The 72,089-nt window shown below is 44.8% G+C and overlaps 2 protein-coding genes across 2 annotated transcripts in view; both read right to left on the bottom strand.

Moving 5' to 3' along the window:
* Nucleotides 1–12,021: 12,021 nt before the first annotated feature.
* On the bottom strand, nucleotides 12,022–46,121 carry TAGLN2 (transgelin 2). Its single transcript, XM_060758287.2, has 5 exons — nucleotides 45,993–46,121; nucleotides 18,600–18,789; nucleotides 18,238–18,412; nucleotides 16,532–16,634; nucleotides 12,022–13,137 (listed from the first exon to the last, which is right to left on the bottom strand). The coding sequence occupies exons 2-5, from the start codon at nucleotides 18,777–18,779 to the stop codon at nucleotides 12,996–12,998; spliced, it is 600 nt and encodes a 199-aa protein (XP_060614270.1). The 5' UTR covers nucleotides 18,780–18,789; nucleotides 45,993–46,121; the 3' UTR covers nucleotides 12,022–12,995.
* A 16,563-nt stretch (nucleotides 46,122–62,684) lies between these two features.
* IGSF9 (immunoglobulin superfamily member 9) overlaps nucleotides 62,685–72,089 on the bottom strand; it is a 121,248-nt gene continuing 111,843 nt past the window's right edge. Inside the window, exons 19-21 of the mRNA XM_067472673.1 lie at nucleotides 71,315–72,089; nucleotides 65,447–65,592; nucleotides 62,685–63,453 (exon numbers count right to left, since the gene is read on the bottom strand). The exon at nucleotides 71,315–72,089 is cut by the window's right edge and continues 581 nt beyond it. Of these exons, the coding sequence (XP_067328774.1) occupies nucleotides 63,218–63,453; nucleotides 65,447–65,592; nucleotides 71,315–72,089 (1,157 nt within the window). The 3' untranslated portion in view covers nucleotides 62,685–63,217. The remainder of the gene's footprint in view (nucleotides 63,454–65,446; nucleotides 65,593–71,314) is intronic.

Raw genomic sequence — 72,089 nt, 5'->3', positions numbered from 1 at the left:
ACTTGCTGGATGGTGTGTTCATCAATAGCAGAGTGGGGTCGCCCTGGAATTGGAGCTGTTTGCACCGAAGTCCGACCACATTGGAATGGGCGATGCCAGTTCTTGACTTAATCATATGATGGGAATCCTCACCATGAATCTCTTTCATCTTATTGAATGTCTCCTTTGCTGTGCGGCCTTTCAAGGAAAGGAACTTGGTGACTGCTCTATATCCCACTGGGTCCATTCTCAAACCTCATGCCAACTCAGCACCTGACAAATCAAGACCGTAGAATCATAGAATCAAAGAGTTGGAAGAGACCTCATGGGCCATCCAGTCCAACCCCCTGCCAAGAAGCAGGAATATTGCATTCAAATCACCCCTGACAAATGGCCATCCAGCCTCTGCTTAAAAGCTTCCAAAGAAGGAGCCTCCACCACACTTCGGGGCAGAGAGTTCCACTGCTGAACGGCTCTCACAGTCAGGAAGTTCTTCCTCATGTTCAGATGGAATCTCCTCTCTTGTAGTTTGAAGCCATTGTTCCGCGTCCTAGTCTCCAAGGAAGCAGAAAACAAGCTTGCTCCCTCCTCCCTGTGGCTTCCTCTCACATATTTATGCATGGCTATCATATCTCCTCTCAGCCTTCTCTTCTTCAGGCTAAACATGCCCAGTTCCCTAAGCCGCTCCTCATAGGGCTTGTTCTCCAGACCCTTGATCATTTTAGTTGCCCTCCTCTGGACACATTCCAGCTTGTCAATATCTCTCTTGAATTGTGGTGCCCAGAATTGGACACAATATTCCAGATGTGGTCTAACCAAAGCAGAATAGAGCATGGGGAGCATGACTTCCCTAGATCCAGACACTATGCTCCTATTGATGCAGGGCAAAATCCCATTGGCGTTTTTTGCCGCCACATCACATTGTTGGCTCATATTTAACTTATTGTCCACGAGGACTCCAAGATCTTTTTCACACGTACTGCTCTCGAGCCAGGCGTCCCCCATTCTGTATCTTTGCATTTTATTTTTTCTGCCAAAGTGGAGTATCTTACATTTGTCACTGTTGAACTTCATTTTGTTAGTTTTGGCCCATCTCTCTAATCTGTCAAGATTGTTTTGAATTCTGCTCCTGTCCTCTGGACTATTGGCTATCCCTCCCAATTTGGTGTTGTCTGCAAACTTGATGATCCTGCCTTCTAGCCCTTCATCTAAGTCATTAATAAAGATGTTGAACAGGACCGGGCCCAGGACGGAACCCTGCGGCACTCCACTTGTCACTTCTTTCCAAGATGAAGAGGAAGCATTAGTGAGCACTCTCTGTGTTCGTCCACTTAACCAATTCCAGATCCACCTCACCCCTGTTTTGCCTAGCCCACATTGGACTAGTTTCCTTGCCAGAAGGTCATGGGGGACCTTGTCGAAGGCCTTACTGAAATCCAGGTACGCTACATCCACGGCATTCCCCGCATCTACCCAGCTTGTAACTCTATCGAAAAAAGAGATCAGATTAGTTTGGCATGAATTGTTTTTGATAAATCCATGTTGACTTTTAGCGATGACTGCATTTGTTTCTAAGTGTTTGCAGACCGCTTCCTTAACAATCTTTTCCAGAATCTTGCCTGGTATCGACGTGAGGCTGACCGGACGGTAGTTGTTTGGGTCATCCTTTTTTCCCTTCCTGACGATTGGGACCACATTGGCCCTCCTCCAGTCTGCTGGGACTTCTCCCGTTCTCCAAGAACTCTCAAAGATGGTTGCCAATGGTTCCGAAATGACTTCCGCTAGTTCCTTCAATACTCTGGGGTGTAGTTGATCTGGCCCTGGCCCCGTGATCCATTCTGAGTTGTAAATTGGCATGTAACCTATAGAGACTGATATCATTACACATGTGCAGTTTCAGCATCCTTTGACAAATAGAAGTGGGTCAGGGGAAATCTTTCATGAACATCCCTTGTATGAGAGGAAGAGAGGAAGGAAGGAAAAAGCCACAAAGAGAGCTATGCTGCCGTGATAACATTATGAGGTAGGGCCTCTCAGAGCTGGAGAAGGGAGAAAGAAAAGTAGAAGGAAAGGTATTAAGAGCAAAGGGAAGGAAAGGAGACAGGAGAGAGGGAGGAAGAAGGAAGCAGGAGAAAGTATGAGAAAGGGAAAGAAGGGACAAAAGCTTGACATTCAAGCAGTGCCAGGTATAAACACTAGTATCTTTTTTTAAAAGAATTTTTATTTTTACAATACAAAATAATACATACCGTGCACACACAAAACATTTACAATTCCTACCACCAACATGAAGATTATTTTCTTGCACATATTCATTTCTTTTTGAGGAAATCATTATATCTTTATCTTTATAAATTTCCATCCTATATACTATATAACATTTGTATCTTATTTCTTATGGCTTGATCTCCGGAGTGATTCATCATATAGTTCTTTACCCTTATCCATCTTTCTTCCATTTCTCTCATTCTATTTTCATTAATTTTTAAATCATTTAATTTCACATTCATAATTTCAAATTCCATTTGCTCCACCATATATTGGTACCATTTATTTATTGTCCATTTTGATTTATCTTTCCACCCTAAAACTATTACTGCTTGTGCACATTCTATTACTGCTTCTTTTATTTCCCTTTTATTTCCCGTTTCCTTTCTTTTCCCTAATACCGCCATTTCCTTTGTTATGACCCACTCTGTGCTGGTATGGCTGTACCAGGAGCTCCAACTTTATTTGCTTTGTATCGAGTGTTTGCTTGCAGTCCAGGGTTTCAGAGGTTCTGCAGAAAGGTGGCTTCCTTTGGTTGCAGTCGTAGGGCAAGTCACTTGTCCATCATCGTTAAGTTTTGGTTCCGCCCCTTGCTCAGGGCAATTGGGAAGGGAAGGGAGCCATTTTTTAGTTAGTCTCAGTAGGGAAAACTAATATACATGATGTGTACAAACTTCTCCTGTACAAAAGCTTCAACCCTTAAGACTTTCCGGGGGAGAACAGTCTTAAGAGTCTCCAAAGATTTCCAGGGAAACAGCCCTAAAGACCAAAGAACTCCAGCTGGAGAATCTACTAGCCTTACTGGTAGGTCCCACTCGGCGTTCGAGACGCAATTTGACCCAGTAGCGGAGCCCACATCAGTAAGAATTACATTACAGTTAGCCTGGGAAAAGTTAAAAAAGGAGATTTTCCTTTAAAGCAAAGAATTAGTTATTGAAGACAATTGCCTGTCCTTCGCGGACAAGGTTAGGAAGCCACCAGTTGCATAAAAGCCTGGAATCCTTTGTTTAACTTTCTGAAGACAAGAAAAGTTTCTGTTTGATTGTTCATTAATAAAGGACTTTGTTATACTTCACAAGACATCTAAAGACCATTTGCGGTGGAAAACCTCTGAGAACTTCTCTTCGGGGGGTCCTGGCTTCCCGCTGGGCTCAAGTCGCACGTCCTATTTAAAGACAATTATTTACAAGCCCAGCGTGCGACAGAACACACTCATTTCATAGTATTTGATTTGACTCATTTTGTATAATCTGCCAAAAATCTTGTACGTATTCACATTCCCACATCATGTGCACAAAGTGCCCTGGTATAAACACTAGTATCTCAATCATTTCTGTTTCGTAACTAAGTAATGACTGGTTAATTTGTGCTTGCATCCCATAAAGGAGAACTGCAGAAAACAGCATAGCTCAACAATTCAATTCATCTAATCTCCTTGTTATTTGCCATGGAAATTTTGCAGCTGTTTGGATGACAAGCCCCTTCCAACTTAATCAACTGTCTCAGAAGCCAAAATTCTTATTTGCTTCTTGGGGTAAAGGTGGCCAACGCCGGCATCACAACCCCCCACAGGTTTAGAAGGCTGGCAACCAGATGCAAATAAAATATCCTGTAGTTGGTTGACTGGTTGAAAAGAAGGCAGATTTTGCAAATCAGCTGCAAGCCTTCACTGCAGTCAGAGGCGGCCCTAGGTAATTTTCAACGATAAGCAAACAGTATTTTGCCCCCCCCCCCAACCAATCATTGATATATATTTTCTGTTTGTCGTGGGAGTTGTGTGTGCCATATTTGGTTCAATTCCATCATTGGTGGAATTCAGAATGCTCTTTGATTGTAAGTGAACTATACATCCCAGTAACTACACTTGCCGCACTTGCTCCCTTGCCTGGCCCGCTTTGGGTCCGGAGGCATGCCTGAAGACCCCGACGTGTGCACCAAAAGTCACCTCTTCTCCTGAAGAGAGAGAGAGAGAGGTGGAGATGCCCACCTTTCCTGAAGGTAGGCGCAAAAACAAAGGAGGGAGCGTCGGTGGGAGATACCTCCAGCCAGAGGGGCTCTCTCTCTCTCTCTCTCCCTCTCTCTCTCTTGGTCCCAATGGCTGAAGAGAAAGTCAGGAGAAGAGGCGACTTTTGGTGCGCATGCTGGGGTCTTCAGACATGCCTCTGGACCCAAAGCGGAGAGGGAGAGGAGAGGAGGCGGGTGGAGCGCCGGGGGATCGGGAAAGGGAGCCGGTCATGGGGAAGGGATTGAACGCGGAGAACAACTGAGCGCCGGTTCTGCTTGCGCACCCGGTGACCGGGTGGAGCAGGAATGAGAGGGGCTAGGTGAGGCTCAAGTGATGAAGACGATCAGTTCTTCTACAGCAAAAGAGAAATAACAAACCTTTATCTGGTGAGAAGGTCAAGAGTAATGCTTTCCTTTCAGTTTTGGCATCTGGAAAAGCCGTATAATGATTAATGGGAAAGAGTTGCCTCAGTCGGTCAACGTTGGAATTTGATCATGGTCTTGCTTTCAGGTGCTCTTACTTTCATGTACCAAGTTTTTGCCAAGCTTAAGATTTATCTGTGAGATTTTCATGCTGTCTTTCATGGATCCAAGGGCCTAGTTCCATGGATTTTAATGTACTTATTGATCTTGTTTTCCCTTGAAGCTTATGGACTATTTTATATATTAGACCTTTACTGGTTTTGCTATTTTTATTTATTTATTTACTTCACTTATATACCGCTGTTCTCAGCCCGAAGGCGACTCACGGCGGTTCACAACAAATAAGAACAGCAAAAATTCAATGCTACAGTGTAAAAAACAGTTAACAACTTAACACATTACACAATTAATAAAACAATTACTACAATAACCATTCACTAACGTCTCATCATCAAAAACATAATCCAGATTCGTCATCCATTGTTCCCTTCCTATGTTCTTTACCAATCATTGCACTAATTATTCGAACGCCTGCTCAAACAGCCAGGTCTTCACCTTTTTGCGGAATACCATTAGAGATGGTGCTAGTCTAATGTCCGTGGGAAGGGCATTCCACAGCCGAGGAGCCACCACCGAGAAGGCCCTATCTCTCGTCCCCGCCAGCCGAGCTTGAGAAACAGGCGGGATCGAGAGCAGGGCCTCCCCGGAAGATCTCAAAGTCCTAGTGGGTTCATAGGCAGAGATGCGGTCGGATAGGTAGCTTGGGCCGGAACCGTTTAAGGCTTTATAGGCCAACACCAGCACCTTGAATTGAGCCCGGAAGCAGATCGGTAGCCAGTGGAGCTGGGAGTTGTATGCTCCCTGCGTTCCGCTCCTGTTAGAATCATGGCTGCCGCACATTGGACTAATTGAAGCTTCCAGGCCGTCTTCAAGGGCAACCCCACGTAGAGAGCGTATATTCTTCAATCAACTGCTTGCTGGTTTTATCAAGCTTGTGTGGTGTTTAAGTCAGAGGTGTTTCTGCTCTGGTGCACAACCCTTTGGTGGGCACTGTTCTTGAGTTTGGGAGTTGTAGTTCACCTAGCTCCAGAGAGCACTGTGGACTCAAACAATGATGGATCTGGACCAAACTAGGCACAGATACTCAATATGCCCAAATGTGAACACCAACTGAGTTTGGGGAAAATAGACCTTAACTCATGGAACTCATTACCTGGAGAAATTAGGAAAGCCCCTACCCTAGAAACCTTTAAAAAGAACCTTAAAACCTGGCTCTTCCGCTACGCCTTTGGTGAGTAGGTACACAATCCCACACTACTGCTTAGCCTCAATGTTCTGTCATTGGAGTATATGTCGTGTCCCCTCCCCCCTCGTGGGAAAGCTTGATTCCACAACCCCCACTATAATGAGCCCTCCTCCGCAAATAACCTGTTTTTCTTTTATCTCGCCCAAGTTTTTAATTAGTTTTCAATCAGTTTTTTTAATCATTCCATGTAGCCCGCTCATTGTCACTGTGATTGTGCTTATTGTAATTTTATATTGTTATGTATTCACCTGTTTTATGTAATTATGATGTTGTTGTTTACTGTTCGCATTTTCGGTTTGCGTTTTTGGTTTTACACTGTTGTAATTTGTTGTTGGGCTTGGCCTCATGTAAGCCGCTCCGAGTCCCCATTGGGGAGATGGTGGCGGGGTATAAGTTAGATCAGCCCCCACCCTCTTAACGTTTCGCAAAAAAGTTAAAACCTGGCTATATGAGCAGGCCTTCCCAAACGCAGTGTAGCTATTAAACTCTGATCTCAGAACGGCTGGACAACGTGACTGGATAATGACTGGTAATGAAATGCGGAGGATTTATGGTTTTTATTGTGTTACTGATGTTAATTGTAATCGCTGTGTCCATCTGGATGAGGACGAACAAGCTGAAGATCAATCCCGACAAGACAGAGGTCCTCCTGGTCGATCGCAAACCTCACCGGGGTATAGGGTGGCAACCTGTGTTGGACTGGGTTACACTCCCCCTGAAGCCACAGGTCCGCAGCTTGGGAGTCCTCCTGGAATCATCGCTCACGCTTGAGGCTCAGGCGTCGGCGGTGGCCGGGAGGGCTTTTGCACAACTGAGACTTGTGCACCAGCTGCGCCCGTACCTCGCTAAGGCTGATCTGACTGGGGTGGTCCATGCCTTAGTCACCTCCAGACTGGATTACTGCAATGCGCTCTATGTGGGGCTGCCCTTGAAAACGGCTCGGAAATTCCAATTGATCCAACGGGCAGCAGCCAGGATGTTAACGGGGGCCCATTACAGAGAGAGGTCAACCCTCCTGTTTAAGGAGCTCCACTGGCTGCCGAGCCCAATTTAAGGTGCAGGTGCTTACCTACAAAGCCCTGAACGGTTTGGGACCACCCTACCTGCTTGACCGCATCACAGTCTACGAACCCACACGTTCACTCCGGTCATCAGGAGAGGCCCTGCTCGTGATCCCGCCCGCGTCGCAGGCGCGTTTGGTGGGGACGCGGGACAGGGCCTTCTCTGTGGTGGCTCCCTGCCTCTGGAATGCCCTCCCGAAAGATCTCAGACAGGCCCCTACTTTGGCGGTTTTCAGAAAGAACCTGAAAACCTGGCTGTTCCAACGTGCCTTCTCAGATTAGGAACCCCACTACCAAAGCCCAGAAGCACTTTAGTAGAGTCAAGATCACCTTCACCGCACACTACACTTATATTTTAATCCCATATCCCTCCGACACTTCAGCACTTTTAACCCTGTACCCCACTCCGGCCGGCTCAGTTTTTAATAATGTCCTGTTGTATTGCTATTGCTATTGTTTTTCTGCTTTAACTGTTTTATTTGCTATGTATTGTGTTGTTGTATTGTGTTGGGCTCCGGCCTATTGTAAGCCGCATCGAATCCCTAGCGGGGTACAAATAAAGTAATAATAATAATAATAATAATAATAATGAATTTTTACCTGTGTTAAATGTTTTTAATGTTTAAATTATTTTTGTACTGTTGTGGGCATCGAATTGTGCCGTTTTGTAAACAACCATGGGTCTCCCTCGGACTGAGAATGGCGGTATAGAAGCATAGTAAATAAATAAATAATAAATAAATAAAGTTTATTATTTATTTATTACTATTATTATTATTAACATGTGGGAGTTGTAGTTCCTAGGATTTATAGTTCGCCTATAATCAAAGAGCATTCTGAACCACACCAAAATAGAATTGGACCAAACTTCCCACACAGAACCCCCGTGACCAACAGAAAATACTGTGTTTTCTGATGGTGTTTGGCAACCCCTCTGACACCCCCTTGTGACCCCCCCAGGGGTCCTGACCTCCAGGTTGAGAAACGCTGCCGTAGGGCTTTCCAAACATTTAGTGACACAGCTCTTTAGACATGCATCATATTGCAACATGATAATCCAATTTTACTATTTCCTGACTGTGAGAGCTGTTCAGCAGTGGAACTCTCTGTCCCGGAGAGTGGTGGAGGCTCCTTCTTTGGAAGCTTTTAAACAGAGGCTGGATGGCCATCTGTCGGGGGTGCTTTGAATGCAATATTCCTGCTTCTTGCCGAATGGGGTTGGACTGGATGGCCCATGAAGTCTCTTCCAACTCTATGAGTCTATGATTCTAGGAAATCAATTTTTTTGAGTGAAGGACATATACTCTTCATAGGGCTTGTTCTCCAGACCTTTGATCATTTTAGTCGCCCTCCTCTGGACACATTCCAGCTTGTCAATATCTCTCTTCAATTGTGGTGCCCAGCCTTGCGGACCTTTTCCCTACAGGTGTTGGCTATTTGTTTGAATTCTTCTTTGGTGATTTCTCCCTTTTTCCACTTCTTGTGCATGTCTCTTTTGTGTTTTAGCACAGTTAGAAGTTCTTTGGCCATCTGTCGGGGGTGATTTGAATGCAATTTTCCTGCTTCTTGGCAGGGGGTTGGACTGGATGGCCATGAGGTCTTTTCCAACTCTAGGATTCCACTAGCAAACCAGATGGTAAACTAACCCTTTGTAAGAAATGTGGACACAGACATCAATTGAATAAGTCAGCGCTACAAAACCAGGAACTGGGTTTAAACAACACCCTCTGGCTTTGCCTCCTAAACACCAGAAGTGTGGGGTGTATACTTCCTAGAACAAGTTCAACAAACTAAAAAGCCTGAAGGGTATTTGCACCTAATATTCTCATGTGCACTTTCTCCTCAGTGTATTAATGTGCTGGGTGTTGCTCTCTCTTTAACCCTGTTGACTTGAGGAGTAGGTCAGTCCTGAGCTGGTCAGATACAATGGAAGGGAAGCTACGCCCCAAGTTTAAACAAAACTCTAGGTCTGGATGCCATTGCAAAGGCCTGGGTTGGCCAACACACTCATAACACTAAGCAAATACATATAATCACAAGAGGATATGGAAATATACACATAGCTCTAAGTTTCTTGTACCAAGTTTTTGCCAATAATACAAGTAATAGTGCAAGGATTACTCAATTTTTTTTTGTCGTGTCAGGAGCGACTTGAGAAACTGCAAGTCACTTTTGGTGGGAGAGTATTGGCCATTTGCAAGGACGTTGCCCAGGGGACACCCAGATGTTTTACCATCCTGTGGGAGGCTTCTTTCACGTCCCTGCATGGGAAGCTGGAGCTGACAGAAGGAAGCTCACCCCGCTCTCCGGATTCAAAATGCAGACATTTCAGTCAGCAGTCCTGCCAACACAAGAGTTTAACTCATTGCGCCACTGGGTACAAATAATAGTGAGGTGATAGTGCAAGCAAAAGTGAAATGATAGTATCAACTAGGAATCAACTACCATGCCACATGGCTCTCTAGCCCCTTTCAGCAGTGTTTCTCAACTTTCCCAATGCCTCAACCCCATAATATAGTTCCTCATGGTTTTGTTGCTACTTCATAACTGTAATTTTGCAATGACAACTCCCAACTGTCAAGCTCTATTTTCCACTAGTATTCACATTTAGGCATATTGAGTATTTGTGCCAAGTTTGGTCCAAATTCATCCTTGTTTGAGTCCACAGTGGTCTCTGGATGTAGGTGAACCACATCTCCCAAACCCAAGGTCAATGCCCACCGAACCCTTCCAGAAAACTGTTGATCATGGGAATTCTGTGTGCCAAGTTTGGTTCAATTCCATCATTGGTGGGGTTAAGAATGCTCTTTGATTGTAGGTTAACTATAAACCCCAGCAACTACAACTCCCAAAATTGTAGCAAAATTACAGTTATGAAGTAGCAATGAAAATAATGTTATGGTTGGGGTTCCCCACAACATGAGGAACTGCATTAAGGGGTCGCGGCATTAGGAAGGTTGAGAAACACTGTCATAGAATCAGAGTATTAGAAGAGACTCCAAGGGGCCATCCAGTCCATCCTTATTCTGCAAGACAGGAAAAACACAATCAAATCTCTCCTGACAGATGGACATCCAGCCTCTGCTTAAAAGGGTCATGACATTAAGAAGGTTAGGAGTCCCCGGTGGCGCAGTGGGTTAAACCCCTGTGCTGGTAGGACTGAAGACCGACAGGTCACAGGTTCGAATCCGGGGAAAGGCAGATGAGCTCCCTCTATCAGCTCCAGCTCCTCATGCGGGGACATGAGAGAAGCCTCCCACAAAGATGGTAAAACATCAAAAACATCCGGGCGTACCCTGGGCAATGTCCTTGCAGACGGCCAATTCTCTCACACCAGAAGCGACTTGCAGTTTCTCAAGTCGCTTCTAACACGACAAAAAAAAATTGAGGTTGAGAAACACTGACATTGAATCAGAGTATCGGAAGAGACCCCAAGGGGCCATCCAATCCATACTTACTCTGCAAGGCAGGAAAAACACAATCAAATATCTCTTGACAGATGGCCATCCAGCCTCTGTTTAAAGGGTTCACAGTAGGGCTGGGCGGTTTCGTTCGTTAATTTCGTAATTCGTTATTAATTCGTTCTTTTTTTGAAAACGAAGCAATATTGAACCATTCAGGAGCAACTAAAAATCGAAACGAATTTTTAAAATTTATTTCGTAATTGTTTCGTAATTGTTTCGTTATTATTTCATTATTATTTCCGTATGTCTGGTGCAAGTTTTATAGTTGTTGTTTGTTTTATCAGTGATAAAAAATATAATTATCACACCAACAGTCAACAACAGAGGGAGAGGGAAGCTTCAGAAGTTCCCCCTGTCCCATTTGGAGGGTTTTTTAGCGTATTGCGCAATCGCGTCCGCCATTAACGAATCAATTCGTTATTGTATTGTCGAAGGCTTTCATGGCTGGAATCACTAGGTTCTTGTGGGTTTTTTCGGGCTATAGAGCCATATTCTAGAGGCATTTCTCCTGACGTTTTGCCTGCATCTATGGCAAGCATCCTCAGAGGTTGTGAGGTCTGTTGGAAGTAGGAAAAATGGGTTTATATATCTGTGGAATGGCTGGGGTGGGGCAAGGAGCTCTTCCCTGCTGCAGTTAGGTGTGAATGTTTAGCTGATCACCTTCATTAGCATTTGAAGGCCTGCCTGAGCCTGGGAAAATCTGTTGCTGGGAGGTGTTAATCTGTGCCTGGTTTTTTCCTCTCTGTTGTTTTGCTGTTATAATTTTAGAGTTTTTTAATACTGGTAGCCAGATTTTGTTCATTTTCATGGTCTCTTCCTTTCTGTTGAAATTGTCCACAATTCGTTATTGTTTCGAAATTGTTTCGTAATTTCCGAAATTTCGTAAATATCGAAGTTTTTTAAAGAAAAATTTCGGAATTCTTTTAAATAACGAAACGCAAAAACCGCCTAAAAACGAATCGAGTTTAGAAACAAATTTTTTCCTGTTTGGACAGCCCTAGTTCACAGCATTAGGAAGGTTGAGAAACAGTGGCATAGAGGTTTCTTACTCCATTCACACAACACACCAACATACTCATGTGCCATGACGCATGGTTTGGAAAGCTCTCCTCGCCATATTGACACAGCCGTGAAGTCACACCTGCATATATATTTTTTTCGTGTCAGGAGTGACTTGAGGAACTGCCTTGTAGCACAGTGAGTCAAACCCTTGTGCCGGCAGGACTGAAGACCAACAGGTCGCAGGTTTGAATCTGGGAGGAGCGTGAATGAGCTCCTTCTGTCAGCTCCAGCTCCCCATGCAGGGACATGAGAGAAGCCTCCCACAAGGATGGTTAAACATTAAAACATCCAGGCGTCCCCTGGGCAACATCCTTGCAGACATCCAATTCTCTCACACCAGAAGCGACTATATTTTTTAATAATTCACACCAACTTAGCTATCGCTCCTCTTTGGACAATATGGTGTTAACAGACAGACTGGGCCTTTTTCCAGAAATGACGAGAAGAGGCAAGGTTTACGAACAAAGAATTGAGCAATGTTTATTCCTTAGTCATGCCCTTGAGTCAAAGAGTGCATCCCACAGTTAAGAACGCTATGCATTTGTCGAGGGGTTTGGCCTTCGCCTCCAAAACGAAGTGAGATTGGACAAGATTGCTCCGGCAACACACACAATCCGAGGTCAGAACCGCATGGCCTTTACTGGGAGAAGACCCAACAGAATTTGCTACGGAGAGGGAGACTGAAGAGCAAAGCCAAGCATCAACTGGGCAACCAACTCCAAAGCAGTGCAGGAAAGTCTTGCCTTTCTTAAGATAGATCCTATCTATCTTAAGAAAGAGGGAAAATGTAAACCTAGCACCAAAGAGGGAACACCTTTTGCTCTCTGGGAGAGATTCTGCCAGCGAATTGCTTCTCCAAACTCATAAAAAGGTAGTGCGTTTCAATGTGCATTTCGGATGGTATATCTCTGTGGAGAGGGTTGGAACATCATAGGAATGGATGCGATCGTGCAAATCAAGATGCGATAATAAAATATTACAAGATGTATATCTTTTTTGGTCAAACTGTGAAAGGAATGCCCAGGAGTGGATATGTATCTGGTTTCCAAAATGCTGCCAGTCAAGATCAGCATTCAAAAGCCATATACAGGAATGTGGACAGTATTGAAGATCCCTCAAAGCCAAACCTGAGTGAGGATTATTTGAGCAATACAACACCCAATTGTGCCCAATCTATGCGATAGTAAAGGGAAGGGGTTTAAAAACAAATTACTGAAACCAGAGACCAAGCAAGATTTAGCTCCAATTGTGCAGGCTAAAAGAGGATGGGTATTTAAAAAGGAGAGCCAAAGGAAAACATACTGGCAATTGGTAAACATGGGGTTGCATGGCTCTGCAACCTGCTCTAAGGCTTATGGTGGTTGCAATAATTTGGAAATCAGATTTTGGGGTGGCAATGGTAACAACTGAAAAGGGGGGAAATGGGGCTCAAAGGATCTGCCGCGGCATGCCATAACCCGTCATGCCGGCCTGGGAGGCTCCCCGGTTCGTGCCCATCTGCAACCCAATGACACTCTGCCCTTCCTTAAGCTTGTCGTCTGAGAAAGCGCGGCGGTTCTCCTGGGACTTCCTGGAGAGAAAGAAAAAAAGGACAAGGAGTGAGGGCAGTATCCCAGTGACGTATCCCAGTGACGGAGAAAGATGTCCTGGAGACTAGGACTCAATGGTGCTATGGGTTCACACTGCAGGGAAGGAGATTCCACCTGAACATTCGGAAAAACTTACTGACCGTAAAGAACTGTTCAACAGTGGAACTCTCTGCCATGGCATCCAGTGGAAGCACCTTCTTTAGAGACTTTTAAACAGACACTAGATGGCCATCTATAGGCTAGAGGGCCGGGCTGTAGCACAGTGTCGCAACTCAGGATAGATTCACCTTGCTCAAGACACCACCACACACCAAGGCTGTAGGTTTTGTAGTTTATTGAGGAAAAATCAAAATCAAAAACATAGTGGTAAAGTTGCAAAAGTTCAATAGCCAAAACAGAGCCTTAAATGCAAAGGCAAAGTTTCCAAGATCCAAAAGCAATTAATATGAAATATAATCCTTTAGCATTGGGTAATCAAGAATCCATGGTAACATGACAAGATCCCCAAAATCAAGATCAAAACCAAAGTCCCAAAGAGCTAGAAGCTTTCCCCAAAAGCCGAGGTAATTTCAGAGAAGTTAACAGGGTGTAAGCAACATTGCACTGACAAAGGATAGACTTCAATCAGATCGTTAAATATGTTTCCCTAGCATGAAAGCATTACGTTGACCTCAAACTTCCCGTTTTGTTCGGTGAACCCTTAATTGCAAACGGTCCTCCCTAATCAAGTCTCCACCATCTTCAAGGCTGGATAACTTATTATCCTGGGACTGGTCACCCTGGGAACCGAGAGGCACTGAACTCCCAGATGGAGCCGACTCTTCCACCTGCAGCTGTGAAGTTTCACTAACTTCATCTAAAACAACATTCCTTTCTCTGGGAAACAGAAATGCTGTCTCTTCTTCAGGATCAACAGTCTGCCTCAATAACAAGGACATGTTCAGAAATCTGTAACCCATCATCCTCCTCGTCCTTAGGAAACTCAGGCTCAGAAAACTCAGGCTCACTGTGAGCCTGAGTTAATCACCAGCAGCAATAGATCACTGCCGACCGGAAGGTGGCAAGTTCAAAGCCCAAGTCAGATTGAGCACCCGACTATTAAGCCTACTTACTGTCCACCTAAGCAGTTTGAAAAACAGCTGAGCTATGAGTAGAGAAATTAGGCACCACTTAAAGTGGAGAGGTATTTTATGACACAATAAAGAAAATGCCAACGATCAAAGAACAAGGAGGAAATACTATGATCAAAAGAGCTCGGCGTCAAAGTGGATGAAGCGACAGCATCCCCCGTGGCTGGAATGGAGCATAACCTCAATCAGGCATGTAGCCGGGGGGGGGGGGGGGGCTCGGGGGCTTCAGCCCCCCCCCCCCCCGAAATTCTCATGGTGGTTCGCGAAAAGGCCTTACTGGTGCATTATTTAAACTGTTATGTTTATTCATATCATGATCTGATCACCATACTCAATATATCCCATATGCATGGGGGTATTGGGGTAATGATACAAAGGTTTGCTAGGCTAGACCCTCCTTCACTCAGACTCAGCCCCCCCCCCCGAAACTCAGCCCCCCCCCCGAAACCCCCCCTGAAAATTTTTTTAGCCCCCCCCCCGAAACGAAATCCTGGCTACAGGCCTGACCTCAATTCTCGGCACACAGGGTCCCTATGACCAGTAAAAAATACTGGAGGTCTTTGCACCTTGATTTGGTGGAGTTGTAGTTCACCAACATCCAAAGAGCACTGTGAACCCAAACACCAATTTAAAATGGTGTTTTAAATACCAAGCTAGTATACAATAAATAGCTGCCCACTATCACTAGAGTATTTCAATGACTATCATGTCCTATCACAGCCTTCTTTTCTCCAGGCTTACTAAGCTGCTCCTCATTGGGCTTGGTTTCCAAACTTTTTGACTACCCTTCTCTGGACACCTTGTCCATCTCCTTTTTTGATTTGTGGTGCCCAGAAATGGACACAATATTATCCCAAATTAGGTCTGAATAGGGAAGAATAGAGTGGAACTCTGACTTCCCTCCATTCGGGCTCTGGCCTAGAATCATATTGGTTTTTTTAGCTGCTGCATGTTGTGGCTCAGTCTGAGTCTGAAACGGAACTGTTTGGGCCTGCTGGGCCTTCTGAGCCTGACTTTCTGCAGGATAACGAGGAGGCTGATGGGTTATGGATTCCTGTTCCAGACGGGGCTGATAGTGTGGCTTCCTAAGAAGAAACAGCAAGCCTGTTCCCCAGGGAAAGGTATGTGCCTTTAGATAGATATAGTGAAATCTCACAAGTGCAGGTGGAGACTCCTTTCAGTTCCCAGAGTGATCCGGCCCAGCTGGGCCAAGATAAGGAGTTGTATAGCCTTGAAGTTAATGGTGAATTAATGAGCAGACAGGATCGTTTGCAAGTAAGGGTTCGAAGAAGCACACGCCTGGCCAGCAAGCGGGAAGCCAAAGGTCAACGCAATGCTTTCATGTCAGGGAAACTTATTTAATGATGAAGCTGACAGGCATTTCTTGTCAGTCCAATGTTGCTTCTTACCCGTTAACTTCTGTGGAATTACCTTGGCTTTTGCGGAACACTTCTGGCTTCTTTGAGACTTGATTCTGATCCTGATCAAACATGGACTCTTGTTTGACCATTGCTAAGGGATTATGCTTCATGTTATTTACCTGTGGATCTTGGGAACCTTGCCTTTGCATTTAAGACTCTGTATTAAACTTTTGCATCTTTATTTCTCTGTTTTGATTTTGCTTTTTCTCAATAAACTACAAAACCTACAGCTTTGGTGTGTGATGGTGTCTTGAGCAAGGTGAAAACTACCCAGAGTTGCAACACTGCATCACGCTCTTGGCTCATGTTCAACTTGTGGCCTACTCAGATTCCTAGATCCGGGTTGTTGTTGGTTTTCCAGGCTGTGTGGCCATGTTCTAGAAGCATTCTCTCCTGAGGCTTTGCCTGTATTTATGGCAGGCATCCTCAGAGGTTGTGAGGTCTGAGGATGTCTGCCATAGATGCAGGCAAAACGCCAGGAGAGAATGCTTCTAGAACATGGCCACACAGCCTGGAAAACCTACAACAACCCCGTGATTCCGGCCATGAAAGCCTTCAACAATACACTCCTAGATCCATTTCATGTGGGTGAATGGGAGGCGGGGGAAGCACTTCTGAGTTCCATTACCATTTGGGGGCTTCGAAAAGTTACATAGCTTACCCAAGTGAATAAGGACTTTCGACTGTCTCATATGTGATTTTACACAAAAAAAGCCAACAATCCCGTATGTATATACAAAAAGGAAACCAAGGTACCTTTGAGTCAGGCATAATCTTGTTCATGTGTATATGTGCCCTCATACAGAACATGCATGTACACTTACTTTGGGAACCAGTTGGGATCTCCGGCGAAGAACTCATCTCCTTTTGCGACTGCCAATCCTCCCAGGTTCATCAAAGTCCTCTGCACACAGGCCATGTTTTTACCTGCGGGCACAGAAGATGTTTTGAAGCACAGGGACTTTACCGTGACATGATAACAGTAAAGCAGTGTTTCTCAATCTTCCTAATGCCGTGACTCCTTAACACAGTTCCACATGTTGTGGGGACCCCCAACCATAACATCATTTTTATTGCTACTTCACAACTGTAATTTTTCTACTGTTATGAATGTAAATATCTGATATGCAGGATGCATTTTCATGCACTGGACCAAATTTGGCACAAATACCCGATACACCCAAATTTGAATACTGGTGGGGTTGGGGGGGGGGGTTGATTTTGTCATTTGGAAGTTGTAGTTGCTGGGATTTATAATTCACCTACAGTCAAAGAGCATTCTGAACTCCACCAACAATGGAATTGATACACAGAACTCCCATGACCAACAGAAAATACTAGGTTTGGTGGGCATTGATCTTGACTTTGGGAGTTGTAGTTCACTTACATCCAGAGAGCACTGTGAACTCAAACAGTGGACTGTGGACCCAAACTTGGAACAAATACTCAATATACCCAAATGTGAACACTGACATAGTTTGGGGAAAATAGACCTTGACATTTGGGAGTTGTAGTTGCTGGGATTTATAGTTCACTTATTTATTTATTTAAGACATTTATATGCTGCCCTTTTCACTCCGAAGGGGACCCAGAGTGGCTTACAAGGTATATATTCAAAGTGCTGGTTTTGACCTATAAATCTCTATACGGTTCTGGCCCAGCTTACTTGTCCGAATGCATCCACCCCTACGTCCCATCTCGTAATCTAAGATCATCCGGGGAGGCCCTGCTCTCGCTCCCGTCAATTGCGCAAATGCGTCTGGCGGGGACGAGATACAGGGCCTTCTCGGCGGTGGCCCCTCGCTTATGGAACACACTCCCAAATGAGGTAAGATCTGCTCCCTCCCTCCTGGCCTTTAGAAAGAAATTAAAATCATGGCTTTGGAACCAGGCCTTTGGACAATAGATGTTTGTAGAGTTTGTGAACTAGAATGACAATATGACTGGCGAGACTGTTTTTATTATTTATTGCTTTAATGATATGTACTAATTATGGAGCCCCCGGTGGCGCAGTGGGTTAAAGCACTGAGCTTGTTGATCGAAAGGTCGCAGGTTCGATTCCGGGGAGCGGCGTGAGCTTCCGCTGTCAGTCCTAGCTTCTGCCAACCTAGCAGTTCGAAAACATGCAAATGCGAGTAGATCAATAGTTACCGCTCTGGCGGGAAGGTAACGGCGTTCCATGCAGTCATGACCTTGGAGGTGTCTACAGACAACGCTGGCTCTTCGGCTTAGACATGGAGATGAGCACCACACCCCAGAGTCAGACATGACTGGACTTAATGTCAGGGGACTACCTTTACCTTTACCTTACTAATTATGATTCATTCTTAATTGTGGTTTTATTATTGTGGTTGATCCTAAGTCATTAGATGGTCCGTCACATTTAATAGACTGTAAAGTACCCATCCTTTCCCAACCTGGAGTGACTCCAAATGTGCTGGACTGTATCTCCCATCACCTGAGCCATATTGGCACTTATAGCACCAATAGGCCATCTTCTCCCTTCCTTTGACTATTCAAACTCTCATACCTTCCCAGAGGTCCACCGTCTGGAAGATGTCTGTGGCCAGGATGCCGTATTGCTCAGCCGCGCGCAGGAACTGTGAGATCTGCTCCATTTGCTTGAAGGCCATGGTGGAGCCTTGGATCTTGGCCACCGGGCCTTTGCCAGGGGGATAAAGGCTATTGATGAGCCTGCACAACACCTGCAAAAAGGTGACAACAATACCGAGTAAGACAGGAAGGAGGCTGAAAGGTGACATCTGGCTAATGCTTTCTTATCCCTCAATTGTCTTCTTAGTTTTGCTTGCAATGAATAGATTTTTTGTAAATATTTTAGTATGAGATGCAGAATTTGTTTGTTTGTGATTAAATTAGCAATGAGTGCCTTACGGTGCCGTCTTTCAACCACTTCTGGAAGTTGTCCTTTCCAGGCTGAGGCTGTCCGACATCGGGGCCACACTGGGCCCCAATCCACTGGATGAGGATCAGCTCCAAATCCGGGTCGTACTGTTTGTCGATCTTCTGTTGAACTTCCCGGCTGAGTCCGTACGCAGGTCCTCTGTTTGCCATGACGAATAGGCTGGAAAGTTCAAAGGGTTTTGTTGTTTAATTAAGCAAAGTTCACCTACGTTTGATGATTTCATTCAAAACCATACAGTTAGTTTGGAATACAAAGGTGGCTACTATACTGTGCACTGAACTGCTCCTCTTTGTTATGGCGCAGAAAGCAATCTCTGTCCTTTCAGTGTTATTACTCTATCTGGTATCATTATAGAATCATAGAATCCTAGAGTTGGAAGAGACCTCCTGGGCCATCCAGTCCAACCCCCTGCCAAGAAGCAGGAATGTTGCATTCAAAGCACTCATGATAGATGGCCATCCAGCCTGTTTAAAAGCTTCCATTATTTTGTAATGCACAGGAACACAACTTATTCATTAACTGTACAGCCCAGCCTGTATTTTTTTCAACTCTTAAGACACAATCAGTTGTAAAATACACAAATGAAATACACACACACATGACCTTGAAGCAAACAACATATACACAGGAGACCTGTGATATATGTAGGAGCCCCCGGTGGCGCAGTGGGTTAAACTTCTGAGCTGTTGAGCTTGTTGACCAAAAGGTCACAGGTTCAAATCCAGAGAGAAGTGTGAGCTTCTGCTGTTAGCCCCAGCTTCTGCCAACCTAGCAGTTTGAAAACATGCAAATGTGAGTAGATCAATAGGAACTGCTCCAGCAGAAAGGTAATGGTGCTCCATGCAGTCATGCCGGCCACATGGCCTTGGAGGTGTCTATGGACAACTCCGGCTCTTCGGCTTAGAAATGGAGATGAGAACCACACCCCAGAGTCGGACATGACTGGACTTAATGTCAGGGGAAAAACTTTACCTTTACCTATATATGTGTGTGTGTAAATGCCCATTTGTGAATGACCGTTCAGCAGTGGAACTCTCTGCCCCGGAGTGTGGTGGAGGCTCCTTCTTTGGAAGCTTTTAAACAGAGGCTGGATGGCCATCTGTCAGGGGTGCTTTGAATGCAATATTCCTGCTTCTTGGCAGAATGGGGTTGGACTGGATGGCCCATGAGGTCTCTTCCAACTCTATAATTCTATTATTGTTATCATTATTATATACATCAGTAAATAATAATTGCAGGTTATAATGAGCACCATATCTCAATGTTCCTTTCTCTCTCCATTGGTATGGAATTTTCATGACCCCGCCCTCTACCTCTCCCTTAACCCTTTCCTACTCAGCTTCAACTTTCAAGCCTTTTCCCCATAAAAACCCATCCATATGTGTCTGTGTGTGTAGTGTGTGTAGTGCAAAAAACAATTAAAAACTATACAATAATTAAAATGAAGAACGATTGCAACAAATATAAAATTATTAGCATTTCAATAGATTATTCAATAGATTATTCAGAAGATAATTGCAATAGATTATTCAGAAGATAATTGCAATAGATTATTCAATAGATTATAGATTATTATATAGACCATGATTATTATTTACACCATTATTATTATTATATTATATTATATTATATTATTATTATTATTATTTTAAAAAAACATGAATGAATTCCTATGCAGTGCACATATCTTATTTGTAGTGCAAAAAACACTTAAAAACAATACAATAATTAAAATGAAGAACGATTTCAACAAATATAAAATTATTAGCATTTCAATAGATTATTCAATGGATTATTCAGATAGATTATTCAGAAGATAATTGCAATAGATTATTCAATAGATTATAGATTATTATATAGACCATTATTATTATTTACACCATTATTATTATTATTATTATTTAGACCATATTATTATTATATAGACTAATATATATATAAATAAAAATATAAATGTTTGCTTACTCGGAAGCTTAAATTTCCCAAAATACTTCACCAACTGCTTTGAAATATTGATACAACGTAGCATTCAAACTGACACACATTTTTATGTTTTCACACATCTACTATTATACAGATGTCACACTTGTGACAGGTAAAAGTATGGAACAACAACAATATTGTATACCCACAAGCGTTGCGAAATCACATATGTTAGAAACCAGCTCTTTCTCTTTTCTTTCTTTTCCATTTAACCAGACTGGGCCACAGCAATGTGTGGTCGGGTACAGCTAACACACACACACACACACACCCCTACATGAGAGTGAATCAAAAAGTAATGCCTCCATTGCTCTAACTTTTATTTCTTTCACAGCTCCTGGACTGTCTATGCATGATCTGATAGAGGTCACCTTACCCACTGTCTCTCCCTTAATCCTTTCCTACTCAGCTTCAACCCACAAGCCTTTTCCCCATAAAACCCACCCATATGTGTGTATGTGTGTATTCTCACACCGTTTTTAGCGGTATCCATAAGGGAGGGAGGGCGTGTAGTCAGAAATGGAGAAAGATAATAGTATATACAAAGGGTCCTCAAACTTTTTAAACAGAGGGCCAGGTCACAGTCCCTCAAACTGTTGGAGGGCCAGATTATTTATTTATTTATTTATTTATTTATTTACAGCTTTTCTATCCCGCCCTTCTCACCCCGCAGGGGACTCAGGGCGGATTACAGTGTACACATATATGGCAAACATTCAATGCCAATTTTGACATACAAACATATACAGACATACACAGAGGCTATTTAACTTTTTCTGGCCGCCAGGGGAGCTGTCGCTTTCATTGTCCATCTGCGACGCTGATGAAGCACTTCCGCATTCCCCGCATGCTTCCCCACTGGAATGCTTTGCTGGAGTCTTCTTTATGGCCTCATAAATCAGTTAATTTAGCCTCCCCATACTTTAAGGTGGTACCTTATTTTCCTACTTGACAGATGCAACTGTCTTTCGAGTTGCAAAGGTTGACAACAGGCTACACACAATTTGTTGGAAACCCACTCCAACCCGGGCTGGCTTCGAACTCATGACCTTTTGGTCAGAATGATCTTAATGCAGCTGACACTCAGCCAGCTGTGCCACAATCCCGGTGCAAATTATAATTTGAAAAAACATGAATGAATTCCTATGCACACTGCACATATCTTATTTGTAGTGCAAAAAAACACTTAAAAACAATACAATAATTAAAATGAAGAACGATTTCAACAAATATAAAATTATTAGTATTTCAATGGGAAGTGTGGGCCTACTATTGGCTGATAAAATAGGATTGTTGTTGTTGTGTGCTTTCAAGTCGTTTCACACTGAGGTTGACCCTGAGCAAGGACCAGGTAAATGACCTTGGAGGGCCGCATCTGGCCCCCAGGCCATAGTTTGAGGACCCCTGATATATACCAACCGATTGCTTAGTTTTTAGTGGAAAACCCAGACTACGTGTGAAAAAGATCTTGGAGTCCTCGTGGACAACAAGTTAAACATGAGCCAACAATGTGATGTGGCGGCAAAAAAAGCCAATGGGATTTTGGCCTCCATCAATAGGAGCCTAGTGTCTAGATCTAAGGAAGTCATGCTACCCCTCTATTCTGCTTTGGTTAGACCACACCAGGAATATTGTGTCCAATTCTGGGCACCACAATTCAGGAGAGATGTTGACAAGCTGGAATGTGTCCAGAGGAGGGTGACTAAAATGATCAAGGGTCTGGAGAACAAGCCCTATGAGGAGCGGCTTAGGGAACTGGGCATGTTTAGCCTGAAGAAGAGAAGGCTGAGAGGAGATATGATAGCCATGTATAAATATGTGAGAGGAAGCCACAGGGAGGAGGGAGCAAGCTTGTTTTCTGCTTCCCTGGAGACTAGGACGCGGAACAATGGCTTCAAACTACAAGAGAGGAGATTCCATCTGAACATTAGGAAGAACTTCCTGACTGTGAGAGCCGTTCAGCAGTGGAACTCTCTGCCCCGGAGTGTGGTGGAGGCTCCTTCTTTGGAAGCTTTTAAGCAGAGGCTGGATGGCCATTTGTCAGGGGTGATTTGAATGCAATATTCCTGCTTCTTGGCAGAATGGGGTTGGACTGGATGGCCCATGAGGTCTCTTCCAACTCTTTGATTCTATGATTCTATGATTCTATGACTATTAAATTGGGTGGCATTGTCCTCTTGGGATGTAGGCCAGATCTGCTGAGGTTTGGCCACCCAGCCCTGATAAGAGGGCCACCCCAGCCCTTCCTGCAAAGACCGCTTATCAAATGCCATACAACGCCTCAATTCAGCCACAAGGAAAGCCCAGCATCCGGCATGCTCTCCTCACTAATTTCTATGTTCGCCAATAATATGCTATGCCTAGGTTGGTTCATCAAGTCATAGATTCATAGAGTTGGAAGAGACCTCATGGGTCATCCAGTCCAACCCCCTGCCAAGAAGCAGGAATATTGCATTCAAATCACCCCTGACAGATGGCCATCCAGCCTCTGCTTAAAAGCTTCCCAAGAAGGAGCCTCCACCACACTCCGGGGCAGAGAGTTCCACTGCTGAACGGCTCTCACAATCAGAGAGAGAAAGAGAAAGAGAAAGAACTGAACAAGTTCTTTCGCATGTTCAGATGGAATCTCCTTTCTGCTATGGCTGACTTCTCTGATTGGATTAGTCTGAAGAGCCTTTCATGTTTCTTGATTCATGTTTGGGCAATGCTGTGTTATTATCTGAGAACACAGAAATGCTGACCACTCTCACAACCACCATGTCAGACGACACAGAGAAGCCACTGGAATCCACAGGCATGTGGGCAATCTCAACAGAAAGGAGGAAACCATGAAAATGAACCAAATCTAGCTACCCGTATTTTAAAAAACCCTAGAATCAGGACATTAAATAAACAGCAACACTCAGTAAACAGGGGAATTATTTGGGTTGTTGTAGGTTTTTTCGGGCTATATGGCCATGGTCTAGAGGCATTCTCTCCTGACGTTTCGCCTGCATCTATGGCAAGCATCCTCAGAGGTAGTGAGGTCTGTTGGAACTAGGAAAAAGGGTTTATATATCTGTGGAATGACCAGGGTGGGACAAAGGACTCCTGTCTGTTGGGGCTAGATGTGAATGTTTCAACTGACCACCTTGATTAGCATACAATGGCCTTACTGTACCTGGGGCAAACATTTGTTGAGAGGTAATTAGATGCCCCAGCCTGCTTCCTCTCTGTTGATGTGCTGTTGCAATTTTAGAGATTTTTTTAATACCGGTAGGGGAATTATTTATTTATTTACTTACTATATTTATATACCGCTCCTCTCAGCCCGAAGGCGATTCAAGGCAGTTTACAGTCGGCATTCCAGGCAGGAAACTATCAGGGCCAGCTAACACCTCCCAACAAAGGATTCCCCCAGGCAGGAAGCAGCCAGGCTTTGAAGCTGCAAGGCTATTCAATGCTAATCAAGGTGGCCAATTGCAACATTCACCTTTGCCTCAAACAGACAAGACATTATTCCACAAATATATGAACCTCACTTGCCTAGTTTCCAACAGACCCCACAACCTCTGAGGATGCCTGCCATAGAGGTGGGTGAAACGTCAGGAGAGAGTGCTTCTGGAACATGGCCATACAGCCCGGAAAATGCATAGCAACCCAGTGATTCCGGCTGTGAAAGCCTTTAACAACATTCACAGTTACTTTGCATGTTTGCACTTTGCACCAGAGTTGGTGTTTGTGTGTGTGTGTGTGGAATATGTTTCCAATGGTGCTTAAAGCATTGTCTTTCAAGCCACACATTTTACAAGCATGTGAGGGATTGCCGCACTCAGGTTTGGCATACTTTGCCCAGACATTGTGCCAACATGTGATGTCAGGGAAGATCTGATTGGTACATGTCAGACTTAAACATATATCTGCCGGGCCAACTCAGAATTGCCTCCAGGTGAACAGATAATAACCTATGAAATACGTAACCTCTCTGCTGTGCCATGCAAGACCTTGCTAGTCTACATACCAGATGCAAGCTACGATAAGCCTCCTAAGGGTTCAAATGGAAGCCGGTTCCATTGAGCAACCTTCCCTGGCATTAACTGGCAGAGTCTGGAGGTTTTTAAGCAGAGGCTGGATGACTATCTGTCAGGAGGGCTTTGATGGTGGCAAAAGGGAGTTAAATTGGATGGCTCTGGGGGTCTCTTCCAACTCTAGGATCCAACTGTGAAGCCTGATGGGAGTCCTTGTGTTTGACATTTACACAAATGACCAGCCACTGCCAGAAGAGACAGAGAGTTTAATCTATGCTGATAACTGTGCCATCAACACTCAAGAAGAAATGCTACCCCTCTATTCTGCTTTGGTTAGACCACATCTGGAATATTGTGTCCAATTCTGGGCACCACAATTCAAGAGAGATATTGACAAACTGGAATGTGTCCAGAGGAGGGCGACTAAAATGATCAGGGGTCTGGAGAACAAGCCCTATGAGGAGCGGCTTAGGGAACTGGGCATGTTTAGCCTTAAGAAGAGAAGGCTGAGAGGAGATATGATAGCCATGTATAAATATGTGAGAGGAAGCCACAGGGAGGAGGGAGCAAGCTTGTTTTCTGCTTCCTTGGAGACTAGGACGCGGAACAATGGCTTCAAACTACAAGAGAGGAGATTCCATCTGAACATGAGGAAGAACTTCCTGACTGTGAGAGCCGTTCAGCAGTGGAACTCTCTGCCCCGGAGTGTGGTGGAGGCTCCTTCTTTGGAAGCTTTTAAGCAGAGGCTGGATGGCCATTTGTCAGGGGTGATTTGAATGCAATATTCCTGCTTCTTGGCAGAATGGGGTTGGACTGGATGGCCCATGAGGTCTCTTCCAACTCTTTGATTCTATGATTCTAAGAAGTGAGCTTTGAAATGGTCTGACAAAAGCTCTCCGAACGACACCAAATTGAGAGGGAGAGCCAATACTCCGGAGGACAGGAGCAGGATTAAAAATAATCTTGACAGATTAGAGAGATGGGTCAAAAATAACAAAATGAAGTTCAACAGGGACAAATGCAAGATACTCCACTTAGGCAGGAAAAACAAAATGCAAAAACCAATCACTGATATATATTTTCTGTTCATTGTGGGAGTTCTGTGTGCCATATTTGGTTCAATTCCATCATTGGTGGAGTTCAGAATGCTCTTTGATTGTAGGTGAACTATACATCCCAGTAACTACAACTCCCAAATGTCAAGGTCTGTTTTCCCCTAAGAGCACCTCAAGGGCACCCCTGGGCAAAATCAACTATACTGCAAATGCTTATTTTGCGTAATGGGTTGAGCCGCCCCTGTGTCAAGGGGAAATCTTTACCTTATAGCCTAACTTTTTTCTAATATAGAAGGCATCTTAAAAGCTTAAGATGAAATCAAAATATAATCGCAACAGTGAGTGTAGGGTGCAAAGTTACATAGTTTATACTCTTTTTCCTGTTTAAGTGCAACAATATAAAGAGCTGCGTTCTAAAAAATATAGTAACACATAATGCAATGTATTGTCGAAGGCTTTCATGGCTGGAATCACTAGGTTCTTGTGGGTTTTTTCGGGCTATAGGGCCATGTTCTAGAGGCATTTTTCCTGATGTTTCGCCTACATCTATGGCAAGCATCCTCAGAGGTAGTGAGGTCTGTCGGAATTAGGACAATGGGTTTATATATCTGTGGAATGGCTGGGGTGGGGCAAAGAGCTCTTCTCTGCTGGAGCTAGGCGTGAATGTTTCAACTGACCACCTTCATTAGCATTTGAAGGCCTGCCTGAGCCTGGGAAAATCTTTTGTTGAGAGGTGTTAAGATGTGCCTGGTTGTTTCCTCTCTGCTGTTTTGCTGTTGTAATTTTAGAGTTTCTTAATACTGGTAGCCAGATTTTGTTCATTTTCATGGTCTCCTCCTTTCTGTTGAAATTGTCCACATGCTTGTGGATTTCAATGGCTTCTCTGTGTAGTCTGACATGGTGGTTGTGAGAGTGGTCCAGCATTTCTGTGTTCTCAAATAATATGCTGTGTCCAGGCTGGTTCATCAGGTGCTCTGCTATGGCTGATTTCAGGTGTGCTTTTCTCCCTTCAGTGTCTGTGAAGCAAACAATAATTCTGTTTACAAAACACTGTTGGAAAGAGGGAAGACATTGCATTATGTAGGTTCTTGTGGGTTTTTTTGGGCTATAGGGCCATGTTCTAGAGGCATTTCTCTTGACGTTTCACCTGCATCTATGGCAAGCATCCTCAGAGGTAGTGAGGTCTGTTGGAATTAGGACAATGGGTTTATATATCTGTGGAATGGCTGGGGTGGGGCAAAGAGCTCTTCTCTGCTGGAGCTAGGTGTGAATGTTTCAACTGACCACATTCATTAGCATTTGAAGGCCTGGCTGAGCCTGGGAAAATACCCTGTTGAGAGGTGTTAAGATGTGCCTGGTTGTTTCCTCTCTGCTGTTTTGCTGTTTTAATTTTAGAGTTTTTCAATACTGGTAGCCAGATTTTGAAAGGCACTGCAGACTACTTCAACCAGAGAAGTCAGTCATAGCACAGCACCTGATGAACCAGCCTGGACACAGCATATTATTTGAGAACACAGAAATGCTGGACCACACCAACAACCACCTTGTCAGACTACACAGAGAAGCCATTGAAATCCACAAGCATGTGGACAATTTCAACAGAAAGGAAGAGACCATGAAAATGAACAAAATCTGGCTACCAGTATTAAAAAAACTCTAAAATTATAACAGCAAAACAACAGCGAGGAAACAACCAGGCACATCTTAACACCTCTCAACAAAAGATTTTCCCAGGCTCAGCCAGGCCTTCAAACGCTAATGAATGTGGTCAGTTGAAACATTCACACCTAGCTCCAGCAGAGAAAAGCTTTTTGCCCCACCCCAGCCATTCCAAAGATATATAAACCCATTGTCCTAATTCCAACAGACCTCACTACCTCTGAGGATGCTTGCCATAGATGCAGGCGAAACGTCAGGAGAAATGCCACTAGAACATGGCCCTATAGCCCAAAAAAACCCACAAGAACCTACATAATGCAATGTCTTCCCTCTTTCAAACAGTGTTTTGTAAGCAGAATTATTGTTTGCTTCACAGACAATGAAGGGGGAAAATCACACCTTTTTCCAAAAGAGGAAAGGGGGGAAACCCTCTGTTTACAGCAGGGGTCCTCAAACTTTTTCAACGGAGAGCCAGGTCACAGTCCCTCAAACTGCTGGAGGGCCGAATTATAATTTGAAAAAACCATGAATGAATTCCTATGCACACTGTACATACCTTATTTGCAGTGGGGGGAAAAACTTTAAAACAATACAATAATTAAAATGAAGAACAATTTTAAAAAATATAAACCTCTTAGTATTTCAATGGGAAGTGTGGGCATGCTTTTGGCTGATGAGATAGAATTGTTGTTATTGTGTGCTTTCAAGTCGTTTCAGACTTAGGTTGACCCTGAGCGAGGGCTGGGTAAATGACCTTGGAGGGCTGTATCTGGTCCCCGGGCCTTAGTTTGAGAACCCCTGGTTTACAGAATGGGGAAAGGAACGCTATAGGCCCTTCCAGGCAGGCCCTATATCCCAGCATCTGATCCCAGCAAAAAGTGGGTGCTAGAAACAATATCATACGAAAGCTGACTGGCACAACCTGGGGATCACAACCAGACACAGTGATGACATCTGCCCTTGCGCTATGCTACTCTGCTGCTGAGTATACATGCCCAGTGTGGAACACATCTCCAGAGGTGGCCCTAGATAATTTTCAAGGATAAGCAAACAGTATTTTGGCACCCCCTCCCCCCCAGCCAATCACTGATATATATTTTCTGTTTATCGTGTGAGTTCTGTGTGCCATATTTGGTTCAATTCCATCATTGGTGGAGTTCAGAATGCTCTTTGATTTTAGGTGAACTATACGTCCCAGTAACTACAACTTGCATATGTCAAGGTCTATTTTCCCCCAGGACGCCTCAAGAGCGCCCCTGGGCAAAATCAACTATACTGCAAATGCTTACTTTGCGTAATGGGTTGAGCCGCCCCTGCGCATCTCACCACACTAAAACAGTAGATGTGGCTCTTAATGAGACATGCTGCATTATCATGGGGGGTCTGCACCCTACACCACTGGAGAAATTACATTGTCTAGCCGGTATTGCACCACCTGACATCTGCCGGGAAGTAGCAGCCAATAGTGAAAGGACCAAGGCAGAGACATCTCCAGCTCTTCCCTTGTTTGGGTATCAGCCAGCACATCAACGACTTAAATCAAGACATAGTTTTCTAAGATCTACAGGGACACTCGCTGGAACACCCCAGCAAGTGAGAGTCCAAAAGTGGCAGGCTCAAACCCAGAACCTCAAGCAATGGCTGATACCCAGTGAGAGACTCCTCCTCGGGCACACAGAAAACTTGGAAGGCGCTGAACAGACTGCGCTCTGGCACCACAAAATGTAGATCCAACCTTAAGAAATGGGCTACAAAGTGGAATCCACGACATGCGAGTGTGGAGAAGAGCAAACCACTGGCCACCTACTACAATGCAACCTGAGCCCTGCTGCATGCACAATGGAGGACCTTCTTGCAGCAACACCAGAGGCACTCCAAGTGGCCAGCTACTGGTCAAAGGACATTTAATCAACTACCAAACTTGCAAATTTTGTGTTTTGTCTGTCTGTTTGTTTGTTTTGTTCTGTTAGAAATTTAATACAATTGTCTGGTTGCCCCTGACACAATAAATAAATATCCCAGGTTCTCAGTTTATCCCAGATTATCTGGCAGTGCGGCCTCATATAATCCTGTTTAAAGCAGAAAACCTGGGACCAGATCCTGGGATACAGGGCCTGTCTCGAAGTGCCCTAAGTTTTGTGTACTTAGTTGCTGTTGGCATGTAAACACTTGAGTCAAACTAAAGAAACCGCACCTTAAAGTTGAAGGAAGTGCTGACAAAAACAGGAAGGAGTGGCGCTCCCAAAGCGAACCGATTAAGGTCTTTAAAGAATCATGAACAAAACCACACCTAGAGAGATAAGAACCAGCCTGGAAAGTGGATCCAAAGCAGCCAAATAAGGCCCAAGGGAACATGAGCCTATCTAGCTTTTTCCAGAGTGATCTGCTCGCTCTCTTACAGCACATCTACACTGTGGATTTAATCCAGTTTGAGACCACTTTCACTGCTGTGGCTCAATGCTATGGACAGTGAGGAATTGTAGTTTCCCCACGTCTTTATAGCCTACCAAAAATGGCTGGTACCTTAACAAACTACAACTCCCAAACATGTGCACAAAGCTCTGAACGGTTTGGGACCCACCTACCTGCGCGACCGTATCTCCATTTACGAACCCACGCAATCTCTTCGATCTTCCAGAGAGGATCTTCTCTCGCTCCCGCCTGCGTCTCAAGTGCGACTTGCGGGGACGAGAGAGAGGGCCTTCTCTGTGGTGGCCCCCCAGCTCTGGAACTCACTCCCCAGAGATATTAGGCAAGCCCCCATGCTAGCAATCTTCAGGAGGAACCTGAAAACCTGGCTATTCCAATGTGCCTTCAGTGATTGAATGTAAGAATTCCCTGACCAAACTTTGCACTAAACGTCCTTAGAAGCACTTTATTTATGGTTCGTGCAATTGAATCCTCCCTCATGCTCGGATCCTCATCCTGATGATTTATATTGTCCTATCTCCAGTTTTTAATTTTTTTAGCCTTGAATGTAATAATAATAATAATAACACTTTATTTGTACCCCGCTACCATCTCCCCAAGGGACTTGGTGCGGCTTACATGAGGCTGAGCCCGAACACAACAATACAAGCAATAATCACAACAATAAGCAATTAAAATAAAACATAAACATATAACATTATCAATAAGACAACATACAATTAAAACTATGGGAAGGCCAAATGTAAAATTAAAATTGGAAATAGTGCTGAACATGAACAGGTGATAGTGGCGTTTGTGGAGAGATATATGAGCAGATCTAAAAAATGTAAAGTGCTTTAGAGGGACAAAGTGCTGTGGGATCGTTAATCCGGGAAGCCACGCTGGAACAACCACGTCTTCAAGCTCCTCCTGAAAACTGCCAGGGTTGGGGCCTGCCTGATGTCCTTAGGGAGTGAGTTCCAGAGTCGCGGGGCCACCACCGAAAAGGCCCTCTCTCTCGTCCCCACCAATCGCACCTGCGATGCTGGCGGGATCGAGAGCAGGGCCTCTTTGGATGATCTAAGAGATCGTGTGGGTTCGTATACAGAGATGCTGTCACGCAGGTAGGCGGGTCCCAAACCGTTCAGGGCTTTGTAGGTAAGAACCTCCACCTTGAATTGGGTCCGATAAATGAATGGCAGCCAATGGAGCTCCTTAAACAGGAGGGTGACCGCTCCCTGTAAGGAGCCTCAGTTAACAAACTGGCTGAATGTGGTCTTGCCCAGTGAAATTCTGTTTTTAAATGCATGTTTTGTATTGTCTGTGGCGTTTATTACATTTCTTTGCATTTGATATATTTATGTTTTGATATTGTTATGTTATATATATACACACACATACATACATACATATACATACATATATATGGTTTTCTGCATGTGTTGTAATGTGTTTTTTATTTTTTGGCTTTTTAAGTCATTTCCACTATGTTTTTATGAGTGATGGTCACTTGTTGGCCTGAGAGGAGATATGATAGCCATGTATAAATATGTGAGAGGAAGCCACAGGGAGGAGGGAGCAAGCTTGTTTTCTGCTTCCTTGGAGACTAGGACGCGGAAGAATGGCTTCAAACTACAAGAGAGGAGATTCCATCTCAACATTAGGAAGAACTTCCTGACTGTGAGAGCCGTTCAGCAGTGGAACTCTCTGCCCCAGAGTGTGGTGGAGGCTCCTTCTTTGGAAGCTTTTAAGCAGAGGCTGGATGGCCATTTGTCAGGGGTGATTTGAATGCAATATTCCTGCTTCTTGGCAGAATGGATGGCCCATGAGGTCTCTTCCAACTCTTTGATTCTATGATTCTATGATAGGTGTCTTGTGTCCACATTTGGTGTCAATTTGCCCAGTGGTTTTTGAGTTCTGTTAATCCCACAAATGAACATTACATTTTTATTTATATAGTCTAGCCGTCCCCTGTCACACGTTGCTGTGGCCCACATGGGGGTTCTGTGTGGGAAGTTTGGCCCAATTCTATCATTGGTGGGGTTCAGAATGCTCTCTGATTGTAGGTGAACTATAAATCCCAGCACCTACAACTCCCAAATGTCAAGGTTTGCTTTCTCCAAACCCAACCAGTATTCACATTTGAGCATATTGAGTATTGGTGCCAAGTTAGATCTTTCATAGCTTGAGTCCACACTGCTCTCTGGATGTAGGCGAACTACAACTACAAAACTCAAGGTCAATGCCCATCAATCCTTCCAGTATTTTCTGTTGGTCATTGGAGTTCTGTGTGCCAAATTTCGTTCAATTCCATCGTTAGTGGAGTTTAGAATGCTCTCTGATTATAGGTGAATGATAAATTCCAGCAACTACAATTTCCAAATGACAAACTCAACCCACCCCCAAACAAGATTCTATTTTCCCCAAACTCCACCAGTGTTCACATTTGGGCATATTGAGTATTCTTGTAGAGTTTGGTCCAGATCCATCATTGTTTGAGTCCACAGTAATCTCCAAAACCAAAGGACACTGCCCACCAAACACTTCCAGTATTTTCTGTTGGTCATGGGAGAACTGTCTGCCAAGTTTGGTTCAATTCCATCATTGGTGGGAATGCTCTTTAATTGTAGGTGAACTATAAATCCCAACAACTACAATTCCCAAATGACAAAATCAACTTTTTTGAGTGAAGGACATACATTGGGTTGTTAGGTGTCTTGGGTCCAAATTTGGTGTCAGTTCGTCCAGTGGTTTTTGAGTTATGTTAATCCCAAAACTAACATTACATTTTTATTTATATAGAATCATAGAATCAAAGAGTTGGAAGAGACCTCATGGGCCATCCAGTCCAACCCCCCTGCCAAGAAGCAGGAATATTGCATTCAAATCACCCCTGACAGATGGCCATCCAGCCTCTGTTTAAAAGCTTCCAAAGAAGGAGCCTCCACCACACTCCGGGGCAGAGAGTTCCACTGCTGAACGGCTCTCACAGTCAGGAAGTTCTTCCTCATGTTCAGATGGAATCTCCTCTCTTGTAGTTTGAAGCCAGTGTTTCGTGTCCTAGTCTCCAGGGAAGCAGAAAACAAGCTTGCTCCCTCCTCCCTGTGACTTCCTCGCTCATATTTATACATGGCTATCATATCTCCTCTCAGCCTTCTCTTCTTCAGGCTAAACATGCCCAGCTCCTTAAGCCGCTCCTCATAGGACTTGTTCTCCTATGTTCTCCTATAGATGGTTTTCTGTGGGTGAGGAGATGGCAACTAGTGGATGGCATATGTTCTGGATCAGAAACTAGAGCTGATGTGTTCTGTCCAATGCAATTTTCTGAATCAGCACCCCAAATAACCAAACAGAATCTAAAATTGACCAAAAACTGATTCGTAAACCTAATGTTGGAGAGAGGTCCCTGGTCAAAAAAAGGTTGGGAACCACAGCTTCCATGATGAGATGAGATTTAATGCCTCCAGGCGATATAGGCCACCAACCCGTGGCCTCACCTTGCTTTAATTGCATTTCTACATTGTGTACATGCAGCAAAACCGGTTCGGGACTGTAAAATCTTTATCCACCAGACAAGCCAGCCTCAGAATATGTAAATTCCCATTGTGTTGGTAAATCTTAGATATTCAATTTTCTTGGAGAACAAGAGGATCACATAACCCATCCTAGATGTCCCCTCAGATCTATGCATTCAGCTGTTGGACACAAAGCTGAATTCCAAAACTATTTTACATGCAAACATGAAGCCTTTTGATTCAATCATCACTTTAAGGCAGTGTTTCTCAACCTGGGAATCGGGACCCCTGTTTGGGGGGGGGGGGTTGCAAGGGGTTTGAAAGGGGTTTGTGGCGCAGCTGGCTGAGTGTCAGCTGCATTAAGATCACTCTGACCAAAAGGTCATGAGTTTGAAGCCAGCCCGGGTTGGAGTGGGTTTCCAACCAATTGTGTGTAGCCTGTTGTCGACCTTTGCAACCCGAAAGACAGTTGCATCTGTCAAGTAGGAAAATAAGGTACCACCTTAAAGTGCAGGGAGGCTAAATTAACTGATTTATGAGGCCATAAAGAAGACTCCAGCAAAGCATTCCAGCGGGGAAGCATGCGGGGAATGTGGAAGTGCTTCATCAGCGTCGCAGATGGACGATGAAAGCGACAGCTCCCCTGGTGGCCAGAAAAAGTTAAATAGCCTCTGTGTATGTCTGTATATGTTTGTCCCCTGTGGGGTGAGAAGGGCGGAATATAAAAGCTGCAAATAAATAAAGGAGTCGCCAAAGACCATCAAAAAACACAATATTTTCAGTTGGTCAAGGGGGGTTCTGTGCGGGAAGTTTGGCCCAATTCTATCCAAGCCAATGGGATTTTGGCCTGCATCAATAGGAGCATAGTGTCTAGATCTAGGGAAGTAATGCTACCCCTCTATTCTGTTTTGGTTAGATCACATCTGGAATATTGTGTCCAATTCTGGGCACCACAATTCAAGAGAGATATTGACAAGCTGGAATGTGTCCAGAGGAGGGCGACTCAAATGTTCAAGGGTCTGGAGAACAAGCCCTATGAGGAGCGGCTTAGGGAACTGGGCATGTTTAGCCTGAAGAAGAGAAGGCTGAGAGGAGATATGATAGCCATGTATAAATATGTGAGAGGAAGCCACAGGGAGGAGGGAGCAAGCTTGTTTTCTGCTTCCCTGGAAACTAGGACGCGGAACAATGGCTTCAAACTACAAGAGAGGAGATTCTATCTGAACATGAGGAAGAACTTCCTGACTGTGAGAGCCGTTCAGCAGTGGAACTCTCTGCCCCGGAGAGTGGTGGAGGCTCCTTCTTTGGAAGCTTTTAAACAGAGGCTGGATGGCCATCTGCCAGGGGTGATTTGAATGCAATATTCCTGCTTCTTGGCAGGGGGTTGGACTGGATGGCCCATGAGGTCTCTTCCAACTCTTTGATTCTATGATTCTATGAATGAGTTAGAAAACTAACTCATTCACTAGTGAGAAGAGCCAGGGAGACGTTCATGAGGTTGCTGTAGCTCTGTTCCCAATTCCTCATTTGTGGCCACTGCTAGGTGAAGTGGCTCTTTGTGATGTCACTGGGGAAGAAAGGTTACCTGTGTAGGAGGGGAAGGGAGGAAGGGAGGAAGGGAAGAGTCATAAAGAGACATTCCCATAGAGCAGTGGTTCTCAACCTGGGGGTCAGGACCCCTGGAGGGGTCACGGGAGGGTGCCAGAGGGGTCACCAAAGACCATCACAGATAGTATTTTCTGTTGATCATGGGAGTTCTGGTTGGGAAGTTTGGCCTAATTCTATCATTGGTGCGCTTCAGAAAGCTCTTTGGTTGTAGGTGAACTATAAATCCCAACAACTACAACTCCCAAACATCAAAGTCTATTTCCCCCAAACTCCACCAGTGTTCATATTTGGGCATATTGAATATTCGTGCCAAGTTTGGTCCAGATCCATCATTGTTTGAGTCCACAGTGCTCTCTGGATGTAGGCGAACTACAACTCCAAAACTCAAGGTAAATGCCCTCCAAACCCTTCCAGTATTTTCCGTTGGTCATGGGAGTTCTGTGTGCCAAGTTTGGTCCAATTCTATTGTTGGTAGAGTTCCGAATGCTCTTTGAATGTAGGTGAACTATAAATCCCAACAACTACAACTCCCAAACATCAAAGTCTATTTCCCCCAAACTCCACCAGTGTTCACATTTGGGCATATTGAATATTCGTGCCAAGTTTGATCCAGATCCATCATTGTTTGAGTCCACAGTGCTCTCTGGATGTAGGCGAACTACAACTCCAAAACTCAAGGTCAATGCCCTCCAAACCCTTCCAGTATTTTCCGTTGGTCATGGGAGTTCTGTGTGCCAAGTTTGGTCCAATCCCATCATTGGTAGAGTTCAGAATGCTCTTTGAATGTAGGTGAACTATAAATCCCAGCAACTACAACTCCCAAATGACAAAATCAATCCTCCCATCCCAACCCCACCAGTATTCAAATTCGGGCATATTGGGTATTTGTGCCAAATTTGGTCCAGTGAATGAGAATATCATATCAGATATTTACATAATGATTCATAACAGTAGCAAAATTACAGTTATGAAGTAGCAATGAAAATAATGTAATGGTTGGGGGTCACCACAACATGAGGAACTGTATTAAGGGGTCGTGGCATTAGGAACGTTGAGAACCCCTGCCATAGAGACATTGAGAGGAAGGCCCTCTCAGAGCTGGAGAAGGGAGAAAGTAGGCAGGCAGCAATCCTAAGGACACCTGGGTATTTATGTTAGTATATATATATAAAATTGAAGTGTGTATGTATGTGCCACAAGGGTGTTACTACGTGAAGTGGTCCTCTGTAATGTCACTGGGAAAGAAAAGTAACAGGTATATGAGGGGAAGGAGCAGGAGGAAGGAAAGAGCCACAAAGAGAGCCATGATGCCATAAAGACAAGGTGATGCAGGCCCTCTCAGAGCTGGAGAAGGGAGAAAGGAGCTGTTGCTAGGTGAAGTGGCCCTTTGTGATGTCATCAAGAAAGATAAGGAACATGTGTACAGAGGGAGGGAGGAAGGAAAGGGGCACAATCATTGCCTATCATTGCTAGTGTTGCCCTGGAAAAATTATGAGGTAGGTCCTCTCAGAGGTGGAGAAGGGAGAAAGTAGGCAAGCAGAGATCCCAAGGAGACTTGGACAGTGACAGAGGTGTGTGTATGTGTGTATATATATACATATACACACACATACACACACCTCTGTCACTGTCCAAGTCTCCTTGGGATCTCTGCTTGCTTACTTTCTCCCTATGTATATATACACACACACACACACACACGTGTATGTGTATAGATATGATGTCAAAATGTGTATGTATATTGATGGCCCTTTGTGATGTCATCAGGAAAGATAAGGGACATGTGTACGAGGGGAAGGGAGGGAGGAAGGAAAGAAAGGGGCACAATCATTGCCTATCACTGCCAGTGTTACCCTGGAAAAAATATGAGGTCTTCTCAGAGCCGGAGAAGGGAGAAAGAAGGCAAGCAGAGATCCCAAGGAGACTTGGACAGTGACAGAGGTGTGTGTGTAAATGTATATGTGTGTGTGTGTATGTATATATATATATGTGTGTGTGTGTCTGCATAGATATAGATATAATGTCAAAATGTGTGTGTATATGGATGTACGACAAAGCTGTTGCCAGGTGAAGTGGCCCTTTGTGACATCATCAGGAAAGATAAGGAACATGTGTACAGAGGGAGGGAGGAAGGAAAGGGGCACAATCATTGCCTATCGCTGCCAGTGTTACCCTGGAAAAATTATGAGGTAGGTCCTCTTAGAGCCGGAGAAGGGAGAAAGTAGGTAAGCAGAGATCCCAAAGAGACTTGGACAGTGACAGAGGGGTGTGTGTGTGTATAGATATAGATATAATGTCAAAGTGTGTACGTGTACGTGTACGTGTGTGTGTGTATATATATATATATATATATACATACATACATACACACACATATATGCACATACCTGTCACTGTCCAAGTCTCTTTGGGATCTCTCCTTATCTACTTTCTCCTTTCTCCGGCTCTAAGAGGACCTACCTCATAATTTTTCCAGGGTAACACTGGCAGTGATAGTGATATGCACATGGATGCACATATATATGTGTGTGTATGTGGATGAATGGATGAATGGATGGACCACAAAGCTGTTGCTAGGTGAAGTGGCCCTCTGTGATGTCAATGGATTGGCTATTGCTAGGGGAAGGGTTGGCTGTTGCTAGGTGAAGTGCTCTTCTGTGATGGATGCTTTTCTTTACCAGTGACATGTGTATGATAGAAAGAAAGGAAAGACTCACAGAGAGAGCCATGTTGCCATGATAGCATTGCAAGGTAGTGCCTCTCAGAGCCGGAGAAGGGAGAAAGAAGAGGGGAAAGAAAGACCAAAAAAAAAAGAGGGAACAGATGGGAAGGGAAGGAGAAGGGAAGGGAAGGAAAGGCAACAGGTATAGGAGGGAAAGGAAGGGAGGAAAGATCCCCAAAGAGAGCCATAGATGACACGGAGACATTGTGAGGTAGGCCTTCTCAGAGCCGGAGAAGAGAGAAAGCAGACCAGCAGTGGTGCCAATGCTAAATGAAAGAGGGGAAGCAATTGTGTCCCATGCAGCAGGATATGTTATCTTTGGAAATCCATGGGTTGTTTAGAGAGCCCAGATCCTTTTTGGAGGAAGCCAGTCTCCCTCCGTTGTTGCTCCTGCTGCACGCATTCCGGACGGATGCCGTCAGAGATCAGGCCAGGACAAAGTTGGGGAGGGCTCAGCCGTGGAAGAAAGGGTCTAGAGGCCAATTTCCAAGCGGCTGGTTCCAGGAAAGGGCTTGGTCTAATAACTGAATGACTGAAACCACCACCGCCGCCGCCCCCTCCCCTTATCCCTCCCAGCCAGAAAGAACAGGGACAATGACTCATTCGGACCTCATCCATCGCTCAAAAGAGAGAGAAAGAGAGAGAGAGAGAGAGAGATAGGAGGCTAAGCCACATTCCTGCTCACTTCCCTTTGACCGCCTTTAATGCCTGGACTCACCAAAAAAGAAGACAAACGGCCACAGCAGACTCCCTTTTGTCTACAGGCTGCTCTCATCACTTTTTCAAGTTGGCTCAGATTCATTTATGCGTATACAGTAGACTCCCAGTTAACCAGAGCCCATTGGGATTATTAGATGCTGGATAAGTTTAGTTTCTGGTTGCGTAGAAGTTACTATGGAAAATAAGCCTAACTTATATTTATGTGGTACAGCAGTGGTTCTCAACCTTTGTAATGCCGCGACCCCTTAATACAGTTCCTCATGTGGTGGTGACCCCTGACCAGGGCCGTAGCCAGAAAAAAATTTCGGGAGGGGTTGAAATTTGGGGGGGGTTAAAATTTCGCGCGGGGGGGGGTTGAAACCTGCCTCCTAGCTCACGCTGAAGCAAAGAGCACAGCAGGGGGCAGAGCAGCCTTCAATAGCCTGCAGCTCCGCCCTTGTCAACCACCTCCACCAAGTCTGGCCTCCTGAATGAGAGCATTCAACATCCCCCCCCCCCAACTTGGTTGCTTCACTACTGTTCTGTTGTGCGCTGGGCCTGGAAATAATTGTCTTTAGAACAGGATGTGCAACCTTTGGCCAGCGGGAAGCCTAAAGAGAAGTTCTCAGAGGTTTCCACCACAAACAGTCTTTAGATGGCTTGAGAAGTACAACAAAGTATTTTATTAATGAATAATCAAAGAGAAACTTCTCTTGTCTTCAGTAAAGTGAAGCAAATGATTCCAAGCTTTTGGGCAACTGGTGAATTCCTAATCTTACCCACGAAGGACAGGCAACTGTCTTCAATAACTTCTTCTTTACTTTAAAGGAAAATCCCCATTTTAAGTTCTCCCAGGCTGACTGTAATCTAACCCTTACTGATGTGGGCTCCGCTACCGGGTCGAACTGCGTCTCGAACGCCAAGTGGACCTACCAGCAAGGCAGTAGATGTTCTCCAGCTGGAGTTCTTTGGTCTTTAGGACTGCTTTCCTGGAAATCTTTGGGTGCTCTTAAGACTTCAGTAAAGTTAAGCAAATGATTCCAAGCTTTTAGGCAACTGGTGAATTCCTAATCTTACCCACGAAGGACAGGCAACTGTCTTCAATAACTTCTTCTTTACTTTAAAGGAAAGTCCCCTTTTTAACTTCTCCCAGGCTGACTGTAATCTAACCCTTACTGATGTGGGCTCCACTACCGGGTCGAACTGTGTCTCAAATGCTGAGTGGACCTACCAGCGAGGCAGTAGATGTTCTCCAGCTGGAGTTCTTTGGTCTTTAGGGCTGTTTTCCTGGAAATTCTTTGGAGACTTAAGACCTTTCTCCCCCGGAAGGTCTTAAGGGTTGAAGCATTTGTACAGGGGAAGCTTGCACACATCCTATACGTAAACTTACCTTGCTGAGACTAACTAAAAATGGCTCCCTTCCCTTCCCAATTGCCCTGAGCAAGGGCCGGGACCAAAACTTAACAATGATGGACAGGTGACTTGCCCTATGACTGCAACCAAAGAAGCCACCTATCTGCAGAGTCCCTGAAATCTAGGACTGCAAGCAAACATTTAATACAAAGCAAATAAAGTTGGAGCTCCTGGTACAGCTGGACCAGAACAACTACATCAGCTATTGCTGCAAGTAATGACTGTGAATAAATTGCTAATGTTTGCTTGAGATAGTGCTTGCAGTTCTGGAGGGACTCTTGATTTTTTGCATCTCATAGACTTAGCAGCATGGGGATTGGGTTAACCAGTTAAAATTCATGAGTAAACCAGGTTTTTTTAAAATAAAATCTGAAACATTTCGGGGGGGGGTTGAACCCCTAAACCCCCCCCCCCCTCGCTACGGGCCTGCCCCTGACCATAACATTACTTTAGTTGCTACTTAATAACTGTAATTTTGCTATTGTTATGAATCATAATGTAAATATCTGATATGCAGGGTGTATTTTCATTCACTGGATCAATCCAGGCACAAATACCCAATACACCCAAATCTGAATACTGGTGGGGTTGGGGGGAGTCATTTGTCATTTGGGAGTTGTAGTTTCTGGGATTTATAGTTCACCTACAATTAAAGAGCATCCTGAACTCCAGCAATGATGAACTGAACCAAATTTGGCACACAGAACTCCCATGAACAAGAGAAAATACTGGCAGGGTTTGGTGGGCATTAACCTTGAGGTTTGGAGTTGTAGTTCACCTATATCCGGAGAGCACTGTGGACTCAAACAATGGTGGATCTGGACCAAACTTGGCATGAATACTCCATATGACCAAATGTGAACACTGGTGGAGTTTGGGGAAAACAGACATTGACCTTTTGGATTTGTAATTACTGGGATTTATAGTTTGCATACAATCAAGGAGTTTTCTGAATTGGGCCAAACTTGACACACGGAACCCCCTTGACCAACAGAAAATACTGTGTTTTCTGATGGTCTTCGGTGACCCCTCTGACGCCCCCTCGTGACCCCCCCAGGGGTCCCGACCCCCAGGTTGAGAAACACTGTGGTAGAGTCTTTTAAACAGAAGCTGGATGGCCATCTGTTGGGGGAGTTTTGATTGTGCTTTTCCTGCATTAAGACAGAAGGGTGTTGGATTGGGTGGCCCTTGGGGTCTCTTCCAACGCTATTATTATTATTATTATTATTACTATTATTACTATTATTATTATTATTATTATTGAGCCCCCAGTGGCACAGCGGGTTAAACCCCTGTGCCGGCAGGACTGAAGACCGACAGGTCGCAGGTTCGAATCCGGGGAGAGGCGGATGAGCTCCCTCTATCAGCTCCAGCTCCTCATGCGGGGACATGAGAGATGCCTCCCACAAGGATGATAAAAACATCAAATCGTCTGGGAGTCCCCTGGGCAACGTCGTTGCAGACGGCCAATTCTCTCACACCAGAAGCGACTTGCAGTTAATCAAGTCGCTCCTGACACGACAAATATATATACATATATATTATTATTAGCCATCCCCTACCCTGCGTTGCAGTGGCCCAGTCTGTGAATATGTGTGTATACATCTGTATATGTGTATATATGTGGTTTTGGACATGCACTGTAATGTATTTTTTAGGCTTTTTAAGTTTCTTCCGCTGTGTTTTTCAGTGTTTTTATGAATGATGGTCACTAGTTGGCCTGATAGGTGTATTGTGTCCAAATTTGGTGTCAATTCGTTCAGTGGGTTTTTAGTTATGCCAATCCTACAAACAAACATTACATTTTTATTTATATAGACTAGCCGTCCCCTGCCACGCGTTGCTGTGGCACACATGGGGCTTCTGTGTGGGAAGTTTGGCCCAATTCTGTCATTGGTGGAGTTCAGAATGCTTTGTGATTTTAGGTGAACTATAAATCCCAGCAACTCGAACTCCCAAATGTCAAGATTCTATTTTCCCCAAACTCCACCAGTGTTCACATCTGGGCATATTGAGTATTTGTGTAGAGTCTGGTCCAGATCCATCATTGTTTGAGTCCACAGTCATCTCCGGATATAGGTGAACTACAACTCCAAAACCAAAGGACACTGCCCACCAAACCCTTCCAGTATTTTCTGTTGGTCATGGAAGAACTGTGTGCCAAGTTTGGTTCAATTCCATTGTTGGTGGGGTTCAGAGTGCTATAAATCCCATCAACTACAACTCCCAAATGACAAAATCAATTTTTTGAGTGAAGGACATACATTGGGTTGTTAGGTGTCTTATGTCCAAATTTAGTGTCAATTCGTCCAGTGGATTTTGAGTTCTGTTAATCTCACAAACGAACATTACATTTTTATTTATATAGATTATTGTTGTTGTCATTATTATTAGGTAAAGGTATGGGGTTCGGAATGCTCTGTGATTGAAGGTGAACTACAAATCCCAGCAACTACAACTCCCAAATGTCAAGATTCTATTTTCCCCAAACTCCACCAGTGTTCACATTTGGGCATACTGAGTATTTGTGTAGAGTTTGGTCCAGATCCATCATTGTTTGAGTCCACGGTCATCTCCGGATATAGGTGAACTACAACTCCAAAACCAAAGCACACTGGCCACCAAACCCTTCCAGTATTTTCTGTTGGTCGTGGGAGAACTGTGTGCCAAGTTTGGTTCAGTTCCATCGCTGGTGGGGTTCAGAATGCTCTTTGACTGTAGGTGAACTATAAATCCCAGCAACTACAACTCCCAAATGACAATTGTTTGAGTTCACAGTGATCTCTGGATGTAGGTGAACTACAACTCCAAAACCAAAGGGCACTGCCCACCAAACCCTTCCAGTATTTTCTGTTGGTCATGGGAGAACTCTGTACCAAGTTTGGTTCAATTCCACCGTTGGTGGGATTCAGAGTGCTCTGTGATTGTAGGTGAACTATAAATCCCAGCAACTACAACTCCCAAATGACAAAATCAGTTTTTTGAGTGAAGGACATACATTGGGTTGTTAGGTGTCTTGTGTCCAAATTTGGTGTCAATTTGTCCAGTAATTTTTGAGTTCTGTTAATCCCACAAACGAACATTACATCTTTATTTATATAGACTAGCCATCCTCTGCCACGCGTTGCTATGACCCAGTCTGTGTATATGTGTTTTGTGTATGAATGTATGTGTATGTGTGTGTATATGTGGTTTTGCGCATGCATTGTAATGTGGGTTTTGTTTTTTTTTTTGCTTTTAAAGCTTCTTCCACTGTGTTTTTCAGTGTTTTTATGAGTGATGGTCACTTATTGGCCTGATAGGTGTATTGTGTCCAAATTTGGTGTTAATTCGTCCAGTGGTTTTTGAGTTATGTTAATCCCACAAACGAACATTACATTTTTATTTATATAGATCATAGAATCATAGAATCAAAGAGTTGGAAGAGACCTCACGGGCCATCCAGTCCAACCCCATTCTGCCAAGAAGCAGGAATATTGCATTCAAATCACCCCTGACAAATGGCCATCCAGCCTCTGCTTAAAAGCTTCCAAAGAAGGAGCCTCCACCACACTCCGGGGCAGAGAGTTCCACTGCTGAACGGCTCTCACAGTCAAAGATTGTTGTTGTTGTCATTATTATTAGGTAAAGGTAAAGGTTTTCCCCTGACATGAAGTCCAGTCGTGTTCGACTTTGGAGGTTGGTGCTCATTTCCATTTCCAAGCCAAAGAACCGGCATTGTCCATAGGCACCTCCAAGGTCATATGGCCAGCATGACTGCATGGAGCGCTGTTACCTTCCCACCGGAGTAGTACCTATTGATCTACTCACATTTGCATGTTTTCAAACTGCTAGGTTGGCAGAAGCTGGAGCTAACGGTGGGAGTTCACATCACTCCTTGGATTTGAACCTGCAATCTTTCGGTCAGCAGGTTCAGCAGCTCAGCAGTTTAACCCACTGCGCCACGGGAGCTCCTATCATCATCATCATCATCATCATCATCATCATCATTATTATCATCTCACTTTATCTCCTCTAAAGGGGACTCAAAGCGACTTAACAATAATAATAATAATAATAATAATAATAATAATAATAAAAATACATAAAACAGCAGCATAACAATGCAAAACCATACAAATATACGAACATTAAAACATGATTGACTATAACCAGTATTTTTTTTCAAATCCCAGTTAAAAACCATTAAAATGATAATAGTTTTCTTTTAATTTAAACTATTTCTCAATGATTGGAAAGCATAAACCTTAGAATGAAAAAGTTGGGCGAAGAATTATAAAGAACTGAACAGAAGCCTCAATGCTTTCATTCCAGGGGTTCTTCCACACTATGGAGTTAACGCAGATTGATACCACTTTAATGGCTCAATGCTCTGGAACCCTAATTGCTGTAGTTTTATATAATGTTTGTTTAGCTTTATATAAAAGAGTGCAGGCTACAAAGCACTGGCTTTCATGGCACTGAGCCATAGCAGGATCAAAGTGGTACCAAACTGGGTTAACCTTACAGTGTGGATGCACCATAAGGAGCCAGACTGAAATTCTCACCAAGTTAATGCTTCAGCTGGAAAAGGTTCACTATCCTTTCTTTGCATAACATTCGCCAGCTGTCACGGCACTGAGCCATAGCACTTAAAGCGGTATCAAACTGGGTTAACCCAACAGTGTGGATACACCATGAGTCAGTCCCAACTTTTCACCAAGTTAATGCTTTGACTGGAAAAGGTTCACTATCATTTCTTTGCATAGCATTCATTTTCATGACACTGAGCAATAGCAGTTAAAATGGTATCAAACTGGGTTAACCTGACAGTGTGGATGCGCCATAAGTCAGTCCCAACTTCTTACCAAGTTAATGCTTCGACTGGAAAAGGTTCACTATCCTTTCTTTCCATAACATTCACTAACTTTCATGACGCTGAGCCATGGCAGTTAAAATGGTATCAAACTGGGTTAACCCAACAGTGTGGATGCGCCATAAGGAGCCAGACCCAACTTCTCACCAAGTTAATAAAGTGTTAAAGTGTTATTAATGCTTCGGCTGGAAAAGGTTCACTATCCTTTCATGGAACTGAGCCATAGTACTTAAAGTGGTATCAAACTGGGTTAACCCCACAGTGTGGATGCACCATAAGTCAGTCCCAACTTCTCACCAAGTTAATGCTTTGGCTGGAAAAGGTTCACTATCCTTTCTTTGCATAACACTGAGCCATAGCATTTAAAGCGGTATCAAACTGGGTTAACCCGACAGTGTGGATGCACCATAAGTCAGTCCCAACTTCTCACCAAGTTAATGCTTAGAAAAGGTCCACTATCATTTCTTTGCATAGCATTCACTAACTTTCATGACGCTGAGCCATAGCACTTAAAGCGGTATCAAACTGGGTTAACCCCACAGTGTGGATGCACCATAAGTCAGTCCCAACTTCTCACCAAGTTAATGCTTTGAGTGGAAAAGCATTAACTTGGCACTATAATTTCTTTGCATAGCATTCATTAACTTTCATGACACTGAGCCATAGCACTTAAAGCGGTATCAAACTGGGTTAACCCGACAGTGTGGATGCGCCATAAGGAGCCAGACCCAACTTCTCACCAAGTTAATGCTTTGACTGGAAAAGGTTCACTATCATTTCCTTGCATAACACTGAGCCATAGCATTTAAAGCGGTATCAAACTGGGTTAACCCAACAGTGTGGGTGCACCATAACTCAGTCCCAACTTCTCACCAAGTTAATGCTTAGAAAAGGTTCACTATCATTTCTTTGCATAGCATTCACTAACTTTCATGACGCTGAGCCATAGCACTTAAAGCGGTATCAAACTGGGTTAACCCGACAGTGTGGATGGATCATGAGCCAGACCCAACTTCTCAACAAGTTAATGCTTTGACTGGAAATGGTTCACTATCCTTTCTTTGCATAACAGAGCACTTAAAGCGGTATCAAACTGGATTAATTCGACAGTATGGGTACACCATATGGAGTCAATCCCTTCGGCTGGAAAAAAGTTTACTAAAAGTCGAGTTCAGAAAGGAGTTTCTCAAGACACGTGTCAAGCCTTCCCCACGTGGTCTCAAGACACGTGTCAAGCGTTCCCCACGGGGACACCGCAACCCGCCGCAACCGCTTTGGCTCCATCAATGCTATGCGTTGCAGTTTGGCAAAGTCCTTCTCCTCCCCTGCCTAAGAAAAAGGGTTCTTCCCCAAGGCAAGGGGTCCCAAGACCCCACAGCATGAGCTGAAGTAGTGAAAGCGGTGCCAAACCGCGTCAATTCCTGAGTGTAGACTCACCTTTCGGGCAGTGCTGCTGCTGCTGGAGACGCCGGGTGAGGAGGGCCACGCCTTGGGTCGCTCTCCACTTTCCCCACGCGGGGCTTTTAAGGCTGATGTCAGCGTTGACAAAGGGCGCGGAGGGAGGGGACGGGCGCAGGGAGAAGGGAGGGAGGGAGGGAGGGAGGCGGCAGCTCCTCCTTGGGGAAGGGGGGGGGGGGAGGACGGTGGCCCAGCCCTTAAAGGCACACGGCACCCACTGGGGAAAGCGTGGGGGGGGGGGGGATGCTGCCGCGAAAAGGGCCAATGCGATTCCAGCCTGCTCCAATGAGACAGAATCCCAGGCGAGACTAGAGAGGAGATTCCATCTGAACATGAGGAAGAACTTCCTGACTGTGAGAGCCGTTCAGCAGTGGAACTCTCTGCCCCGGAGTGTGGTGGAGGCTCCTTCTTTGGAAGCTTTTAAGCAGAGGCTGGATGGCCATCTGTCAGGGGTGATTGACAGATGGCCAGAAGCAGGAATATTGAATGCAATATTCCTGCTTCTTGGCAGAATGGGGTTGGACTGGATGGCCCATCAGGTCTCTTCCAACTCTTTGATTCTATGATTCTATGAGACCAATGAGCCATCCAGTCCAAGCCCCCTTCTGCCAGGCAGGGAGACACCACCCAAACCCTCCCGACAGATGGCCATCTACTTTTTATTGTTTAAGTGGAGTACCGTGCATTTCTCCTGTCCCTGCGGCTGGACCTACACCGCCATCAATCTGATCTAGTTAATATAATAACATAAATATAATAACATAACTATAATATACTATATACAGGCCCGTAGTGAGGGGGGGGGGGTTAGGGGTTCAACCCCCCCCCCCCGAAATGTTTCAGATTTTTTTAAAAAAAACCTGGTTTACTCATGAATTTTAACTGGTTAACCCAATCCCCATGCTGCTAAGTCTACGAGATGCAAAAAATCAAGAGTCCCTCCAGAACTGCAAGCAAATATTGGCAATTTATTCACACTGTCATTACTTGCAGCAATAGCCGATGTAGTTGTTCTGGTACGGCTGTACCAGGAGCTCCAACTTTATTTGCTTTGTATTAAATGTTTGCTTGCAGTCCTAGGTTTCAGGGACTCTGCAGATAGGTGGCTTCTTTGGTTGCAGTCATAGGGCAAGTCATCATTGTTAAGCTCCTTGCTCAGGGCAATTGGGAAGGGAAGAGAGCCATTTTTAGTTAGTCTCAGCAAGGTAAGCTTACGTATAGGATGTGTGCAAGCTTCCCCTGTACAAAAGCTTCAACCCTTAAGACCTTCCGGGGGAGAAAGGTCTTAAGAGTCTCCAAAGAATTTCTAGGAAAACAGCCCTAAAGACCAAAGAACTCCAGCTGGAGAACATCTACTGCCTTGCTGGTAGGTCCACTCAGCATTTGAGACACAGTTCGACCCGGTAGCGGAGCCCACATCAGTAAGGGTTAGATTACAGTCAGCCTGGGAGAAGTTAAAAAGGGGATTTTCCTTTAAAGAAGAAGTTATTGAAGACAGTTGCCTGTCCTTCGTGGGCAAGATTAGGAATTCACCAGTTGCCTAAAAGCTTGGAATCATTTGCTTAACTTTACTGAAGACAAGAGAAGTTTCTGTTTGATTGTTCATTAATAAAAGACTTTGTTGTACTTCTCAAGCCATCTAAAGACTGTTTGTGGTGGAAACCTCTGAGAACTTCTCTTTAGGCTTCCCGCTGGGCAAAGGTTGCACATCCTGTTCTAAAGACAACTATTTACAGGCCCAGCGTGCGACAGAACAGTAGTGAAGCAACCAAGTTGGGGGGGGGGGATGTTGAATGCTCTCATTCAGGAGGCCAGACTTGGTGGAGGTGGTTGACAAGGGTGGAGCTGCAGGCTATTGAAGGCTGCTCTGCCCCTGCTGTGCTCTTTGCTTCAGCCTGAGCTAGGAGGCAAGTTTCAAACTCCCCCTGCGAAATATTCAACACCCCCCCCCCCCCAAAATTTCAACCCCTTCCGAAAAATTTTTCTGGCTACGGCCCTGACTATATACTAACATAAAAGTATTTAATGTTATATTCATTATATTAAATTATATATTTAAATATACTGAATATATTGTCGAAGGCTTTGATGGCCGGAATCACTGGGTCGTTGTAGGTTTTTTCAGGCTGTATGGCCATGTTCTAGAGGCATTTTCTCCTGACGTTTCACCTGCATCTATGGCAAGCATCCTCAGAGGAAGTGAGGTCTGTTGGAACTGGAAAAATGGGTTTATATATCTGTGGAATGACCAGGGTGGGACAAAGGACTCTTGTCTGCTGGAGCTAGGTGTGAATGTTTCAACTGACCACCTTGATTAGCATTTGATTGCTTGGCAGTGCCTGGGGGAATCTTTTGTTGAGAGGTGATTAGATATGCCCGATTGTTTACTGTCTGTTGTTTTGCTGTTGTAATTTTTGAGTTTTTTAAAATATTGGTAGCCAGATTTTGTTCATTTTCATGGTTTCCAATGTGGTCCAATGTGGGCTAGGCAAAACTACGGTGAGGTGGATCTGTAATTGGTTAAGTGGACGAACACAGAGAGTGCTCACTAATGCTTCCTCCTCATCTTGGAAAGCAGTGACAAGTGGAGTGCCGCAGGGTTCCGTCCTGGGCCCGGTCCTGTTCAACATCTTTATTAATGACTTAGATGAAGGGCTAGAAGGCATGATCATCAAGTTTGCAGACGACACCAAATTGGGAGGGATAGCCAATAGTCCAGAGGACAGGAGCAGGATTCAAAACGATCTTGACAGATTAGAGAGATGGGCCAAAACTAACAAAATGAAGTTCAACAGGGACAAATGCAAGATACTCCACTTTGGCAGAAAAAATGAAATGCAAAGATACAGAATGGGGGACGCCTGACTCGAGAGCAGGACGTGTGAAAAAGATCTTGGAGTCCTCGTGGACAACAAGTTAAACATGAGCCAACAATGTGATGTGGCGGCAAAAAAAGCCAATGGGATTTTGGCCTGCATCAATAGGAGCATAGTGTCTAGATCTAAGGAAGTAATGCTACCCCTCTATTCTGCTTTGGTTAGACCACATCTGGAATATTGTGTCCAATTCTGGGCACCACAATTCAAGAGAGATATTGACAAGCTGGAATGTGTCCAGAGGAGGGCGACTAAAATGATCAAAGGTCTAGAGAACAAGCCCTATGAGGAGCGGCTTAGGGAACTGGGCATGTTTAGCCTGAAGAAGAGAAGGCTGAGAGGAGATATGATAGCCATGTATAAATTTGTGAGAGGAAGCCACAGGGAGGAGGGAGCAAGCTTGTTTTCTGCTTCCTTGGAGACTAGGACGCGGAACAATGACTTCAAACTACAAGAGAGGAGATTCCATCTGAACATTAGGAAGAACTTCCTGACTGTGAGAGCCGTTCAGCAGTGGAACTCTCTGCCCCGGAGTGTGGTGGAGGCTCCTTCTTTGGAAGCTTTTAAGCAGAGGCTGGATGGCCATTTGTCAGGGGTGATTTGAATGCAATATTCCTGCTTCTTGGCAGAATGGGGTTGGACTGGATGGCCCATGAGGTCTCTTCCAACTCTTTGATTCTATGATTCTATGATTCTATGATTCCTCTTTCTGTTGAAATTGTCCACATGCTTGTGGATTTCAATGGCTTCTCTGTGTAGTCTGACATGGTGGTTGTGAGAGTGGTCCAAAAAGGGTTTATATATCTGTGGAATTTCATGGGTGGGACAAAGGACTCTTGTCTGTTGGGGCTAGGTGGGAGTGTTTCAACTGACCGCCTTGATTAGGATTTGATGGCCTGGCAGTGCCTGGGGCAATCTTTTGTTAAGAGGTGATTAGATGTCACAGATTGTTTCCTCTCTGTTGTTGTGCTCTTGTAATTTTAGAGTTTTTTCATACTGGTAACCAGATTTGATTCATTTTCATGGTTTCCTCCTTTCTGTTAAAATTGTCCACATGCTTGTGGATTTCAATGGCTTCGCAGAGCCCAAATGCAACATTACCCAAACATGAATCATAGAATCATAGAATCATATAATCAAAGAGTTGGAAGAGACCTTATGGGCCATCCAGTCCAACCCCCTGCCAAGAAGCAGGAATATTGCATTCAAATCACCCCTGACAGATGGCCATCCAGCCTCTGTTTAAAAGCTTCCAAAGAAGGAGCCTCCAAGGAACATGAAAGGCACTGCAGACTACTTCAACCAGAGAAGTCAGCCATAGCAGAGCACCTGATGAACCAACCTGGACAGAATGCAGTGTTATCTCTATACAGATGATGTCCAAATCTGTCACTCCTTCCCACCTGTCACCAAGGAGGCTGTCCAAACCTTGAACCGGTGCTTGGCCGCTGTGTCAGACTGGATGAGAGCTAACAAATTGAAATTGAATCCAGAGAAGACAGAGGTCCTACTGGTCAGTCGTAAGGCCGAACAGGGCATAGGGTTACAGCCTGTTTTAGACGGGGTTACACTCCCCCTGAAGACGCAGGTTCGCAGCTTGGGAGTGATCCTGGACTCATCGCTGAGCCTGGAAGCCCAGGTCTCAGTGGTGGCCGAGAGAGCTTTTGCACAATTAAAACTTGTGCGTCAGTTGCGCCTGTACCTTGGGAAGTCAGATCTGGCCACAGTGGTCCACGCTCTTGTTACATCCCAAATAGATTACTGCAACGCACTCTACGTGGGGTTGCCTTTGAAAACTTCAATTAGTCCAACGGGCAGCAGCTAGATTAATCACCGGAGCATCATACAGGGAACATACCACCCCTCTGCTATGCCAGCTCCACTGGCTGCCGATTCAGTTTCGAGCAAAATTCAAAGTGCTGGTTTTGACCTATAAAACCCTATACGGCTCCGGCCCAGCGTACCTGTCCGAACGTATCTCCTTCTATGTCCCACCTTCTATGTCCCACCTCTTCTGCGGAGGCTCTGCTCTTGGCCTCGCCTCTATCACAAATGAGGCGGGTAGGGACGAGGGACAGGGCCTACTCAGTGGTGGCCCCTCGCCTGTGGAATTCACTCCCCAGGGAAATTAGGTCATCGACATCCCTCCTCTCCTTCAGAAGGAAGCTGAAAACATGAATATGGGTAATCTTTGGGTAATCTGGCAGACTGACAAGGTAATGACGACCAGAATCTGGAAAGGGCTATGGTAATGCTGAATTATAACTTGTATGCAGAACACATCATGCGATGTGCGGGGCTTGATGAATTCAAAGCTGGGGTGAAAATTGCTGGAAGAAACATTAACAACCTCAGATATGCAGATGACACCACTCTGATGGCCGAAAGCGAGGAGGAGCCTTCTAATCAAGGTGAAAGAAGAAAGCGCAAAAGCCGGGTTGCAGCTAAACATCAAAAAAACCAAGATTATGGCAACAAGAATGACTGACAACTGGAAAATAGAGGGAGAAAATGTGGAGGCCGTGACAGACTTTGTATTTCTAGGCGCAAAGATGACTGCAGATGCAGACTGTGGCCAGGAAATCAGAAGACGCTTCCTTCTTGGGAGGAGAGCAATGTCCAGTCTCGATAAAATAGTCAAGAGTAGAGACATCAGACTGGCAACCAAGATCCATTGCCTAGTCAAAGCCATGGTCTTCCCTGTAGTCAAAAACGGATGTGAGAGCTGGACCTTCGGGAAGGCTGAGCGAAGGAAGAGAGATGCTTTTGAGCTGTGGTGTTGGAGGAAAGTGCTGAGAGTGCCTTGGACTGCGAGAAGATCCAACCAGTCCATCCTCCAGGAAATAAAGCCCAGCTGCTCACTGGAAGGAAGAATAGTAGAGACAAAGTTGAAGTAATTTGGCCACATCATGAGGAGACAGCAAAGCCTAGAGAAGGCAATTATGCTGGGGAAAGTAGAAGGAAAAAGGAAGTGGGGCCGACCAAGGGCAAGATGGATGGATGGCATCCTTGAAGTGACTGGACTGACCTTGAAGGAGCTGGGGGTGGTGATGGCCGACAGGGAGATCTGGCGTGGGCTTGTCCATGAGGTCACGAAGAGTCGGAGACGACTGAACGAATGAACAACAACAACAATGCTGAATGGACTTACGGATTTTATAACTCGGTGAATGTTGTCCACTAGATTGGCTTTTAGTTGTTATTGTATTAATTGAATGTTTTAACTATTTTGGTTATTGTTGTTATGTATTTTGTCTGTTGAATTGTTGGCATCGAATTGTGCCGGTTGTAAGCTGCCGAGTCCCCCCTAGGGGGTTGAGAAGGGCGGGGTAGAAGTGCCCAAAATAAATAAATAAATGGTCCCCTGGCCTTCCCTGTCTTCACTCTGGCTCAGATCAGTGGTTGGTGCCAGGGGAGGGATCTCCACCTGATGGCAGATGCAGGAGACAAGTTCTCCAAGAACTCTCCAAGATGATTGCCAATGGTTCCGAGATGACTTCCACTAGTTCAGTGGTTCTCAACCTGGGGGTTGGGACCCCTGGAGGGGTCACAAGGGAATGTCAGAGGGGTCACTAAAGACTACCAGAAAACACAGTATTTTCTGTTGGTCATGGGGGTTCTATGTGGGAAGTTTGGCCAATTCTGTCATTGGTGGGGTTCAGAATGCTCTTTGATTGTAGGTGAACTACAATTCCCAAAATGTCAAGGACTATTTTCCCCAAACTCCACCAGTGTTCATATTTGGGCATGTTGAGTATTCGTGCCAGGTTTGGTCCAGATCCATCATCGTTTGAGTCCACAGTGCTCTCTGGATGTAGGCGAACTACAACTCCAAACCCTTCCAATATTTTCTGTTTGCCATGGGAGTTCTGTGTGCCAAGTTTGGTTCAATTCCATTGTTGGTAGAGTTCAGAATGCTCTTTAATTGCAGGTGAACTACAAATCCCAGCAACCACAACTCCCAAATGACAAAATCAACCCCCCCCCCCAACCCCACCAGTATTCAAATTTGGGTGTATCAGGTATTTGTGCCAAATTTGGTCTGGTGAATGAAAATACATCCTTCATGTCAGATATTTACATTACGATTGATGACAGTAGCAAGATGATAGTTATGACATAGGAAGGAAAATAATTTTATGGTTGGGGGTCACCACAACATGAGGAATTGTATTAAGGGGTCGCAGCATGAGGAAGGTTGAGAACCCCTGCACTAGTTCCTTCACTGACCATATAATGCCTGCCTTGCACAGCATTATATGGTTAGTATAAACTCATATAATGCAGCTTAACTGCATTGAACTACAATATATGGCCAGTTAGACCTATATAATACGGTTCAGCTGCATTGAATTGCATAATATGATCAGTGTGCTCTTCTAATGCAGCTTAACTGCATTGCACAGCATTGTATGCTTGGTGTAGGCTCATATAATGCACCTTAACCGCATTGCACTGCGATGAAGACATACTGCACAGTGTAAATGATCCATACCATTACTTTGATAAAAGAACGTATGCACAGTTGAAGCAGGAAAAGAACTCATTTGCATTGAAAGACATTGCAGATGCCTTCCTTGGTTCAGTCTTGAACTTTTCATCTTCCTGCTTGCGGTGCCTTTGCCTTTCCCTCCGCCAACCGCTGGCCCCTTTGGAACCACGTGATTCATTCATCGAAAAAGACCAAATTTGGGAAAGGAGGAAGCCAGGACTTCCCACCCTCCCTTTTGCTTCTCTTCCCCTTTCCCACAAAGTCATTAACTCCCAACAGTACGCAAAGGAGCTTCTGGTTTGGTCCTTAAAGGCTTGTTTCTGGCTCTCTGGGTTTATTTCACGAGCCAAGAATAACTTTGCTTTGGAAGCCTTTTCACGCATGACTGCATTCTTTTGGAGTGGCCAACAGTGAGTCTGCATGCTCTATGTGACAAGTAAACACTTATTCCCAAGTGTTTCCGATTGACATGGGGAATACGTAGCTTCAGAGTGGAAGAGACCCCCGATTGACATGGGGAATACGTAGCTTCAGAGTGGAAGAGACCCCCAAAGGCCCTCTAGTTCACATGTGTCAAACTCAAGGCCTGAATCTGGGCCATCATGTCATTATACGTGGCCCTCCAGACGCTGGACTACAACTCCCATCTTCCTCATCATTCGACATAATCACTGGGGAGGATGGGAGTTGTGATACCAGGGCCATGGTAGCACAGCGGGTTAAACCGCTAGCTGCAGAAACCGCTGACCGGAAGGTTAGTAGTTTGAACCCGCAGGTTGAGGTGAGCTCCTGCTGTTAGCCCTAGCTTCTGCCAACCTAGCAATGCAAAAACATGCAATGTGAGTAAATCAATAGGTACCATCTCGGAGGGAAGGTAAAAGGTACTCATGCATGGCAAATACCAGGAAGGTCTGTGGACAGACAACAGGCTCCTCAGTATGGAACTATGGAATAAGAGCGCCTCCCCATGGCCAGAGTTGACCATCGCCTCCAGACTCCAGAGATGGAAAGGGAAGCCTTTGCCTTTGTTTGTGTATTGCAGGGGTCCTCAAACTTTTGAGACAGAGGATCAGGTCACAGGCCCTCAAACTGTTGGAGGGCCGGATTTTAATTTGGAAAAAAACCCCCACATGAATGAATTCCTATGCGCACTGCACATATTTGTAGTGCAAAAAAAACACTTTAAAACAATATAATAATTAAAATGAAGAACAATTTTAACAAATATAAACTTATTAGTATTTCGATGGGAAGTGTGGTCCTGCTTTTGGCTGATGATATAGGACTGTTGTTGTTGTTGTTGTGTGCTTTCAAGTCATTTCAGACTTAGGTTGACCCTGAGCAAGGGCCGGGTAAATGACCTTGGAGGGCCGTATCTGGCCCCCGGACCTTAGTTTAAGGATCCCTGGTGTTGGATGGGGTCACGTTCCCCCTGAAGACGCAGGTTCGCAGCTTAGGTGTGATCCTGGACTCATTGCTGAATCTGGAACCTCACGTTTCGGCGGGGGTTTTTTGTGTGTGTGTGGGGGGGGGGGGGGGTCGTGTCAGGAGTGACCTGGGAAACTGCAAGTCACTTCTGGTGTGAGAGAATTGGCCATCTGCAAGGACGTTGCCCAAGGAACGCCCGGGTGATTTTGATGTTTTTATCATCTTTGTGGGAGGCTTCCCTCATGTCCCCGCATGAGGAGCTGGAGCTGATAGAGGGAGCTCATCCGCCTCTCCCCAGATTTGAACCTGCGACCTGTCGGTCTTCAGTCCTGCTGGCACAGGGGTTTAACCCACTGTGCCACCAGGGGCTCCAGGTTTCAGCAATGACCAGGGGAGCATTTGCACAATTAAAGCTTTGCGCCAGTTATGCCCGTACCTTGGGAAGTCTGACTTGGCCACAGTAGTCCACGCTCTGGTTACATCCCGTATAGACTACTGCAATGCGCTCTACATGGGGTTGCCTTTGAAGACTGTCTGGAAGCTTCAACTAGTCCAACGGACAGCAGCCAGGTTGCTAACAGGAGTGGCTCTCAGGGAGCATACAACCCCCTTGTTGTGCCAGCTCCACTGGCTGCCAGTTTGCTACTGGTCCCAATTCAAAGTGCTGGCTTTGGCCTATAAAGCCCTAAACCAGTGTTTCTCAACCTGGGGGTCGGGACCCCTGAGGGGGTCACGAGGAGGTGTCAGAGGGGTCACCAAAGACCATCAAAAAACACAATATTTTTTGTTGGTCATGGGGGTTCTATGTGGGAAGTTTGGCCGAATTTTATCATTGACGGGATTCAGAATGCTCTTTCATTGTAAGTGAACTATAAATCCCAGCAACTATCAACTCACAAATGTCAAGGTCTATTTTCCCCAAACTCCACCAGTGTTCACATTTGGGCATATTGAGTATCCGTGCCAAGTTTGATCCAGATCAATCATTGTTTGAGTCCACAGTGCTCTCTGGATGCAGATGAACTACAACTCCAAAACTCAAGGTCAATGCCTACCAAACACTTCCAGTATTTTCTCTTGGTCATGGGAGTTCTGTGCACCAATTTTCGTTCAGTTCCATTGTTGGTGGGGTTCAGAATGCTCTTTGATTGTAGGTGAACTATAAATCCCAGTAACTACAACTCCCAAATGACAAAATCAATTCTCCCTCCAACCCCACCAGTATTGAAATTTGGCATATTGGGTAAGGTAAGGTAAAAGTTTTCCCCTGACATTAAGTCTAGTTGTGTCCAAGTCTGGGGGTTGGTGCTCAATTTCTAGGCCGAAGAGCTGGTGTTGTCCATAGACACCTCCAAGGCCGACATGACTGCATGGAGATCCTTTATTGGGTATTTGTGCCAAATTTGGTCTACTGAATGAAAATTCATCCTGCATTTCAGATATTTTCATTATGATTCATAACAGTAATACAATTGCTGTTAGGAAGTAGCAACGATATGGTTGGGGGATCACCACAACATGAGATGCTGTATTAAGGGGTCGCAGCATTGGGAAGGTTGAGAAACACTGCCTTAAACGGTTCTGGCCCAACTTACCTGTCTGAATGCATCTCCCCTTATGAACCATCGAGGACCTTGAGATTGTCCGGGGAGGCCCTGCTCTCGGTCCCGCCTTCATCACAAGTACGTCTGGCAGGGACGAGAGGCAGGACCTTCTCAGCGATGGCCCCTCAGCTATGTAACGCCCTCGCTAGGGAGATTAGATCTGCTCCCTCCGTCTTAACGTTTCGGAGGCAAATTAAAACATGGTTATTTGAGCAAGCGTTTACAAATGCAAAGTAACGGATAGAGGAAATCTAACGACTTAACGATGGAACTGGACAATGCTTGATTATAAGGAGACGCTAATGATGTTAGGTTCTTGTGGGTTTTTTCGGGCTATAGAGCCATGTTCTAGAGGCATTTCTCCTGACGTTTCGCCTGCATCTATGGCAAGCATCCTCAGAGGTTGTGAGGTCTGTTGGAAGTAGGAAAAATGGGTTTATATATCTGTGGAATGGCTGGGGTGGGGCAAGGAGCTCTTCCCTGCTGCAGGGAAGGAGCTCTTCCCTGCTCCCCTGCTCCATAAGGACTCCACCCCACTCAGACCCATCGTGAGTGCCATTGGATCCCCCTCATACGACCTAGCAAAATTTCTTGCTGCACAGTTACAAAGCCATATTGGGCTCACTACACACTACATCAAGGACTCAGCCCACTTCATAGAAAAAATCAGCAATCTCAAGCTAAATACAAACGACAAACTGATCAGCTTCGATGTGGTATCTCTATTTACCATGGTCCCGGTAGCAGACACCATGGCACTCATCAACCAGAGGTTCCCAGAAGACATCACGGCTCTGTTTCACCATTGCCTTACCACCAGTTACTTTCAGTGGGACAATGAATTCTACGAACAGAAAGATGGAGTAGCTATGGGGAGCCCTCTCAGCCCGGTCATAGCTAACTTCTACATGGAACACTTTGAAGAACAAGCCCTGGAGACAGCAACCAAAAAGCCCACGATATGGTTCAGATATGTGGATGACACCTTCACCATTTGGAGCCATGGAGAAGAAGAACTCAACAGGTTCCTGGACCATCTTAACAGCATCCACCCAAACATCCAGTTCACCATGGAAAAAGAAAAGGAAGGAGGACTGCCTTTTCTAGATGTCCTAGTCATCCGCAAACCAGATCAACAATTGGGTCACACCGTCTACAGAAAACCCACACACACAGATAGATATCTACAGAAAAACTCCAACCATCATCCAAGTCAAAAAAAGAAGCACCATTAAAGCCTTGGCAGACCGTGCAAAAAGAATCTGTGAACCCCACCTCCTCCAAGATGAACTGAACCACCTCAACTGGGCTCTACAGGCCAATGGAGACTCCACCTCAGACATCAGAAGAGCTGCAAGACCAAGAACAAGCCACGAGAGTCAAGACCAAGATCCACCCAGAGGAAAAGTGTTCCTGCCATACATCAAGGGAACCACTGATCGCATAGGGAAGCTGATGAGGAAACACAACATACAAACAATCTACAAACCCACCAAGAAAATCCAACAAATGCTACGTTCAGCAAAGGACAAGAGGGATCCTCTCACTTCTGCAGGAGTCTACCGTATACCATGCAGCTGTGGACAAGTCTACATAGGGACCACCAAACGCAGCATTGCCCAGACACGCATCAAGGAACATGAAAGGCACTGCAGACTACTTCAACCAGAGAAGTCAGCCATAGCAGAGCACCTGATGAACCAGCCTGGACACAGCATATTATTTGAGAACACAGAAATGCTGGACCACACCAACAACCACCATGTCAGACTACACAGAGAAGCCATTGAAATCCACAAGCATGTGGACAATCTCAACAGAAAGGAAGAGACCATGAAAATGAACAAAATGTGGCTACCAGTATTAAAAAACTCTAAAATTATAACAGCTAAACAACAGAGAGGAAAAAACCAGGCACAGATTAACACCTCCCAGCAACAGATTTTCCCAGGCTCAGGCAGGCCTTCAAATGCTAATGAAGGTGATCAGCTAAACATTCACACCTAACTGCAGCAGGGAAGAGCTCCTTGCCCCACCCCAGCCATTCCACAGATATATAAACCCATTTTTCCTACTTCCGACAGACCTCACAACCTCTGAAGATGCTTGCCATAGATGCAGGCGAAACGTCAGGAGAAATGCCTCTAGAACATGGCTCATTAGCCCGAAAAAACCCACAAGAACCTAGTGATTCCAGCCATGAAAGCCTCCGACAAGCTAATGATGTTGTTTTTTATTGCCTTTGTTGTGTTTTATACTGTTTTAATGTGTATTATGATATTATGTATACTGTTTTGTTGGAAACCGTCTTGAGTCGCCGATAGGCTGAGAAAAGCGGTGTACAAATACAGTAAATAAATAAATATTGTATGTCATTGTTAACAGACATTGGATGTTTGCCTGTACTGTAATCCATTCTGAGTCCCCTCAGGGAGATAAAGCAGAATATAAATAAATTGTATTATTATTATTATTATCATCATCATTATTATTGTTGTTGTGATTGAGGTAATATGGGGAAGGAGGAAAATCGGTCACCCCCCACCCAGGGAGAAGTACAACAGAGTTCTTGCGACCCTGGAGAAGGTTAGGTATGGTAGTCTCCATGATCTTGCTCTTGAATGCCAGATCCATCAATGATCGCTATTCTATCCCCCATGCTATTTAACATCTACATGAAACCGCTGGGAGAGGTCACCCGGAGTTTTGGAGTGCGGTGCCACCTCTATGCAGATGACACCCAACTCCACTACTCTTTTCCACCAGACTCCAAGGAAGCCCCGAGGATACTGAACCAGTGCCTGGCCATTGTGACGATCTGGATGAGAACGAACAAGCTGAGGATCAATCCTGACAAGACAGAGGTCCTCCAGGTCAGTCGCCCGTCCGAAGAGGGTATTGGGTGGCAACCTGTGCTGGACGGGGTTGCACTTCCCCTCAAGACACAGGTCCGCAGCTTGGGAGGTCCTCCTAGACTCAGCGCTGATGCTTGATGCGCAGGCGTCGGCGGTGTCCGGGAGGGCCTTCATAGAATCATAGAATCATAGAATCAAAGAGGTGGAAGAGACCTCATGGGCCATCCAGTCCAACCCCATTCTGCCAAGAAGCAGGAATATTGCATTCAAATCACCCCTGACAAATGGCCATCCAGCCTCTGCTTAAAAGCTTCCAAAGAAGGAGCCTCCACCACACTCCGGGGCAGAGAGTTCCACTGCTGAATGGCTCTCACAGTCAGGAAGTTCTTCCTCATGTTCAGATGGAATCTCCTCTCTTGTAGTTTGAAGCCATTGTTCCGCGTCCTAGTCTCCAAGGAAGCAGAAAACAAGCTTGCTCCCTCCTCCCTGTGGCTTCCTCTCACATATTTATACATGGCTATCATATCTCCTCTCAGCCTTCTCTTCTTCAGGCTAAACATACCCAGTTCCCTAAGCCGCTCCTCATAGGGCTTGTTCTCCAGACCCTTGATCATTTTAGTCGCCCTCCTCTGGACACATTCCAGCTTGTCAATATCTCTCTTGAATTGTGGTGCCCAGAATTGGACACAATATTCCAGATGTGGTCTAACCAAAGCGGAATAGAGGGGCAGCATTACTTCCTTAGATCTAGACACTATGCTCCTATTGATGCAGGCCAAAATCCCATTGGCTTTTTTTGCCGCCACATCACATTGTTGGCTCATGTTTAACTTGTTGTCCACGAGGACTCCAAGATCTTTTTCACACGTACTGCTCTCGAGCCAGGCGTCACCCATTCTGTATCTTTGCATTTCATTTTTTCTGCCAAAGTGGAGTATCTTGCATTTGTCACTGTTGAACTTCATTTTGTTAGTTTTGGCCCAGTTAAAACTTGTGCGCCAGCTGCGACCATACCTCGTGAAGTCTGACTTGACCATGGTGGTCCATGCCTTAGTTACCTCTAGACTAGACTACTATAATGCTCTCTACATGGGGCTACCCTTGAAGACGGCCCGGAAACTACAACTTGTCCAACGCTAGGCAGCCAGATTAATAACACTGTTCAACGGAGAAAAAGTTTCAGGCCTGAAAATAGCTGTTCTTTTATGATTTTGGGGTGCTGAAAACGAAAATGACATTTAAAAATGTATATTGGCTCTAGTTTTTATGATATAAGCAATCACGTGATCACGTATGGTTGAAAAAATGCATGTTGCGACTTACACTATGGAAGATTCTAGAATACTCTGGAAAGTTTGATGACGCAGTATTAGTGCCGTGTGCAAAAGCCAGAAAGCCCTATATAATGGCCCAGTTGAAGACTGAGACAGTATCGTTAAACATCGTTTTACATTGTTCTTTTTACTGTAGTTATGCCTCGCACGCGTGTAAATAAAGCACTATGGAAAAAAGATATCAAGGCAAATGGACTCCGTCAATGCTGTCAGACTACTGCTGGAGCATTGCAAGAGGGAATCCTTTCCTTGAATACAAAAGAAAAGTCAAGAGAAGCAAACAGGATATAAAGTCACGATTAAAGCGACATTGAAACTTTCAGACTTTTCAACTGCATTAGGCCTACTAATATAGTTTCTTGCTGCACAAACATAAACAATAGACTAATTAAATAAATATTTCTCATGTATAAACTATTGGCAATATAATTTGACTAAAATTTAGTAAATATTCATGGTTTATATACATGCAGTAAGGTTAGACGCATTATCATAATTATTAACGAATTACCTATTGTGGAGAAAATTGAAATAGCTGTTGCATAAAAACCAGAGCCAATTAACACATTTAATTATTATATTTGAATTCAGCATGTTAAATTTATTAAGAAACGGAACATTTCGTTTCCGTAACTGAAAAACTGAAAATTTGTAGAACAGTGTAACTGGGGCTAGTTACAGGGAGCGCTCGACTCCCATGTTTAAGGAGCTCCACTGGCTGCCATTTATTTTCCGGTCCCAATTCAAGGTACAGGTCATCACCAATAAAGCCCTAAATGGTTTGGGACCTGCCTACCTTCATGACTGCATCTCTCTCCATGTACCAACCCGGGCCTTTCAATCTTCGGGGGAGGTCCTCCTGTCACCTTTACCAATCTCACAAGCCCGTCTTGTGGGTACAAGGGAGAGAGCCTACTCCTCGGTGGCTCCCTGACTTTGGAACTCTTTACCTGGAGAGATCAGGAAAGCCCCTTCACTAGAAACATTTAAAAAGGACCTTAAAACCTGGCTCTTCTGCTGCACCTTTGGCACACCATGACATTTTGCACCCCTCAATGCTTTTCTGTTACTGGAGTTCGCACCCCCCCAAATGGGAAGTTCAACATCATAAATCCCCGTAAATGTCTTGCTCCTTTTTTATCTCATCACAGTTTTAAAATTGTTTTATCCTGTACATGTGGCCCGCCCATTGTTATTGTTATCGTGATTGTTTTTATTAGAATGTTATTTTATGACAGCTTTTTTTCTTATAATTATTATTAATGTACTTTGTTGATGTTGTCATTGTTTGTTGTTTATGTTTTGATTTTATTGCTGTAATATGTTGCTGTAAAATACTGTAAATGTAATGATAATAATAATAATAATAAATGGATTAAAATAATAAATGTAATAATAATAATAATAATAGGGTAAAATACTGTAAATGTAATAATAATAATAGAATAAGATAATAAATAGAATAATAATAGAGCAAAATAATGTAAATATAATAATAATAGAGTAAAATAATAAATAACCTTGACTTGAGTGTAAGCTGAGGGGAGCTTTTTCAGCCTAAAAAAAGGGGCTGAAAAACTAGGCTTATACTCGAGTATATACATTATTATTATTATTATTATTATTATTATTATTATTATTTGGGGGTCCAGTGGCACAGTGGGTTAAAGCACTGAGCGGCTGAGCTTGTTGATCGAAAGGTCGCAGGTTCGATTCCAGGGAGTGGCGTGAGCTTCCGCTGTCAGCCCCAGCTTCTGCCAACCTAGCAGTTCAAAAACATGCAAATGTGAGTAGATCAATAGGTACCGCTCCGGCGGGAAGGTAACGGCGCTCCATGCAGTCATGCCGGCCACATGACCTTGGAGGTGTCTACGGACAACGCTGGCTCTTCAGCTTAGAAATTGAGATGAGCACCACACCCCAGAGTCAGACATGACTGGACTTAATGTCAGGGGACTACCTTTACCTTTACCTATGTAGACTTGCCTTCTGGAACATAGCCATACAGCCCGGAAAACTCACAGCAACCCAGTTCCCATGTTGATAGCATTCCAGTTCACACAAAACCGCACTTAGCAGAACTTCTTCAAATATATATATATATATTTAAAAAAACAGCAAACCCCAGCCCCACACCTTTAAAACAGTAGTTTCCACAAACTTTCTCCCAACATGATTGGATGCCCTAGGGCTCCCATTATCTACCGCCTAATCAGAAAACTTCTCCTAGTGTTTTTGATGCAGTTCATAGAGATTTGTAGACTTGGGAAAGACTCCCAAGGGCCATCCAGACCAACCCTGTTATACAAGAAGACACAATCAAAGCCCTCCCGACAGATGGCCATCCAGCCTTTGCTTTACAATCCCCAAAAAGAAGATAATAGACATACAATAGGGGGGTCTTCCAGCCCACAACCCCCTTCTGCCAGGCAGGAAGGCAAATCAAAGCCCTCCCGACAACGGCCGTGCTTTAAAAGCCTCCACCGCTCTCGGAGGCCGTGAGTTCGCCTGAGGAGCAGCTCTCCACAATAGGACAGCCAAAGTGTCTCTTCTTGACGGCACAGCGACACACAAACGCATGTCTCAATGAGGGGAAAACGTGTCCAAGTGGTGCTTCATAGCAAAGTGGTCTGCTCCAGTCGCTCATCCCTCTGCTTCCTGCCCGAAGCCAGCTTCTGGCGACGTTGTTGCGTGGCTTCCCGGCGCTGGCGGTAGGCCAGAAACTCTTCCCGCAGCGCGGCACAGCGTTCCTCGGGACTCGGCAAGGCCTCCGGCGAATGGGGCCAGTCCAGGGCCCCCGCCGACTGGGAATTGGAGGGTGAGCCATTGCTTTCATTGGTGGTCTTTGAACCTGCAGAGGAAAGAGAGACGTGGTCATAGAATCATAGAATCAAAGAGTTGGTAGAGACCTCATGGGCCATCCAGTCCAACCCCATTCTGCCAAGAAGCAGGAATATTGCATTCAAATCACCCCTGACAGATGGCCATCCAGCCTCTGCTTAAAAGCTTCCAAAGAAGGAGCCTCCACCACACTCCGGGGCAGAGAGTTCCACTGATGAACGGCTCTCACAGTCAGGAAGTTCTTCCTAATGTTTAGATGGAATCTCCTCTCTTGTAGTTTGAAGCCATTGTTCCGCGTCCTAGTCTCCAAGGAAGCAGAAAACAAGCTTGCTCCCTCCTCCCTGTGGCTTCCTCTCACATATTTATACATGGCTATCATATCTCCTCTCAGCCTTCTCTTCTTCAGGCTAAACATGCCCAGTTCCCCAAGCCGCTCCTCATAGGACTTGTTCTCCAGACCCTTGATCATTTGAGTCGCCCTCCTCTGGACACATTCCAGCTTGTCAATATCTCTCTTGAATTGTGGTGCCCAGAATTGGACACAATATTCCAGGTGTGGTCTAACCAAAGCAGAATAGAGGGGTAGCATTACTTCCATAGATCTAGACACTATGCTCCTATTAATGCAGGCCAAAATCCCATTGGCTTTTTTTGCCGCCACATCACATTGTTGGCTCATGTTTAACTTGTTGTCCACGAGGACTCCAAGATCAAGGCATATAAGAAGGTACCGCTGTCTTCAACAACTAGGTGAGTAAAATTAGTCTGCAAGTTTGGGATTTAGGAGATTCAGGTTCCGATCTCACCGTGACCTGCTTCATGGAGTTACTATACAGATTCATAGGGAGAAGGAGTGACCCAAAGCTATATAAATAAAAATGTAATATTCGTTTGTGGGATTGACAGAACTCAAAAACCACTGGACGAATTGGCACCAAATTTGGACACAAGACACGTAACAACCCAATGTATGTCCTTCACTCAAAAAAATGATTTTGTCATTAGGGGATTGTAGTTGCTGGGATTTATAGTTCACCTACAATCACAGAGCATTTGGAACCCCCCCCCCCCCCAACGATGGAATTCAAACTTGGGACACAGTTCTCCCATGACCAACAGAAAAGGAAGCGTTTGGTGGTCAGTGTCCTTTGGTTTTGGAGTTGTAGTTCATCTACATCCAGAGAGCACTGTGGACTCAAACAATGATGGATTTGGACCAAATTCTACAAGAATACTCAATATGTCCAAATGTGAACACTGGTGGAGTTTAGGGAAAATAGTATCTTGACATTTGGGAGTTGTAGTTGCTGGGATTTACTCGAGTATATGCGGTAATTATTTTTGTTGCTACTTCATAACTGTATTTTTGCTACTGTAATGAAAAATATCTGATATGCAGGATGTATTTTCATTCACTGGATCAAATTTGGCACAAATATCTGATACGCCCAAATTTGAATCCTGTTGGGATCGTGGGGGGATTGATTTTGTCATTTGGGAGTTGTAGTTGCTGGGATTTATAGTTCACCTACAATCACAGAGCATTTGGAACCCCACCAACGATGGAATTCAACCAAACTTGGCACACAGTTCTCCCATGACCAACAGAAAATACTGGAAGGGTTTGGTGGGCAGTGTCCTTTGGTTTTGGAGTTGTAGTTCACCTACATCCAGAGATCACTGTAGACTCCAACAATGATGGATCTGGACCAATCTCTATACAAATACTCAATATGCCCAAATGTGAACACTGGTGGAGTTCAGGGAAAATAGAATCTTGACATTTGGGAGTTGTAGTTGCTGGGATTTATAGTTCACTTACAATCAAAGAGCATTCGGAGCACCACCAACCATGGAATTGGACCAAACTTTCCACACAGAACCCCCATAACCAACAGAAAATACTGTTTTCTGATGGCCTTTGGCGACCTCTCTGACACTCCTTGACGACCCCCACAGGGATCCCGACCCCCAGGTTGAGACCCACTGCCATAAATGCTTACTCTGCTTCTCCAACTCATGTGCTTCGATGGTGGAGACTGGCCGCTTGGGGTTTTCATTCCGATACAACTGCAGAGCATTCAGCAGGTCGGACTCAAGGGTGAGTTCTGAGTCCCATTCGTAGCTCTCATCCACGGATGTGTTCTTCCTGAAAACAATCCAAGGGAGAAAGTATCTTATTTTATCCCCATTTCAAAGTACAGGAGTCTACTATATACCATACAGCTGTGGACAAGTCTACATAGGGAGCCCCAAACACAACAACATTGCCAAGACACGAATCAAGGAACATGAAAGGCACTGCAGACTAAGTCAACCTGAGAAGTCAGCCATAGCGGAGCATCTGATGAACCAACCTGGACCCAGCATGCCACACTACACAGAGAAGCCACTGAAATCCACAGGCATGTGGACAATTTCAACAGAAAGGAGGAAACCATGAAAAGGAACACAATCTGGCCAGCAATATTTAAAAAAACTTCTAAAATCAGGACAGTAAATAAAGAGCAACACTAAAAAACAAACAAACAGGGGAATGGGTTGTTGTAGGTTTTTCCGGGCTATATGGCCATGTTCTGGAGGCAATTTTTCTCCTGACGTTTCGCCTACATCTATGGCAAGCATCCTCAGAGGTAGTGAGGATTGTTGGAAGTAGGAAATGGGTTTATATATATGTGGAATGACCAGGGTGAGACAAAGGACCTTTTGTCTGCTGGGGCTAATGTGAATGTTTCAGCTGATCACCTTGATTTGCATTCAATGGCTTGGAAGTGCCCGAGGGGAATCCCTTGTTGAGAGTGATTTTATGTGCCTGTTTGTTTCCCCTCTGTTGTTTTGCTGTTGTAATTTTTGAGTTTTTTAATACTGGTAGCCAGATTTTGTTCATTTTCATGGTTTCTTCCTTTCTGTTGAAGTTGTCCACATGCTTGTGGATTTCAATGGCTTCTCTGTGTAGTCTGACATGGTGGTTGTGAGAGTGGTCCAGAACTTCTGTGTTGGGGAATTCCAGACATTAAGCAATGAGGGCCAGCTAACACCTCCCAACAAAGGATTCCCCCAGACAGGAAGCAGCCAGGCTTTGAAACTGCAGATACAGTATCATAGATTTGAAAGGGACCCTTAAAGAAGGATAATGATATGTTGCATTTCCAGGGTGGGCAAACCAGACACTCTCCACATCAACACTGACAAAGAAACAGCAAGAAATACTAGGTTCTTGTGGGTTTTCTCGGGCTATAGGGCCATGTTTTAGAGGCATTTCTCCTGACGTTTCGCCTGCGTCTATGGCAAGCAAGAAATACTGTTTACCCACAAGCAGAAAGAAATTGCATATATTAGAAACCAACACTTTCTCATTACTTTATTTTCCAGATCACCAGACTGGGCCGCAGCAACGTGTGGCAGGGGACAGCTAGTGTTTTATATGATTTGTATAATGAGGCATTGAATTTTTGCTTAGATGTATCCACATCTAAGTGGATACATCCGCTCTGAGTCCCCTGAGAGGTGAGGAGAGCGGGATAGAAATGAAAGAAATAAATAATAAATAATAATACATCCATCCCCCCCAAAATGGGAAGTTTAGTTTCACAACCCTGTGTATTTTTATGATTTTATGATTAACCTGCTCCTATTTTTATCTCATTATAGTTTTTAACATTTTATCCTGTACATGTGGCTCGCCCACTGTTTACTATGTCTGTGTTTTTTGTTTATTGTAATGCTATTTTTATTGATTTTATTTTTTTTATGTAATTTTGATGATGTTGCTTGTTGTTTATGTTTTGGTTTTATCTTGATGTAATATGTTTGTGACGATGTGTAAGTTTTATTTCTTTGGTTATGTGTAGTTTGGACAGTGGTTTAGGGATGGTAAGTATGGGAGATTATGTTTTGTGGGAGAGGGTGGCTTGGTGTTAGCTGAGTTGCCATAGCAACAGGGGCGGAGCCAACGGCCTCTTCATGAGTGAGGCAGCTGTGTTTAAAAAAGTCAGTCAGTGGCCAGAGAGCTACTGAGAGAACACTGAGTCTCAGGGTGGAGATTCAGGGAATGTAGTTGTAAGCCGGTGAGCTACAGGAAGGGCCTGATTTCTCTAGTGGGAGAAACAGGGAATTAGTCAGTGGCCGGAGAGCTACTGAGAGAACACTGGGTCTCTAGGTTGAGATTCAGGGAATATGTCTGTAGCCAGTGTGCTATAGGGAATTCTGTGAAAATAAGCCTTTTAGCTTAGTTGTTATATTAGGGCAGTTGTCCAGAAGGGTTACATCTGCTTAAAGAAACTTCTTGAAGACAGTGCCTGAGATTACTCATGAAACATTACTATTGTAACCACCAAGATTTGTGCCTCTTTTGAAGAAACAGTTAAACTTATTATACTGCTGTTAAAATAAACTTGTTACTGTTCTCCTCAAGTCTTGCCTGATACAGTTTCTTCTAAGTTGAACAGCCTGCAATAATAAAGTCAGTCAGAAACAGTCCCTTTATAAAATAGTTCCTAGGCTGATATTGATCGTTGCCCGGCTTCCCTCATAGATTAGGTGGCAGTGGGTGTTTTACCACTCGCACCTTCACATTTGGTGGCGGTGGCATTGAAACGGTCTTCTTTACAATTGGTGGCAGCAGTTTAACAACCTCTTCACAATGTTGTTTGGGCTTGGCCCCATGTATGCCGCTCCGCGTCCCCATCGGGGAGATGGTGGCGGGGTATAAATAACGTTTATTATTTATTTATTTTATTTTATTTACTGTATTTATACCCTGTTCTTCTCAACCCCGAAGGGGACTCAGAGCGGCTTAGAGATTATGGCAATATTCAATCCCGCACCATACAACAAATAATAAATACTAGCTTTCCCGGCCACGCGTTGCTGTGGCCCACCTTACCTCCCTCTTTCTCTCCTTCTTTCCCTCCTTCCCTTTTCTTCTTTCCTTCTCTCCTTCCTTCCTTCTCTTCCTCTTTCCTTCTTCCTTTTTTCTTTTCCTTCCCTTTCTCTTTCTTCTTTCTCTGCCTCTTTCCTTTCTTCCTGCCTTCCTTTGGTTTTTGTTTCCATTCTTCCTTTTTTCTGTCCTTCCTTCCCCCCTCTTTCTCTTTCTTTCTCTTCTTTCTTCGCTCCTCTTTCCTTCCTTTTCTTTCCTTATCTCCTTCCTTCTTTCTCTACCCATTTCTTTCCATCCCTCTTCATTTCCTCTTTCTCTCTTTTCTTCCTTCTCTACCTCTTTCCTTCACTCTTTGCTTCCATGTTTCCTTCTCTGTTTCCTTCCTTCCTTTGATGTTTTTCCTCTTCCTTGATTGGGCCCGCCGTGGGGAAGGAAGGGGGGGTGGGAGGAGGGAAGGATTGAGTGAGGGAGGGAAGGAGTGGGGGGCGAAGGAAGGGGGCGTGTCTTACCGGAGGGGGGGGGGGGGTGGGAGGAGGAGGATTGAGTGAGGGAGGGAAGGGTGGGGGGCGAAGGAAGGGGGCGTGTCACGTGGGCGAGGTAAGATGAAGGAGGGGGAGGAAGGATGGTTTTGAGGGCGGGAAGGGGTGCGGCGGGGCTTGGAGTGGGCGGGGCTTCCTTGGAGGCGGCGTGTTGTGGCGTGATCGTGTGGGGTGGGCAGGGGGAGGGAGGGGCCGTGGTTTGGGGTGATCGCGCGGGGCAGGGCGACGGAGGATGGGGGCGTGGCTTCACGGAGAGAGCGTTGGCCGACAGGCCATGTGCGCGCGCCAGGGAACTTGCGGCTGGGTGCCATTGCGCATGCTCAGTTGTTTTGTCGTTTTGTGAGTGTGTTGTTGTGTTGTTTTTAATTTTGATTCAATATGTTTTACCTTGTGGGTTGAGGTATGTGCATGGGAATTTTGGTTAGTTTTCGTTGGGGTTTTTTTTAGTTTTGCTGTCCCGTTGGATGCCCCTTACAGATTTATAGATATAGATAACTTATTATTATTATTGAAGTCTGAAAGCATACTCCTCTACTGAAGTCCAAACAGCGACCTGCATCCACCTCCACTGAGGTCTGGTGCAAACTGAACACAAAATGGAGTCCTGTGCCTGAAGCCCCTCCCACACCAAAGAGGTACAATCAAACTGGCAAACCAAAATGGGCATACAATATCCAAATTTGACAACATGCACAATCGAGGACCTTCTTCTAGCAACACCAGAGGCACTCCAAGTGGCCAGATACTGGTCAAAGGATATTTAATCAACTACCAAGCTTGTAAACTTTGTGTTATGTTGTTCATTTTATTGCAATTTGTATTGTTATATTGTAATTCTTGTTCGGGTTTGGCCCCATGTAAGCCGGTCGAAGTCACCATTGGGGAGATGGTGGCGGGATACAAATAAATATGATGATGATGATTATGTTTGTCTGTCTGTTTGTTTGTTAAAAATGCAATGCAAATGTCTGGTCTGCCCCTGACACGATAAATAAATAAACACTGACAGTAAATAAAAAGCAAGATTCAAAAAACAGGGGAGCTCCAGACAGGAAACAATCAGGGCCAGCTAACACCTAGAATCACAGAATCATAGAATCAAAGAGTTGGAAGAGACCTCATGGGCCATCCAGTCCAACCCCATTCTGCCAAGAAGCAGGAATATTGCATTCAAATCACCCCTGACAGATGGCCATCCAGCCCCTGTTTAAAAGCTTCCAAAGAGGGAGCCTCCACCACACTCCGGGACAGAGAGTTCCACTGCTGAACGGCTCTCACAGTCAGGAAGTTCTTCCTCATGTTCAGATGGAATCTCCTCTCTTGTAGTTTGAAGCCATTGTTCCGCATCCTAGTCTCCAGGGAAGCAGAAAACAAGCTTGCTCCCTCCTCCCTGTGGCTTCCTCTCACATATTTATACATGGTTATCATATCCCCTCTCAGGGGGATATAAGCAGCTGGGCTTTGAAGCTGCAATGCTATTCAATGCTAATGCTAAGGAACCAGGCTGTGGCGCAGCTAGTTGGTAGCCAACTGCATTAAATCACTACTGACCAAGAGGTCATAAGTTTGAAGCCAGCCCAGGTCAGAGTAAGCTCCTGACCATTAATAATTATTTTATTTATTATTTATTACAGTCACTTATACCCCGCCCTTCTCACCCCGGAGGGGACTCAGGGCGGCTTACATAAGCAAGGCACAATCCGATGCCCGCATTACATGACAGCAAAACAAAAAACAAAACAAAAAAGACAACAAAACACAACATCAGTTAACAACAGCAATTATAGCAATGATGACAATTAACATAAGCAATAATTATTATCGGCAAAACAACCATAAAACCCGTAAAAGCAATTAAAACAATAAAAGCAATACAAACCTCATTGCTGGTCAGCATTTAACAGACTCATATTTTAGGTTCTACTTTCCACACATTGTCGGTCCTATCCATCTGGTTTCCATATCTAATTGTCAGGATGCCCAAAGGCCTGGTCCCATAGCCACGTCTTTACCTTCCTCCTGAAGGCAAGGAGGGATGTTGATGCCCTGATTTCCCCCGGGAGAGAGTTCTACAGGTGGGGGGCCACCACTGAGAAGGCCCTGCTCCTCGTCCCCACCAGCCTCACTTGTGATAGCGGTGGGGTCGAGAGCAGGGCCTCCCCAGATGATCTAGCTTGCTGTTGACCTATGCAGCCCTAAAGACAGCTGCATCTCTCAAGTAGGAAATTTAGGTACAGGTTTATGTGAGGAGGCTAATTTAAGTAATTTACAACACCATAAAACCTTCCATCAGTGTGCAGAAGAATGAGGAAGTATTCCATCAAGGACTCGATGTCACAAGTGGACAGTGAAGTGGCAGCTCCCCCTGTGGCCGGAATCAAGCATACCCTCACGAAGCTGGAAAACCTGGAATGTTAAATTGGAAGGCTGCTGTTTCCAACACTCTGTCTCACCTTTTATTGTTGGCAACAATGGATGGTTCTCTTTTGGGCCTGCACTCGTCTCCTGTGGAGCTGTTGTGCCAATGGCTCGTTTCCGCCAAGGGCGAACTGAGGTAGCTGCTGGCCAAGGAGGGAGCCAGCGAAGAGGGGCGCAGGAAGGAGGCGCTGCCACGGCCACTGCTTTGGCTGGTCAAGCTCCCCCTCGGCAATGTCTCGGGGGGCAACCGGCGCCTCTCGGCGGGCAACGGCTCTCGGGGTGGCTCTGCCGAGCGGAGCCAGTTGTGGTCCGAGGAATTGGCTGCGTACAACATCTCTGTCGGGGTGCCGTCAGCAAGGGAATGGGTGGGTGAGCGTACCTGGAACGGAGGCCCTGGCTCCTTGGGCGAACTGATATAACTCAGGCGAACAGAGGAACCAGGTAAAGATGCTTTAGCCGGACCTGCGTCGGCGTTGGGGAGCTTGAGGAAGGATTTCGGAGCAGAGTCTAAATCGACTTGCATGTCCATGTAGGCTGGACAAGGCGTTTGGTCCTCGTCTCGCAATAGAGCGGATTCAGTGCCGCCCAAAACCTCATGGAAGTCTGCCTCTGAATGTTGCTCCTCATCCTCTTCTTCTTCCTCTTCTTCTTCTTCACTTTCTTCATCCTCTTCCTCCACTGGCCAATCGCCATCCACGTTCATCTCCTTGAAGATGGGTAGACTCAAGTACTGGAGGATACCACTTTGGGACGAGGTATTTATTTGGACTTGACTATTTTGAGGTCGGCAATAAGGTTTTGGAGAGGAGA

Source organism: Anolis sagrei, chromosome 12 (genome assembly GCF_037176765.1).
Source record: "Anolis sagrei isolate rAnoSag1 chromosome 12, rAnoSag1.mat, whole genome shotgun sequence".
NCBI lineage: Eukaryota > Metazoa > Chordata > Lepidosauria > Squamata > Dactyloidae > Anolis > Anolis sagrei.
Note: the sequence above shows the minus strand (reverse complement) of the source record. Positions and strands in the feature narration are given on the sequence as shown.

Bases quoted from the DNA above. Each gene is read 5' to 3' on its own strand.
- TAGLN2 (XM_060758287.2), bottom strand. From the start codon at position 18,779: ATGGCAAACAGAGGACCTGCGTACGGACTCAGCCGGGAAGTTCAACAG. The intron at 18,413-18,599 runs GTAAGGCACTCA...ACCTTTTTGCAG, and splicing joins AGTGGTTGAAAGACGGCACC to GTGTTGTGCAGGCTCATCAA. The intron at 16,635-18,237 runs GTATGAGAGTTT...CTGTGCCCGCAG, and splicing joins GACGGTGGACCTCTGGGAAG to GTAAAAACATGGCCTGTGTG.